This window comes from Branchiostoma belcheri, unplaced genomic scaffold, assembly GCF_001625305.1.
Source record: "Branchiostoma belcheri isolate BF01 breed outbred unplaced genomic scaffold, Haploidv18h27 scaffold1, whole genome shotgun sequence".
NCBI lineage: Eukaryota > Metazoa > Chordata > Leptocardii > Amphioxiformes > Branchiostomatidae > Branchiostoma > Branchiostoma belcheri.
This window is the reverse complement of record NW_017802379.1, coordinates 2,272,113-2,333,829: the sequence shown is the minus strand read 5'-3', so window position 1 is coordinate 2,333,829 and position 61,717 is coordinate 2,272,113. Positions and strand designations below refer to the sequence as shown.

General features: G+C 41.1%; 6 protein-coding genes across 6 annotated transcripts in view; 3 read left to right on the top strand and 3 right to left on the bottom strand.

The window, feature by feature from the left end:
• Nucleotides 1-13,735: 13,735 nt before the first annotated feature.
• Nucleotides 13,736-14,275, top strand: LOC109462999 (5-hydroxytryptamine receptor-like). The gene is made up of 2 exons (XM_019759687.1): nt 13,736-13,768; nt 13,871-14,275. The coding sequence occupies exons 1-2, from the start codon at nt 13,736-13,738 to the stop codon at nt 14,273-14,275; spliced, it is 438 nt and encodes a 145-aa protein (XP_019615246.1).
• An 18,585-nt stretch (nt 14,276-32,860) lies between these two features.
• Nucleotides 32,861-36,359, top strand: LOC109462703. The gene is made up of 3 exons (XM_019759265.1): nt 32,861-33,066; nt 33,511-33,745; nt 34,028-36,359. Exons 1-3 carry the CDS (start codon nt 32,861-32,863, stop codon nt 36,209-36,211), a joined length of 2,625 nt encoding a protein of 874 aa, XP_019614824.1. The 3' UTR covers nt 36,212-36,359.
• Nucleotides 36,360-39,747: 3,388 nt separating this feature from the next.
• Nucleotides 39,748-51,023, bottom strand: LOC109467079 (probable ATP-dependent RNA helicase DDX52). Its single transcript, XM_019764986.1, has 15 exons — nt 50,855-51,023; nt 50,213-50,465; nt 49,973-50,088; nt 49,510-49,695; nt 49,067-49,210; nt 48,733-48,844; nt 48,426-48,498; nt 47,893-48,096; nt 47,632-47,722; nt 47,236-47,358; nt 44,736-44,886; nt 44,252-44,327; nt 42,699-42,770; nt 40,931-41,023; nt 39,748-40,177 (listed from the first exon to the last, which is right to left on the bottom strand). The coding sequence occupies exons 1-15, from the start codon at nt 50,948-50,950 to the stop codon at nt 39,958-39,960; spliced, it is 2,010 nt and encodes a 669-aa protein (XP_019620545.1). The 5' UTR covers nt 50,951-51,023; the 3' UTR covers nt 39,748-39,957.
• A 151-nt stretch (nt 51,024-51,174) lies between these two features.
• Nucleotides 51,175-53,917, top strand: LOC109467089 (39S ribosomal protein L16, mitochondrial-like). The gene is made up of 4 exons (XM_019764998.1): nt 51,175-51,300; nt 52,529-52,603; nt 53,004-53,155; nt 53,426-53,917. Exons 1-4 carry the CDS (start codon nt 51,216-51,218, stop codon nt 53,882-53,884), a joined length of 771 nt encoding a protein of 256 aa, XP_019620557.1. The 5' UTR covers nt 51,175-51,215; the 3' UTR covers nt 53,885-53,917.
• A 207-nt stretch (nt 53,918-54,124) lies between these two features.
• LOC109462185 (intraflagellar transport protein 22 homolog) lies at nt 54,125-56,506 on the bottom strand. The gene is made up of 6 exons (XM_019758706.1): nt 56,393-56,506; nt 55,912-55,991; nt 55,638-55,727; nt 55,292-55,390; nt 54,925-55,025; nt 54,125-54,673 (listed from the first exon to the last, which is right to left on the bottom strand). The coding sequence occupies exons 1-6, from the start codon at nt 56,459-56,461 to the stop codon at nt 54,525-54,527; spliced, it is 588 nt and encodes a 195-aa protein (XP_019614265.1). The 5' UTR covers nt 56,462-56,506; the 3' UTR covers nt 54,125-54,524.
• Nucleotides 56,507-59,681: 3,175 nt separating this feature from the next.
• The window catches only part of LOC109466927, a 6,128-nt gene continuing 4,092 nt past the window's right edge, over nt 59,682-61,717 (bottom strand). The window contains 1 exon segment of the mRNA XM_019764803.1: nt 59,682-61,717. This exon segment is cut by the window's right edge and continues 748 nt beyond it. Coding sequence (XP_019620362.1) covers nt 60,271-61,717 — 1,447 coding nt within the window. The 3' untranslated portion in view covers nt 59,682-60,270.

Sequence of the window (61,717 nt, the reverse complement as noted above, 5' to 3'; positions counted from 1 at the left end):
TATTCAGGGGCGCGCCCCTGTTTAAGGCTTTATTCAGGGGCGCGCCCTTGTTTAAGGCTTTATTCAGGGGCGCGCCCTTGTTTAAGGCTTTATTCAGGGGCGCGCCCCTGTTTAAGGCTTTATTCAGGGGCGCGCCCTTGTTTAAGGCTTTATTCAGGGGCGCGCCCCTGTTTAAGGCTTTATTCAGGGCGCGCCCTTGTTTAAGGCTTTATTCAGGGGCGCGCCCCTGTTTTAGGCTTTATTCAGTGTAAGCTTTTAACCAAGGAAACACTTTTGAGATTTTCTTGCTTGATGCAAGGGTCAGCTCCTATATATGTAGACAACCCTGTTTATTGTTATGCATTTTATTTCTTTGGATTCAGAAAGTGAGATGAACATTACCCACATTTACCTACATATACCAAAATTTACCTGGTAAATATGTGTTATATGCGGGTAAATATTGAACATCATATTTACCAAGGATTTACACATTTTGGGTAAATTGGGTAAATCCCCCTTTTCGTGCAGTGTAGTCAATTAGTGAATTACAATGTGATTATCCTAAGCTGACATGTTCTTCCACCTTTTCTATGAACTCTAGATTGACCCCGTGAAATTGCTCCAGACTTTTTATCGCACATCCGATACCTTCACACGCACCATAACGGCCAATCTACCATCGGACTGGGTCTCGTTATGCCTTTCTTGGGACACTTGAGTACCCTTGTGTTTCTGTGATGAACAAGGTCGATAGAATCCATACTGGCTTTGGGGGCTACAAACGTTAACGACTTCAGCGCCTCAAGACAACGGTGGTGTTAGTCAAGCTGAAAATCTTTACTTGCTTCAAGGTAGATTTCTCCCATGATACGGTACAGGAGAGTTTGCTACACACAATGTGCCATGATAAGAACGTCGTTTTTTCCGGTACATTATGACACTCACTGTGACCTTTTTTTGTCTAGATCTAGATCAATATTGAAACAAAATACGTATCACTGAAACATCTTCAAGTTGTTAGTGTTTATGACGAGAAAGTGCCAGGTATGGCGTGTTATCATAATTGTGTATCGTAACTCTGCAAGTTATAGTCTTTTAGTATTTTCCAAACCCCCACGGCTCTGACTTTGGTATGGTCTCATGGGTTCGGACTCCCAAGATACCAAAATCCAACATAAGCCTCAAGTTACTAGTAAACGTGGGGAGATGTCTGAAAACCGTTTGAAGATTCCTTGGCTCTTGGGCGCCAGATTGAAAACGGAATAATGACTAAGAGATCTTGGAAATCCTTAACCCTGTATATGTTTACAAGAGACGTAAAATGTTGGGTTTAAGAGTAAGGGAAGGCACACCATAAGGTAGCAGCACACAGTATTCTTCCGCGACCCCCGGAGACGATGACGTAGGGATAAGAAATGAGTGCGACAAACAGCTTGCACCGCTTGTACACAGCCTAACGTGGATGACACCGGGACATACAAGTTACCGTATGGTACCATAATATGTCGGCTTTGATATCGCATAATTGAGATTAGGAAGGCTGCTCGATCGGCGTATAAATGCGCGTGACCTTTTCGCTGCCTGCCAGGGTGAGTCGGCTGCAGTTCCGGTGCGCTCCGCAGGAGGCCATTTAAAAGAGGTCGGCATGATGTCAAAAAAACGATAACTTTTTTTACTTTTTTGTTATTGTGTACATCGTACCCTATATTTGAACATATTCGTTTCTCTTGCTTTTCTATGGTACCCTACTGTATTTTTATCCGAGTCGAAGTCAGTCACTTCCGGGTCCTTAACCATAGAAATCCCCATAGGCGAAAAACTGTGTTCTGCTACCATAAACATCTTTAGGACGATGCCCCCCGCCCTCTGCCATGGCTACAGACGTTAAACAAGCGCCACCTTGTGAGGGAGAACAGAAAGACAGAATTCAAGGAACTTGCTCTTTACTTCTTCTTGATTCTGGTCACATGTACATTTAGCAGTGCCTTTTCAATTGTACATGTATGCATTGCGGAGGTAAGGATGATCATCAAAATCATGATGCCAAGCATTACAGTGGGGACGACTAGCGGTCGGTATCATGTTCGCAGCACCCTTCTGGTCTAGTTGTTGAAGTTACATTTTGAACTACTACTACTAGTCGGCACTTTGGATCCATCAGTTTAACATATACGTGTTGGATATGCAGTACCAGCGCTGGCCGCTGGGAGTAGATTGCACAAGAACACCTGTCTCAAAAATAGGAAGGCTCAGCATTTTGCAGATATCAAACTATGCTTGGCGTATATCTTTTGCCTCTCCATGCCGATTCCAGTAGCTTCATTTTGGATTAGGTCATATAAACAACTGATAAATATTGCATTTCCTCCTTAGCACTCGATAAACGAACAAAGAGTATGCCAGTTGAGCACTCCATTTTTTTCACAAGTATATTCGAACATTTCATGACTAGACATGGTGATGACACACTCAAGTTAAATCAACTTATTTTATGCCGTCACCAACACAGAGAACAAATAAACGACAGGACAATACTCATTTTCACTTGAGTTAAGTGAGGAATGTCGTGTTAGGTGCCTTTCCCAAGGGCACAAGATCGATGGCATGTCAGGACTCGAACCCGGGATCTCTTGGTTCCGAGTTACGCCACACAACCACACAGCCTCCAGTTGGTTAGCTTCCTGTTGTGCTTGCATGACTCTTTGCCTCGAGGGCTATGGAAGCATTTTCAACATGTCTAAGGTTCCATAAAAATATAAACATGAGAACAACAACAATATCATCACTCGCAGTTGTATCCTCTTTGAGCTGAATTTCCCAAAGTGAGCACAGCTGAAAACTGTCGTTTCGTTCTGATCAACTCTCCTCTTCAGTTCATCCTTCTGCCGTCCTTCACCCTTCAGTCTAATGCCAGTCATCACTCATTCAATCTAGTCCCTCTACATCTAGTCATCTCTAATTCATCACTCCCTGATGTCGTGTTTGTATGTTACTTTTCTCCCCGGCATGACGTCCTGTCTTATTACAGGGTTTCCTCCTGGTGGTTAAGATGACGACTAATGTGTAATATCCTCCCTGCCGACAAGATGACATGAGTTTTCCGGTATGACTCTCCATGGAGCCGGAAACCACGCCACCAGCAGCGCGGGATGTGTGCCGAGCCGAGGCACGACAGACTAATGTGCGGTGGTATGTGTTGTTCATATTGCCTGCGCGAATTTTCTGTCCTTTTGACAGTCTTCTACTGTGGTGTTTATAGCTCCTGTAGTCCTGTGATAACACTTAATGACTTTTTAATGTTCCAGAAGTAGTATAAAGCGTATTGGACAATTCAAAAAACGTGCTGTCATTTTGCACCGTGACGTTTTTAACGTCCGTATTTTTGACACGAAAATGATGCCATAGGTGGTGTGTTATTACTTGATCGTCAGCTGTATTTCCTGTGACACGGTAGTGCAGCATAGCAAAGTAAGACACTTGCTCGCCATGTACCTCAAGAGAAAAAAGTAATGATTTATTCAGTAGCGTAATAAAGATAAAACGATATCAAGTCGCCCGAGCCAAGTGGTTATCTCGCTGACTACATTGGGGCTTAGTTCTAGTGTGAGTTCGTCACAAGGGGCATTGATAGTGTCAAGCCATTACTTTAAAGCTGGTAAGAGGAATCGCCTATCAAAAGATTTAGGGCTCAAGAGGTCTGTTTCTCCCTGAACACACAGCGTGAAGACGATTGGTTATCTGGGACATCAAAGTGCCGCCGTCTTCTCTTATCAATCAGCATAAGCCTTCTTCAAAATGTAATTTACGATGCTAATGTTGATTTTGTTCAGGCAGGTGTGAAATGAAGAAAAATATACTGAGGTGATTTTGGGTCATGGGAATGTTGGATTGCCGCTAGGGGCGCTGTTTGAAACTCAACGTTGAGCAAAATCAACAGTCTCGTATATAAGTTGGTGTATGTTATCATGGTACTTTTGTCCATGCTAGAGAGAGACACTGGTTTCGCAGGGCCTGCATTAGTGTCCGCTATGAGAGATAGGACATACTGGAGTAACTTTATCAAGTGTACCTCACCGAATTAGTATAATCCGGAGGCATGATGATGATGATGATGTTATGGCATGTTTTCTGTATTTCTTTGCATCTATTTCTGCAAGAGCAACAAGCAAATGTCACTAAATAAAAGGAGAGATTGAATCACCAACATACACATTTGCGAGAAGTATTTAATTTGACTTATAATGGTTACTTGTAGTATTAGATTTATTAGAAAACTTGTACCGGTCAGCTCACCGTGGAACATATGCCTAGCTGTAACTCAACTCATCGATACCATCACCACTTCTTCAGTCAGAACTAAACTTCCAAAAGTATTATTTATTACTGCAAAGTTCAACGCCAAGGTCATCTGACCGGCTTTCTTATCTAAGGTACGTTTATCACAAACCTGGATCTCCCGTGTCTCCGGCAGTCCAGATGAGTTCCAGGATAACGCATCTTTTGCATTTTCCCAGGAGATAAGATTGTCACTGACGGATGCAGGGCTGAAACCCTTCTCCGGTGGCCATGTATGCAATGACAAGCGGTCACACTCCGGACCAATAGATCTCCGTACGGGATAGCGCCCATTGTAAATAATTCCATACTTTATCCGTGTGTTAAGAGATGATGTATGGTTCAGCCCATGGCAATTCTGCCCAGTGTGATAAGATTTTATCATATATGTATGATATTGTCATGCTGTTCTATGACGCCAGCGCTAGCGGCCGGGTACTGAAGGTGAGTGAACCTCTCTCACTCAGAGATGATATCACGGTCTGAATGGCTTGTCATTCCCAGCGGATATTTCAAGAGATATCACTTTCTTCTTCAAACGGAAATGCAGAGAAACCGAAGAAGACCGGCACAGACACTAGCGTCTAACTTTAGATTGTATAGTATGATTGTCATTTTATTTCCTGATTTCAAGTCCTGCATTGTCTTCTCAATAGGTCCAGCCCTGCGCGCCACATGATGTTTTTGAAGCTCTGGAGGTGCGTACAACCTGGCAAACAGCAGAACAACCGCCACCGAAACCAGCCAACCAACCAACCGACAACCACCGCTGTAGCCAGCCAACCATATGTACACCTACAGAAAAGTTGCACATTAATCAACTGAAGCCAAACGGCAAAAAACAACAAAGGCTCGGATTTTGATAATGCTTTTATTCCAAAGCACACATATACATGCATGTACACCACCCTCTCTACACAAACGCCGTGATGCTATCACTCACGGTGACCGTCACTCGCGGCCATTCCACGGAATCAGTCACGCCACAGCCGGAAATAGTGGATTAAGGAAGCTCAGGCCGGACTTCATTTCTATGTAAAATAGCTCTCATATCTCAGCAATGGGACAGGAACAATTTCGCAGGTCTCGTATATCTGTTCTGGTCTAGCAGTGGTGGAAGGGATGTCACTTCTCAGGTCTGCTATGTCTGTTTTAGCCAAGCATTCGGACGGGTAAAATGTATTTTCAAAGAAACCAGGAGGGTGTAGTACTTAGTGGCAGTATGGAACGCTTTATCTTCGTCCCTCCTCAAATTATACAATTTACTTGATGGCCTACCGTGGGAGATTTTCTTCATTGAAATTGAGCACAAAAAATCTCTATGCGAAGTTCCCACTTGAAGGGACCGTGTAGAATAATGTCCTGCGAACGGTGCCTTATCAGAAGCTATCCGGAGCGAGTAATGGCCACACTGAGGTGATAGATTTTTGGAGATCCGGTTCGTTAAAATCGTAAAGTGTTCGCGGGTGACAACTTTGTACACAGTGGATCCAGATTGGATCAGTGGGTGGTGTGAAGTGCTCACATAACCATCGAAACCTGTGGTGGATTCCGCTATTTTAGCGCCTAAGTGCTGTATAATAACAGCTTTTCCTCCACATAAAACCAAGGACGTTTTCTGATCATCTCCATTAGAAAGTGCATTGTACAATAGTAATTGATACCGCGTCAATTCATCTCAATGTCGAGGTGGAAGAGTTGCCTTTGCAAAAGCAACATCAGGGGCTCCTGGCATTTATCACCCATAAAATCGCCGGCAAGTCACCAAGATAACATGAAAAACCGCCTTGCCAACATGATGTCTACGCATCAATATGACAGCCACATATTTTGTCTTTTGCGTGCTTCCGGCATAAACATACCTTCAACCTGATGCCAAGTCACCTTAATGGGTTCAAGGTGTCTTTGCCCATTAACAGCGAGATGTCATGTCTGTTCCCCAAGTTCTAAGAGGCTAACGAGAATAAAAAGTGCTAGGTATTGGGAGAAAAAAAAAAACTAGCTTCAACAAGGAACCTGCTTTTTGTTCTATATCCAAGTTTCGGGGGGGGGGGTCAAACAGTTAACCAGAAAATGGCAATGCATGTCAATTGTTATCTCGTGTGGTACGCCGAAGGGCGGTTCTGCCGTCTATACAGAAACAGGTGTCATCATCATCTTCTCTGTAATACCAACATATTTGTTATCTGGTCTCACCATCATTATCTTGGGTGAGACTAGGCCCACTAGATCTCCTGTCTTACAGGATGACTTCTAGCCTAACTCTCTTGGAACTCAGTGGAAGTTTCGTTGGGCTGACGGGAACGACTAACTCGTGTATTTTCCTCCAGTGTGGCAGTGCATCATAATAAGCTAACTCAATGTACAACTTCCTGCATCAGTGCAGATCGTATCTTCTCATACCCCGTATGAGGATATAGAGCAGGATTTGGACCATACAGTTCATCTTTCTTCACCGGGTCTCAAGAAGTTCACCTTACGCACACTCCCCACGAAGTTTGGTAATCTTACCACTACATCTCTGCGGAAATTGAAATGCGCGAGTTTTCCGTCTGGCCCCGCTACGGAAATAAATCCCGAGACAAATTGTGGGTGGTCAACTCGCCAAGACGACTTCACTGGTGCGTGAATGGATAAATCGCGAACTCCTGACGTGTGAGCGCCCACGGCATCATATTTGCATTAGCAGACCTTTCCACTCCAGCTGTGTAAGTCCTTCTATGCATCTTGATTTAACTTCACAGCTGAACGACCATGGAACCCTTTATTCACAGTCGCGTGTGATATTTGTATCGCATTCGTTTTCCTTTCTGTGCTTTATACTTGTATGTGGAAGTGATCTATACAAATCACGGCTTCTGCAACCTTCCGTTACATATGTGATACCTCTCACTTAGATGGTTGTGAGCTTAACGCCAGGATCAAAAGTTACAGTTTTAAAAGTTGCTTAGTCATTAGTCTCCTTTCCGGAAGCATACTTGTAAGTTAAACTTTTTAAAAGTTTTTTTTTTACCCATTTCGTCACGGGGATTGTACCCACACCATGGTCAACAGTGTTCTCAAATATATAGAGGAGGCAGACGTTGTACAAGCCTAGTAAGAATAACCTCTCCAAATCAAGGCTTGCATAACCCTGCTTCACATATGTGATGCATCCGTTATATATAGGATTACATATTTAAGTTTTGCAGTTGGGAATAGAATCTGAGGCATAAGACTCCTTTGCGAAAACTTTGTTTATTACTTCGCCCTGCTTGTCCCCACGCCAAGGTCGCGGAATCTCCTGTGCGAAAACCGCATCATTTTCCTCCTTCGTCACGGCATACTTGTGTCCACAATAATCTGCGCCGCACTTTCTCACCTCCTGCAAACCAGACGCGGCAGTGGAATAACCTCCGCCGACCTCAGGCCCGCATTACCAGCTGCCGGAGCCCGGGCAGACGGAGCAGACACGACAGGACATCTCTCTTCGGAGATTCTATAGCTCTGATCTATGGGCTGCTTTCATGTCGGAATGGATTTCACAGAGTGGTCGTCAGAAATCGGAAGATCACAGGTTCGACCGTGGCACTGTATGAAATTCAAGAGTGTTAAAGATTTGAGAGGAGAGCTCGCGGCGTGACTAAAACAGCCATTAGGTGTGCAAGATTGCATTCTAACATTTCGTCCTGGGAGCATTTCCTGTATGTTAGAATTACAAGGCAGGGTATCGCACCATCCTGTTTTGTACATTCTAGTACATCATATTTTGAGACGTAGGTCAAAGTCATCCATTGGCCATTTCTTAGATGTGGTTTGATTGTAGTAATAACCTGTTTTTCCGCCATTCATGTTAGCGCATTTTATACAAATCGTGAGAAAATTTTAATCTTTGGTATGCGGAGAAAGTCTACTCAAAATCTCTGGTGAGTACTCTTATTTGTGGACAAGTCGTTTTTGTTTTCCGTTGAACCACCGTTTGCAATATAAGTAATTTTCAAAACAATGAATCCATAATCAGTGTTTCTCTTACTAACAAGTATTTGTTCACGCTATTTAACCAGATAATTGCTGCAAAACACTAACTGGCAACTAGTTTCTCTGTGTTGAAATAGGAATCTAAAAGTAATCATCACGGTACATTTTGCGCTAATTGCACATTTGGCAAACCAAACTTTAATGATGAATGAAACATAACAAGAGATAGAAGACCTCATATCTCCATATTTTTTTTTTGTAAATTTCTTGCTGTACTGAAAGTTTCTTGCTGATTACTAGTAATGGTGAACTTTTTCTTAACAACATTTCCCAACGGCCTCCGTATAGTTAAGACTAAGATAACTAAAGACAGAAAATGAGGTAACCTTTGGCTCCTATGCCTAGACAACAGTCAACAGCAGGAAATTGAGAACAGGCAATGAGACTGAAGCATGAAGAAAAATGTAAACTCAAGGGAAATGTGGAGCGTAACCTTCTTTAAAAGTTAGCTGTAACGAGCCCTGGTGCTGTCTTACAGCAGGGAGCGAAACTGCATCAAACCGGTACCCTCGGGTTGTCATTATACCCCAACAAGACTTGATGAATGCTGACTAGACGGAACACCAGAACACCGCTTAGTAATCACACAGGGGAGTTGCTTCTGCCTGCAATCATCGTAGCTACAGAATACGGGAAACATTTGGCTCGCAGACCTCAGCAGTTTCCAAAATAGAAACACTCCATGATCAAGTGCAGGGGATCGATACCCGGTCATGAGACTGAGCGTCAACTTGATTGTCCGGGAGACAGCAGTGTCCAACAGACAGTCTACTTCAATCTTCATCACACCCAACAAACCTTCACAAACTCAGTATCATGAATAACGCCTACGACAACATCTCACGGGCGGTAACCAGTTATCGATCTGCAGCTGGGCTGGGTGAATCAGTTCCGTTCCTGTCCACACGTACACACAAGAATCGACAGTTTTTTTTACTCAAAACACAGCGGCAGTTGAAACGACTAACCAGGAAAGAGGGACGCAAGATAACAAGCGACTTGGAACAAGAGAGTTGATGTAGCTAGTCAACGAGTTGGTGGGAAGTTTGGGTATCGCAGTACAAAATATCGCAGTGCACAATACACAAGTAAATTTACCATGTAAATTTTACATGTACGCAGTAAATGTTACATGCATAGTACTTGATTGTGTCATTTATTCTATTAACAGTTGAAATGTTTGTCAGTGATATTCTGTATTTCTACTTATTTATGGTCTCTTCAGACAGGATGGCTCAACTAAGAGTAAGTCAAGCATTTTGAAGAGTACGTCAAGCATTTTGTTCTAAAACTTTTGAAGAATTACATCAAACATATACATAGATACAGCTAATTTACAAGCAAGCAAATGACAGACACATGAACCATCGGCACGTGAAAAATAGTTCATATTACACTCATAAACACGATTGTGGGAGTGTTTTGGAGTTTTGTAAACAAAGATTTGCTACTCTTGTCCCATAAGCTAATGATGGATTGTTCACATTACCACCAAATCTACCATAGACGATTCCATGAAATGAGACTGCAGCAGGCCCAAACGACTATCGTGCAGCACCAACAATGCATCAACAATGTCTGGTGAAAACTGATAACATTGGATAAAGCACTGGCAAAGTGCTCAAATGATATTCAGTATAAATAACATTCAATCTTCAAAGAATCTTGAAAGCTGTATTCGACGTTTTCAAGAAAAGAATCGCAGTCAGCACGACAAGTACACTTGTGATGATGGCATTGAAACATCTTCCTACAGATACTTTAAAATCCAAATTGATGTTATGTAGGGTTTTAGGATTTATCTATACTTTCTGAGTGTAATACCCTCCCGTTACACGCCAGCTTGTATTTGTCAAGTCGATAGCTAAAGTCGTTTGATCTTTATGTTGGTTCATTCGTTAATACCACTGGCGGCCAACCTCAAGCCTAGAGAGACGTGGATTGTGGACAGAGATCTCGGCATATTGTCAATGACGTATGACTACAGCACAGAGAGCGGCGTTGTAAAAAAACTGCGAGGGCAAAGCAACACTGACGGGCAAGTCATGATAAACGATGGGACGATGGGTGTATAGCTGGGGGATAAAGTACCGGAAACTAGTGAATCAGTAAAGATGAATTGACGTTGGTGAAAAAGTCCAACTTCTGGTCAGGCGTCGTCTAGACGACTATATAATCATGAACTCATCTGTACAGAGCTTTACCTCTGCTGCTGCCCGTTGAGTCCCTCCCACATAATATCATAAGGCCAATGTTGATTTGATTATATGGATAACATCCTCCGGGAACCCCAAAACTGATGCGAGCACGCGAATAAAAAAAAGTTTTGCAAAAAAAAAAATTGCTTTCATGAAATTTACGTTGTTATGAAGGTCGTATGACAAATGACACAGAGTATGGTATGGCGAATAATCTACTCTTTAAATTCATTTCTTTGCATTTTAGTTTTTTGTTTGATTTTGGCATTCTACGACGTTGGAATCGTTTTCAAATATTTTTTTTTGCAACTTTCTGTATATATTTGCTCATTTTGCAACTGTTTTGTACAATTTACAGTGTGGTTGGAAACTTTTTTTTTTGGGAAACGGCCGAAAATTCATGCGCGCGCGGATGTCATCCATATAATCAAATCAACATGGCCTAATAAGAACTTATGATCCGTTCTTCTTCGTTGCTGCCAAGCCCCCCAACGTGGGATTATCGCCTGCGCATTGTCAGCTCCAGTCATAAAAAAATTCTAGTCATTGCCTTGGGTAGCACCCAATATTTTGACTCTAGTCACTGCAAAGTCACATGTTGTGACAGTTCTGGATAAATGCTACTCTCCCAGTGAGCGGCCGGGATGCATCGCCCTCTGACTTTTCCTCCCGTTGCCATCTACTCCATCAGTCAGGTCTGACGTACTCTAGACCTTCTCAACCAGCGAGAGATTTATTTCTTCCTGCCGGTTAGCACACCCAACAAATGGATCAAGCACATTTATCTGCTAGTCGGCGATCCGTGATAGAGTAGTCCAGAAATAGAAACACGGCCTCCCTGCTTCTCGTAAAGCTTTCATTTCTCCGAGATCTGTCGAGGCGGTCACAATGAGTTACAGACAGCAATCATCAAACGGATCATACTTAAACTTGCGTTAGGCACTTACGTTTTATGGTAAGAATAAAATTGTATCAAACACTAAATCAACGAACTTCGAGAATGTGTACGTGACTGCTTGTGTGTTTTATTGCCTTCTTTCAACACGGGACAGGAAAACATCCGTTTTCTTTTCTCGTTTGACTAACACCAAATCAGATGGCGCCATGCCTTCCTTTTTCGGGCAAAATGACTGTGTAATATCAATGTTTGGAACAGCCATCTACATACTATTAGATGGATATGTATGGCTGTTATGTTTTAGCCCCTCCAGAACGTGACGTCTCTGCTGGTTGCCAAAAAAACTATTTTCGTTCTATTTCCCAATGTGTCGGTCGACTCTTTCATGAATTCATCAGATAATGGTGAGTGTAAAGTGCAGTTGGAAGGAATTAACATTAATGCTTTTGCACATGCGTGTTGTGTAGTACACCCTAAAAAACTTCGAACCTTTTACGCTTATTACAATAATCCCCAACTATCTGTTCCCACGGACTTAAAAGCTTGGAACAACCTTTTAGCTCTATGTTTAATATGATACTCGTATTAGATCTGTCGTCTAAAAGCAACCAAAAAGATCACTCTTGTCGCTGCCTCTTTCTACAATCTTTAATCTTACAAATCACGACTCCAAGCTGGTGTAAGGACCTAGCCTAGTATTTTGTAGTGAAAAGTGCATCAGTAGAAAGACCCACTAAATGTTGTAAAAACACAGAGACCGATCCAGATCCTTACTTTGGGTTGGAAATTACTGCTACGCCTTAGTGACATTTGTCCTAAAAGAGAATCAAAATAACCGGAGATACAGATAAATTTACCGCAATGCTTACTTTGAAAAACACGATGGCTGTCTATACATTGTTGTTTCCTTACATTTAGTAAGTGTAGTATATTCTCATTGTTCATGTTGCTGTTGTTTTTATATTTACTATGAGTAATGCAGTTTGTAGCCGGAAATAAAGAGTCATATGAAAAAAAAATTGAAGTCTTCTTACCCGGGTGACGGGCGGCAATTGCCAATGCACCTGGTCGTACCACGTGAGATGCCTAGAACTGAAAGACACTCACCTTCAACCTATTTAAACGCATGCCCCAGCACCCACTTATCACAGCACATTGAAATAGACATGTTCCCGTTACTGTGACCGTTAGAAGGGCTCTATAGACACTTACGGGCCTGTCTGGCCGATCCCATTTATCATGTACTTGATGGATGGTGGTCTATAGTGTGCTCTTCGTGGTCTACAACTACGTTGATATAATTCAGATCATTGTATATATAAAACATCTAAAAGTATTTGAATTCATTCTTGTAAGTCCCTATAAATGGGTTAAGCACACACTTTCCATTCTTCTTTTCTGTAGTTGTTAAGCAAATAACCGTGGATATTTATCATACCTTATAAGCCTCCTTATATATCATATGGTATTACTTATAGGTATCATATGGGTACATGGAGACTTAATTGTCTGAGTGAAGAAAATTATAATACATGCCTTCATTAATGTAATAGCAGTGCTTAATTTTCCTCCGATGTAAACAGAGCGATGTCCTTACTTCCACATGCTGCAAGTTTGCGATAACGCATTGGCATTTCCCTTTTCTGAAACATTGGGTGCAGGTCCTGTGTGTGCTGCATTTCATGACGTAAGTCTTAGTTGGATGTTTACGATTTTTCTTCACACCAAAATGGTGCAATAATTTTGCATGATGAGATACACGATATCGATGGCATGTCATATGATAAAAATTAACGATGTACAGCATTCCCCTTCTACAGCCTCACATAGTATTATACTTGATTTCAGGATAACCCCCCATTCATACCCTCCCCCACCGCTCGTACGCGCGAGATGATTATTCGTAATCTCCCTGGGCAGCTTCTGGAAAAGGCGATCTGCCATTCATTCCAGGTGAAGCCACAAAGCCCGCTCATCGCTCATCATCTATCTTCAGCTCATGGATCGTTCCGTGTCTTTGTCGACCTATTTACCTCCCGAATAGACACCCACTGCTCTTCTTTGAAAACCTCTCACGGATGTCCGAAAAGGTTGTCGAGGTTTGCACTTTTTGTTTCTGCTTAGCATGAGACTTTTTATTCTTTTTACAACTTACAACAGTAATAACATTCCGATCTCAAGGCAAATATAGGGATGACGCTAGCTATGGGTCGCCGGGAGGTAATAACATGGTGCGTGGTGAGCGGAGCTTCGTCAGACGTACGCAGACGTCTCCCCCTCAGTCGGGTGGAATCTAGCCGCCGTCATGGCTGGCGCCACAGACTCCGCCGACAAGCAAGCTAGTCTAAAGATGTCGCCTCGCAAGAATTCTCCAGAAGAGTAAATTATTTCTCAGCGAACAAGATTTGTTTACTAAATTTGAGATGATCAATGAGGAAAGCGCAGCAGAGACCATGGAGGGAGGTCCGAAGGGGATAACACCACGTACGACCTTCTGCCGATGCTGCAGCCAACAACGGTCACCGCCGCGGCAACCGTCCTGGGGATGACGATGTTTCTCGGAACCGTGGGGAACATGATGGTTCTGTACTCCTTCCTGCGGAACAAGGCCCTGAGAACAGCCGCTAACGGGCTGATAGCGAACTTGAGCGCCGCAGACCTCTTGGCCTGTACCGTGGCATCACCCATTGCTCTAGTCGTGGTGCTGAGTCAGGACCCGCTCCCTCCGCCTGTCTGTGATCTACAGACCTTCTTCTCCACCCTCTGTAACCTGGTGACGCTCCTGATGCTGGTTGGGATAAGTGTGGACAGGTGGCTCAACATCAACTACCCTTTCACGGGGTGAGTTACTTCATACAATCATGTCTATTGGTCACTAACAGCCATTCATCGCAACACACACCAGCTAGAGATAGAGAGTGAGGTTTCTGTTCTTTGTAGAGTGTAAAGAGATGCGTGTGGTTAGAAATATGAATTCAATGTTGTACAAATGTCAAACAGGTCAAACGTACGATGGACATTGCATCCCAGCATCTACCAAACGATGACGGACACAAAATTGGGCAATACAGAGCATCATTAAGTAGTATGACATACGTTTGTTTACTCCAATGTGAGTATAGACCCGAGGTACAGATGCAACTTAACGCATGATGACAGTATTTTCCTGCCCTTGCACGTCCTTGACCATTCCAAAGCATTTGCCTAGATAGATAGATAGTCCATAATAGCATTTTTAGACCTATAATCAAAGTAGTCAAAACTAATATCCCACATTGGTGAGACGTAGCAACGGCATCTCCAGGCCCGAAATCGATCAGACGCCATTCTTACATCATAGTGATTACTTGTAAGTCATTTGGAGGGCCTAGAATATCACTCTTTTGTAGTGTCCTAGACCTTTCATCCCTAACATGTTTGCAATCACCTTGTATCATCAACATATGTATTATATCTTGCTTACATCGTCAGCACAGACCTTTGTGACCAATACACCTACATAGTCCTTCGAATATAACTTTAACATCAATATTTAAGATTAATATGAATGTTGATGACTTTGATCATGCCTTCATGCACACCATTGCCGTCAAAGTAATAGCATCAAATATACTAGTAACGTGCGCGACGAAACCTCACTTCTCACCGTTGTAAAAAGTCAAAACATGTCTAAAACACCTCATTTTTCTCTAGGCTTTGTCACAAGAACATTATGTTCCTATGAGCCCGATGAAGCTATTTGCAGGTCATATATTTATTATGTTATTCCAGTCTAGTAATAGCGTCCTGGGTTGGGTCAGTAACATTAGTTCCTCCGAGACAAAACGAGATACGCTGCAATTAAGTAAGCCATTAACTGGCGGTCTCCTATCGTCATCTTCATCTGACAGGTTCTTTCGCAATACGTCGACTGCAGGGCACCAGTTTATTGGTTATTTGTTGAAACGGGGTTAGTGTGATACATTTTGTAGTAAGTGTTGAGGCAGCCATCTGTCAACGGGACGCATAAACATTGGGCAATACAAAATGTAGATTGTAAAATAGTCTATAGATAACCAAAACAGTAAAAAATATATATAAAATATCTACAAATTAATCAAAGAGCTACAAAAATGCCAAAGTTAGATCTTCCTACTACATTATGAACTATTTGCTGCTACTCCTATGTCACACTTACAAATGTACTAGTAGGAAGCGAGAAAAAAGCAAGTAATGAAATAAAAAAGTGTGATTATAGCTATAGCCAATGGCTAGGTGGGTAACCTTACTTAAATGTCAGAGGAGCGACATGACTGAAATGTATCAATGTGGCTATCAAATATTCATAGCTGGTTACTTTTGCCTACATCCTGTCCACCAGCCTGAAGACCAACTTACAATATATAGGTAAAACAAAAGGCTCACATAATATACTTCGAGAATAATACATGTGACTGTAGTCATATGCTTGCGAAGCTCGTAGGTTGTACCTTTAAAGTTTAATAACTAGGTTGTGTTTTCAATTCGTCTAGAGAGCAGGCCGCGATGAGAAAACTATTGTCTAAACAGTATTAACACGCATTGTACAGTATTTGAGAATTTCTCCGAGATGTACGTACTGATGCCATTACTCATTACAAGTTGTTGACACACAAGTATTGTGTGTTCAAGAACAAGATAGCAAAAGTGCCGTGCGTAGAAACAGTCTAGACATGTTTCCTACCATTACACGCCACCAGTATCTGATTTTCAACTTCATGGACTCGCCACTAATGTGAACGTTATCTCTTCGGTTACGCCCGTCTTAATCCTGATGACTCCTCACTGCTCTTAATGCCAATGTGCAAAATTTATGAAGAATCTGACCTTCTCTTCTTGCAGCATGAATTAGCAGCCATGTTACTCTCTAATTGGCAATCATGATGGATTGGTCGCGAAGAACGCTGGAACGAAAGGTGACAAATGGGTTCTGGGAACCTTTCAAAAAGCACTTTGCTGAATCAAAAGTCGATATCAGGGGGATAGGGTATAGCGTTAATAGCCGTAATTTGAGGACGAGCACTATACCACAGTGACATTATGAGTAGGAAAGCATGGAATTTGAAAAGACAGCTTGAATAGGGCACAGGGTGCACTGCCATAACAAGGGGTCTAGAAATCATAGTTTCTCCTCTTTTGAATGTCTTTGGACAAGTGACATGATAACGTCGTACTATAATTGTTACTTGTTCTACAATTTAAGAGACCGTTTCATTTCTTTTCCATACGGAAAGTCATTAATAGGACACAGGGTGCACTGCCATAACAAGTGATCTAGAAATCATAGTTTCGCTTCTTTTGAATGTCTTTGGACAAGTGACATGATAACGTCGTAACATAATTGTAAATTGTTCCACAATCTAAGAGACCGTTATATTTCCTTTCTATTCAGAAGGCCTCCTATTCACATCTTAATGGTTGTTGTAACAGTGTATCATAATGTTCTTTCAGTTCTTATCCACGGGTGCTTGAACAAAAATGTCAAAGTCCAGGCCTGAGATGTATTGGCTTGGCTGAATAATAAAACTGGAACTTCTCTGCTGGCTGAAAACACTTGCTGAAGCCTATCCGCTTAAAAATAAAGCTATCTGTTTGCTGGGTGCAATTGTGCACGATGGCCTTTCCATAGGCAACCCCATAAATCACAGGCAGTATATATAGTAACCACGGACGGCCTCAGCATCGGTTAGCGCAAAATGTGTTGAAAGGACAGCGGGGTTCTGTAACATAAAATACGACTTGGGACGGAAATAAATGAGAAACATGAATTGAAAATGCTCCGTGGTATGTTGTGTTAAACAATAAGGCTACGACTCGCCTACGAAAACGAATACTAGTACTCCCGCAGTCCTAGGAAACGAAGGATTGGTTTTGTCTGAATTGCCAATGGGACCCCGTCGACCCTTACTTGTTTTACAAGGCATACTATATAAGCAAAGCTTGTGTGAAAATCGCTCTTTAAACTTGCCAAAAGAAACTATGTGATTACATTGGAACGCAGCCATACAAGTTTTGTTTGCTTTACTTTTATGTTCTGGAGAGAAGGAACGGGGCTCTTCATTTCATCCCTTTTTCAGAGCTGGCGTCATAACTTAACAGACTCCAGTACTCACAATCCGAGTATCCATAACCTATTCCCTGTATTAGATCACCAAGTGATGCGAATTTTATGGTGTGAATTACATGGAAAAAAATGATGATGATAATAATGATAATATGGGTTTTATTCGAAACATTTCACAGCCCGAAGGCTGAATTACATGTCCCATACATGCTTAGACAACTTGTGACATCAACTCTTATGTACTAAAGGTTAAAATAACAGTTTCGTTAAAAATAACCTAAGTGACTTGTATCATTAAAGCCAAGGAACACGGAATCATATAGTGATAGGAAACAAAAACAGTTTGGACACGGTCCTGAAAATCTAGCAATATTTGACGGACGTCTCACTGCGTTCGTGGCCAACTTTAGCCTTTCTAATCACCAATATTGCATCAGCTTTATGGACAGATTTAGAAAGGGCGTTAGTTCACCAAATCTCCTGAGCGCTGGGAACAATTTACTTCGAGCGCATTGCCGGTAATATGCCCAGGAGATTTGGCGTTAAATTGTATCTCAGGGTAACAGGCAGGGTATGTACCCGAGAAAACATTAAGTGGAAGCAATAGAACAAAGTTGCAGAACAATATTTGCCAGTCATATTTTGATTGTGGGCATTGTAACAATAAGATCTACTTCAACAGTATGGCCTGTTGTTTTGGCCATGTTCTGATTTTGTCCTTGAACGTGTCCGAGTATGCCACAGGTGGCAGAAATTGCCGGTACACCTCCCGAACTATACAGGTGTGTGGAAGAGATAGGAGTTGGACGTGTAGTTTGTTAGGCTTTGCCCAGGTTTATGGTTATCCTTCACTAAGCCGGGGTTCTTATATCCTTCAAACAGGTGTGGAGAAATGATTTCAAATTTATTGGGCCTTCCAGGGATCTGTTAATGTCTGTAAGTCGGTAGCTGAAGGAACGCTGAAGTACCTTAGATAAGTGCTAAAAACAAACATTAAAACAGGATTAAGATATAAGTTCTAACACAAAATATTTTACTGTGTTGGAAACTAATGTTTAACCCAGCCTCAGAATGAATGCTACCTACACAGACGACCTGTCCAGCTAAAACTTTAGTTGCTTGACTTTTCTTGTCATTCCGTTATCATTATTTTCTTGTGATACAAACTTCAAACGCTGCTAAAATTGTCAAACGAGACATTTTCTTCAGGCTTGACGAACTCTTGTTGTCAATCGTAATCCTCGGCGTACAGATTACACTACGGCAGCCAGACAAACCGTAATGCACTCCTCCAGCAGCAGCGATGCTGCCTTCTGATGTAGCTATGGATCAAGTCGTGATAGCAGTAGATAAGCGGAATGGCTTTACCTCCCATGCCATGTATCATGTGTGTCTGCCTATTGACCTGTATGAACCTTTATGTTTCATGGTATGTTATCTTACAATCTATGTAACAGCACGCATTTGTAAGAGACTGTGGGCAGTGCACTTGAAGATAACTTTAACCAGATACCCGAGGGATGAACAAAGAGGAATTCTTCATCCTCCTCGACTGTAATTATTTTGATTCTTGTCTCTCTGTACCTTGTGTAGGTTTATCTAAGGTTGGGGACATTGCGTGGCAGGATATCTCTGTTGTCATACATACAGTCATTTCTAAGATGTGAAGAGTAACTCATGCCAGGTCGTTTGAGGACAAGCTGGAGGCTGTGACGTATTTTAGACGTCCCCCACTTCGGTACTTATGAATAATATAGGCTGTAATAGTATGCCTGTTTAAAAACTACGCACATTTGATACATATTTTCAATGTAAGCTTTGCATAGTATTGTCAATAGTATTGTATAGTATAGTATAGCACATGCTATACAAAACATAGTCACATCAAGTAGACTTAGTCTTGCTTGGATGAAAATAACACATACATATTAAACTGTAAACATCCTGTGGTACGCATTGCTCTTTCCAAACAGCCATCATAAGATAATAGATTCAATAGATAACATCATTGTGAATACGAACTAACAAAACAATAAAACGTAGAACATTGAAATGGACGTGGTGATGCATTATTTATCAAACCTTCGGTTGTCTTTGACGTCAGACGTACTGTTTAAACCCCTCCTAATCTGCATGCACCAAACTCTGCAGAATGAAATTCTCTAGCAGGAACAGGCTTAATTAGATTAAGGCAGTAAGGCACGTAAGGCGATGAAATAAGAGGTGTCTGAGCACATGCGACTTGAAACGTGAATTTTTGCTGAGTGTAGATCCAATGCTAAGGCTAAGATAGATTGTTGGACTCAATGAGAAAGAACACCATAACTTTCTCACACAATTGGGATTCACTTTTTTACTGTCACTTCTAGTTCTCTTAAGCCCCATTTCTATTCCATCCTCGTTATGTCCAATCTCTCCGTTAGCTGTCGTCTACTTTAGGTTTCTGGTATACTTTTAACAACGTCTGGGACTAGAGAGTCACTAGACAGCCGATCTTTGGTATTTTCATACGGATTTATGGTGAGACCACCCATCTATCAACCTCATTTAATGGTTTTCTCACAAGTAACATATTTTTACGATCACTGCTACTAGAATTTAAGCTGTTCATATTGTTTTTGCTACGTTTCCTCTTCTTCTTCTCCAAACAGTGACCTCTGACCTGACTGAACCAAACTGTCTCTCACCATGGTAACTGGTGTTGGCTTGCATCATGTGGCAATTTTATAACAGGAAGGATTTAGACTCCTGTCACCATATATGTGGATGTGTTTGTAAGAATTAACAGAGCAGACCATATGCGAAGGTAAACATTATGCATTTGCTTTGCAAATGTTACTCCTCTAGTTTATCGTTTTATCATACAGGCCGTGTGTACCTTGGTTACTTTTAGCACATTTATCCTCTGTTCTTACAGCATAGAAACAATAAGTATTAACTTAACTGGCCTCTACAAAATTCGACATTAAAATGCGATACATGATACTATCTGATGACCTTACCAATGACCTCCACTGGTGGATGACCTTTATGAAACATTAATCAAAAATACAATTTCTAAAAACATGCTTTCACTCGCGCCTGAGTTCAGCCGGTGTGGAATTGAATTGAAGTAGATAGGTGATTTTGGCGAGGCGAGTGTTAAATCACGTGTATATTATGTGGCAGCCGTGTAATGTACACTGTTATCATGGCCAGGTTTTTGCGTCAGCGAATGTAACAATGTCTTCACCTGAATAGATTCTAAGATCTTTATGCTAATAATCCTGTGATACTTCTATCTAATATTCGTATATCAATTAATGATCATTAATGTGGTACTGTAGTATGTATATCACAAATACATTATGTAACTTAGAAAGGTAACATTTGAATAGCACATGCATAATGTTTACCTTCGCATATGGTCTGCTCTGTTAATTCTTACTCAAACACAATTGCAACATTATGTAACCCAACACCAGTTACCATGGTGACAGACGATCTGGTTCAGGTCATTGACCAGGTTAGTGTTTTGAATGGAAGAAGAAGACACAGAGCAAAAACAAGATGTTTTCCTTCGGTAAATATAAGTACATAAATGAGCAAAATACAACGACGGTTTTTGCCCATAGAAAAATCTCGAGTTTAGTTTACTTCAGTCTTTAAAAGTCTAAAATAGACGTTCTTCAAAATCTTTAACTCAAACTCGGTTGTCCTTGATACGATTCACTGTTGCAAAGTCTCATCCAGAAGAAAATCCCTCCCGGCCCACATCAAGACTACTATTGGCTTTCCACACATTGTCCAGAGTGTGTGACCTTGAAAGATACGTTCCCGTTTGCAAGGATTACTCACCCTCATCTTCCACCGAAGGAAATCAATCTTTACTTGACAGGTCCTATTCATCTCAGTCCTCCTGCGTCAGTCTTAGGTTTACGCGTTTGAATGATTGTAAGCAAAATCTGATATCTGATATATCCCATGAGAGCTGTGCTAAATGCAACATTAATGAAAGTATAACAATATACTTTATATTGAGGGTAATACATGTATATTGCACATTCTAGATTTACGTCTTCAATTCTATAGTAGTATCTTCTTAAAAGTCCCTGTGGCGAAACGACGAAGATGCCCTTGACTTGGGTTATTTTTGTTTTTGATGATAGTGTTATGTGTTATATCCCCTGGAAAGAGTCAAAGGAGGCAGCGGCTAACAGAACTAGAGGTCCAATGTGCCTGTAGACACAGGAGGCCTAGTACATAAGGTCTAAGGGCATATTTGTCACTGGCCAACCAACTTTCTCAAGACATCATGCGGCACACTACATCTGAGACTCTTTAATAAGTCGATTCCAAAAATAGATGAGTTACTCAGTAATTACTTTTATTATCTTTTCTTTCATTTCTTTACCCTGACTCTGTAAATATACAGCACATACGTCCATGCATACAGTACATATACAGAGTATACACCCCAAAGATCTGAGGCTTAGAGCAATGTCTAGTTAAACCCTAACGCCCATTCTGCTGGGAATGCAAATCCCGGGAAGCCAGAAGTAGATTAAAAACCTGGTCGTTACCATTAGAGTTACAAAATCTGACTTGCCCACTTAATGAACAAAATCTAGATAGCCATGGTCATTTGTGCTTCTCCGATGTCAGTAAGGCCATGTCGATTTGATTATATGGATGACATCCTCTGGGAACCCCAAAACTGATGCGAGCTGGCGAATATAAAACGTTTGGCAAAAAAAGTTTCCTTCATTATGGAATCTACGTGGTCATAAAGGTGAAACAAATGACTAAACACATAGAGTATGGTATGGCGAATAATAATAGACTCTTTCATTTCTACACATTTTCTTCTTTTCCTGAATTGATTTCGGCATTCTAGGACATTAGTATCGTCTCCCAATACTTTTTTTGCAACATACGACATATATTGGCTCCTACAGTATGGTTGAAAACATTTTTTGGCCGAAAAGTCATGCGCGCGCGGATGTCATCCATATAATCAAATCAACACTAGCCTGGGTACCATCCTACTTGTATGCCGGGGCTCCCACACTCGCTTCCCTAAGAAGTAGGGAAGCGAGTGTGGGAGCCCCGGCATACAAGTAGGATGGTACCCAGGCTAAATCAACATGGCCTAACATCCACTCAGCTATCGTTATCATACCTTGTGCAATCATGTGAACTTCGTACAGAAGTGTGCTTTTAGAATATAGCAGACTCATTACGTAAGCTACACTGCAGGCAACGCGACGTGGCAGAGGTTTAGTCTGATACTCCCGGGTGCAGTTGCACGAACTTGGCCACACTGGAAATCTTGGAAAGCCCGATTTGCTTCGCACAGACGTCATCGGTGACAATGAAATGGTCCGAGTGAGATCTTATCACGCATTCAAAAGTTCCCAACCGTTCATCATGCAAGGGTGTTCCACAAAACGGAATTACGAAAGGCAAATTGTGGTGGCAACGGTGATGGGGGTTAGTGTCCTGGGCTCAATTTGAAACATGTAAGGGTGATACAAAAGGGTGTTCCACAAAACGAAGCTACGAAATAACATGTAAGGATGATGCCTGACGTTTCTAGAAGATTACAGACTGGGACAATTTAGAAAAATTGTTGTAGTATAAGCGATAACCTTATTGCAAATTATTGTCCGATGTGCAATTATAATCAAAAGAAACAACATTACACAACATGGGTACACCTAAATAAAGAGAAAGAAATGAAAGATAAAGGCATTAAAAAAGTGGCCTAACAACTTTTCTTAACACGTATCGATGGGTCTGGTTTCTTAAGCAAAAATAAAAAAAGAATGCCATACCATTGTATACCATGGGCATCCATTTACACAGTTAAGATATGTATTCATCAACATTATCTTCAGTGCTCAGGCAGTGTTGTCCTGTTCTCTATCTCCTCTAGTAACCGTTATTTGGGGCCAGTCTCCTTGGCAATGATATCTTGTGATCTATTTCTTTCATAAATCCAAATGATACCGACACTGTTATGATTTACGTTACCCGCGTGCTCTAATGCGTTGAAACGTTAGTGTTATTTGAACAGATGTTCTGTAGCGCTTACAGAGTGCGCCTATGTGCACCTTCCGTCAGCATTCGTCGTCGAAAAGAAATCACTCACAAAGATTATTCAACCGAATAAACATAGAAACTCATCCGGACATCCGTCATGGGAAGTGGGAAGAACACTGAGCAATATGTTCATTGCTTGGTGTGAGCTTTGCGTTAGAATTTTAACATTTCTTACTAAATATACGATGTATTATCAATGCAGGCGTATGATTTGACTTATACATATGCATGTACGTACACTAAATTATAATATACGACAATTTTGTGATTATTGTTTTTTCTTTAATCTGCCACTGTTGTATACTCAATAACATGACTTCATAAACAGCAAACATATGGGAAATTGCATCGTACCTCAAAGTGCCAACTTTATGACTTGATTGTAATATATGTCTTCAGCAGTCATGATGATCCCCGTATGGTCTCAATTTGGAAGTAATGACTTCTTTGAAAAATAACACGCTTAGTCACCTGATATAGAAACCCTATTTTAAAAATCCCTAAGCTTACGTTGTCATTACATTGTATGAAACTACAGCGTGAATATTCCCTGGGGAACCATATATGTCTGAAAGAGTAATAATGTTCCCAGCAGTATATACATTACTATCATGTAGGCAGTAGGTAAAAGATCAGTACTTGGTTTTCTTCCGAGAGTGTCCTCCATGGAGGATAGTTTGCATTGAGAAGAAACTTTCAAGTTTGTTTGGACCTTGTCTTTATGTCCATTTATGTTCTGTAGCATGATACTGATGATATCGTACCTAACCGTAGAGCTGATCATGATAGATAGTGATTTCCACATGGGAAAAATGAATGATTGACTTCATTATCTTTAAAGTATATGAGACAGTGCTGTGGAGACTGCTCATACTTGTGTCAGCAGATTTCCGTTTGTCTGTCTCATGTCATCAACCGTGGATGTTCAAGTAATGCTTCCACATATACGATGTGAAAGTTTAGCTAAGTCACGAAGTTGGCACGGCACTAAAACTAACTTTACTGCAAAAAGAGCACGCAAGACACCGGCAACCCCGCAGAGCCGGCTATCATCGCCGCCGGCTGGAAATCGAATCGCGATGGCACAAGTATTTGTCACATTAACGAACTGACCTTAATTGCTGTCAATTTTCGGGGGTAATGTCAGAGGAGGCACTAGTCAAGCGGCCTGTCGGATCGTGAAAAACGTCTTCACCACGGTAATGATGCGATCAGGGACTTTTTCACGCCTGCAAATGACAAATGATGGTTTTAAAAACCTGCTGACATGGGGAGGATAATTGTACAACTAAGGAGTCAAGCAGATGCCCGCTAATTGTGTAAAACACAGTTTTCGCCGTGACACGCTGGGAATGTATTCTTAGGGGATTTCTGAGACTCAAATGTGCACGACAACAGCGGAATTACCGTGTGGACATCCGTAACGCTAAGCCACATTCCACCAATCGTGTAGGAATATCAATCACCATTAATAATGTCTAACCACGGACATAACACACATTAATTGAAGAAACGCGACGATGTGAGCACGCAGAGATCCTCTAATGACAAATAAATGGGTATGTGATTAACCCTTGTCCATAATGGACATTTGGAACAAACCACGAGGGACATTATAGCCCAATAAGCTTCGTGAATCTTCTTTATGGGTTCAGAAGGAATTGTGCTATGGGCCGGGCTCAGGAGCAATATGTATGTGCTATTTTACTGCTGTGTACACGGCGTTAACATCTGTACGCCAGTCCTTGTAACTCGTAAATTCCTGATGCAGTATCGGCCGTAACAGGGAGAAAAAGATAACTTTAACGAGAGAAGGGCCTCGAGAGGAACCTTAGGCAGTATACCCCTGGGCCCTATTATAAATGACAGACGTGGTTCCTTCACATGCCCTCTGCTACAGCTGCCATTACAGGAGAGATGTTGCCAAATGCACCTAGACATTGTGGCTTTACATTTTCAACTTTACTTTTGTTGAACTTTAACCATTAACTAGAAAAGTAAAAGCTATGTTGATTTGACTACACGGATGACATCCACGCGCGCATGAATTTTCGTCCGTTTCCAAAAAAAATAAAGATTTCGACCATACGTTAAATCGTACAAAGTAGCTGCAAAATAAGCAAATATATGCCTTGAATTAAAAAAAAATATTGGAAAACGACACTTATATCGAAGAATGCCAAAATCCAGAGTGCCAAGAAGAATGCCAAAATGCCAATAAAATGTTACTCCGTGTGTTTAGTCATTTGTAACCACCTAGATTTCATATTGAAGGCAACTTTGTTTTGCCAAACTTTTTTTTTATTTGCACGCTCGCATCAGTTTTGGGGTTCCCAGAGGATGTCATCCATATAATCTAATCAACATGGCCTAACGTTATCCCCAGTTTTGACAGGCTAAATCCTCATGGCTGCTTTGCCATTTGATATGGTACCTGCAATATTTGCCATTTTATAGGTGACCTTTCGTGATTCAGTCAACAGAATAGGGTTTGCGCCTTAGTACCATGCCAAGTCTTTAGATGGGCTTAACTTGTGTATTCTAGCATGGAGAGGGGTCTTTATATGGTGTCTCATTTGGGACTGAAGTATAGCATCCGAACTTGACCTTCTTTGTGTGACGGAGAAGGGTTGAACTTTGCTATTTCGAGTAGAAGGCAGTCAGAGGCATTTGGTCTTTCCCACGCATATGTACGTAGAGTAATTGAGTCAGTACATCATGCAATCTACTGCAGATGCTTCTATTGCTTCGCGTAGTGAACAGCGTCTTGGAGCAACGTTCAAAAAGAGTTTTGCTGACAGTTTTTCTTTGTGCGCATCTTGGACAGCGTAAAGAATGAGCGAAACATTCCTTGGCGGTAAAAGTTGTTCTTTTGATCATGTATTGGACTTTAACTTGCCCTGGTGCAATGGATTATGCGCGTATCATTGATTAATTCTTACAGGCGGCTGGCAAAGTCTATGACCGTGAAATTGAAGAGAAAATAGGTAAAAGCAGGCAATGTGGAGGGCAATTCCCCAGGTGACTGTGACCTTCAGAGCAGTTTAGGTAAATCCGGTGGCGACCGGTCAACTGACAGCGTGCAACTAGTAACTTTGAGGGTGACAGACTGACTAAAAGTTCTAAACGAGAAATATGCGGCTCCAGATGTCTTACTGAGGGATGAATTCGTGAGCGAGATGTCGGTTAGCTTGAGGAATGAATTCACCCGCCTATATAGTAGCTTCGATAGCTAGTAGCTCAATATTCTGCAGTCGTCATATAAACCTTACGCTATTTATAAATTCCACTCCATTCAGTAACAAGTCGTATCCATTAAAACATTATCTTGGGGTATAGGCTGTTTCATATGTCCAATTTATTACATCAGGAAAGGCTTTGTGCAATGTTGAATTAGTATAAAACGAACTTTGATGCAATTAACCCTGCCACAAAGAGGTTAACAACGGTGTTCATGCCTCATCGATTGTACATGGAAAAAGACTAAGCGGATCATTAGATGTGAGTGCATTTTGAGCAATTGATATTACATGCCCTAAACAGTGACCCAACGTAAGGACACAGCTGTATCCATGAGATCTTACTTATATAGCCGATGTAGGTGGCGCTTTAGGTGAGAATATGTACATATAGTTGTGTAAAAGAAAACTCCTGTATCCTATACTTAACCAACCTAATGAAACTATTTTCGCAAGTTTGGTAAAAAATTGAAAACATTAGCATCTGAAATTAAATCTACGTGTTTGTCCCACATTGCTATTGTTTTCATTAAGCTAGTACCCATCTTATTATTAGATTTCGAGCAGGAATTTGCTATTTTGAAAATGAATTACGTAAGATTAGGATAGATGACACTGCAGATGACCAGAATGTGGTCTTGCAGACACGCATGATGTCAAATAAGGACATACGTAACATTTGAGTCTCATAATATTATTTGCCCAATAGTGCAAATTGCACAGAATTTAAAGGCGGTGTAAATTACATAATCTACATGTTTTCTGCTAAGCTACCACCATCACGTCTTTTATTACCGCGTAGTATCAAAAGACATTGGACAACATTTGCCGCCAGGAAGTCTGGCTTTTCTGAAAGCTTATTCCCTATCACGACACTTCTATGCATGTATCAATGAACAAGCCTTGTATATCTATAAAACATACCATCTTTATCATCTGTGTGAAAGTCATACATCACTGACTGTTGGGCTGTCGATGTGTCCCGTCGGTTGCTATATTTATGGTAATTGATGGATTTTCAGATGCTGAAAGTGCCGACGAGTTCAAATAGGAAAATACATTAAAGAATGTTTCAATGTAAGCGACTACATGTTAGAGAATAGTTAAACCTTTATTGTTACCATTGATATATACTCTGTACGTAAACTGCCGCATACATAAATTCTGTACGTAGGATGACGTAATCCATACGTATACATGTATTTAACTTGTTAGATCTTTAGTTGTAGAAGACCATACAATAGTCCCTGTACTTATTGTTGTGTCAATAAAGATTCTCTGTAAATTCTCCTGAACGCACAGAATGGCACAAATATCCACAGATGTATGTACAAACATTAGAGGGTAAAGAGTTGTTCAGAAACATGGTATAGTATTGATGAAGGGAAATGTAGTTATTCATCACATTATTTCAAAAAGGATGTCTCTTGGAATATGCAGGTTTCTTCCCATCACTTAAACTAAGCCTGATCTTCATATTTTATCACTGCATGTCAGGCGGTAGATTCTGCTATGAGCCTGTAAATATAGTCTTATGATCCCATGTCCAAAAAAAAACCTGTTATCAGCATAAATTGCGTTATAAAGTGATCTGTCATCCAAAATGAATGCGACTCTTAAGTTTTCGAGAACTTTCCAGAGTCGCATATGGTCATAAAGCTTGACCCGACACAAGGATAACTGCATTAGTCTGAAGCGTCCCGCTCAAGATTTACGATGTTTACGCATCGCACTTCAGTACTCACCACGTAGATATGATTGGGAACTACTAGACCTGGCCAGGAGGGCCATTTGATGAGCCATTGGAACATTTCACAGGACAATTGCGCTGGATACTGTGTGTTAGGTGCTGACCTGTATGGTCCCATGTGTTGCGAAGTAAATGCAATTTTTTCCATTTTGTTACCCGAAGCCATTACGGGTCCCTCACATGATGCATGGTTTTGTACACCACAAACAACAGGTTATTAATATTGATGCTTTACAATTGAACAGGTGGCTTCGAAAGTCTACGTTGAAAGCTTTTTGACTTCCGTAGATTATATTCAATTTAGTACTTGATAAAATCATATTTTGCTCCTACACTCGGCTACATTAAGTTAACTAACATTGGAAATCGAGAGTGTTTTACAAAGATTCAATATGGATTTTAAATGTAATCAGGCTGGCCGCCATTTTGGTGTCCTCATTTGTATTGTATTGGATCGTAGCTCAAGCAGACACATAATTTTTTTATTAAGTTTCGAAGCACTCTTCGGTTTTTCTCTTATTTAAGGTCTAGAAATTTAATGCCGGTTATTGGGAAGAGACAGAAAATCTTTCAATGTCCGAAAAAAAGCTTGAGCTATCATTTAATGAAATGCAAATAGGGGCACCAGCATGTCGGCGGACACAGCTATGACGTCACGGAAAAACGCTCTACATGTACAGATCTTTAAACGAGAAGGCATAACATGAACCAACTTGAGGACAGAAAATGTCTTGGTAGTCCTTCGTCGTCGAAGACGACTGCTATCGTCCTCATTCATGACATGGGGTGTGGCAAAATATAACAAGTTGAACAGATATTACCTAAAGTAACTAGTAAAATAAGATCCCCCTCCGGCATAACTTAGCATACGTTATTGTTGTTACTACAGCCCTGCACGGCGGCACCGGGCGGGCCACGCTACCTTGGCACGGTGAGCACTGTTCAAATTCTGCCCTTTTAAAGTCTTTAAAATCTGCCCGGCTAGTTATAATCGTCTGCTTTAAAGGCCATTCGAAAAGAAAATACTGTAAGCCATTTCTACTATTAACTTAATGTGCAGCTAACATAGTAATGTTTTTCTTATCATTTCAAAAACAAAAAATATATAATTATTCTGCCGTTAAATTATATGACTATCAACATTTGTTTGCATCCATGGATAAGTCAATTAAGATTAGACCAAGGATAAGATTTGATTAAACTGTCGATACCTGCACTTTTTGTTTCTATCAAATCCGTTTGAATTTTAAAACGTTGCCAGTTGCTTCAACATACCGCAACAGCCTCTAGATACCCGAATTCCATAATGCGTATCATCTGCTTTCAGTGACAAATGAGGGCAAACATTTTACATACTTCTATAACAACCTTACTTACAGGCTTACCATGTACTCATCGCCAGTTACCCAATAGTTTTATCCAATATGGCGTGTTAAGTGTAACCTTCGGTCATCGTTTCCTTTCTCGACTGAGATCCGGGCCCTAAGATGGCTCCGAAAATCCTCTCAAACAGCCTACTAAGCCTTAACACGCGGAATTAGCCAGACCTTCAGTCGTTCTGTTGTCTAGGAAACATATCCTCATTACCACTAGTGCGTCACTGCACGCTGCCAGCAAGTAAAGCGCTGTAAACCTTGTGAGCCCGAGTCGTGGTTCTATTTGAATGAATATGGAGCAGCCAGATGAAGCCTTGTCAGCCAGAAAACCATGAAACACGGCCTGAGGTGTTTACTAAGGCCGATTTTACACCTGACATGAATCCCGATATTCATACCCCAACAGCAAAAGACGTGGGATGATGTTGAATCAATTTCTTTCTGTTTACAACTCTGTCTAGTCACTACTTTCCAGTGAGGCCCATGGGAAACATTGCAGCAAAATGAATACATGTATATGTACAAAGAGAGTCAGGTAACAAGCAATCAAAGAAACAAACTTTAAATCTATAAAATAGCGTGTTGTAAACAAACTTTACGGATGCAATTTTTTAAATCAGACTACGACGCCATGACGCTTTAAAGAAAACTTTCCCTCCCATAGCTTTTGTCACTTACATAACTCATTTGTTACATAAGCTAGGGTGAAGCCTTCATCTACCTTTCATACCTAACAGGATTAGGGGTAATCTCCCCGGCCAGACTGGCTCTTGCGTATTTCATAAAAGATCAATAGACTCTGGACCGGTTTGCCCTTCAACGTCAGCACTCTTCATGTATTAATCATCTCTCGTATCATGTTCACCCGACCGGCGTGTGGACACAAAAATACAGTGTTCTGCACTAGCAGGTACAATGTACTGTATTTGTTTTCTTTTTATTCATCTACTAGTACTTGTGATACTGCTCCAATTCACATATACCATATTCTTCATTATGTTCACCTAACGTGTAGTATGTGTGGTATTACACATTTAATTTTGATGTGTTGTTATGCATGTTGCTTATGTTATTTTGTTGTTGCTCAACATCAGGTTTGCTACATGGACGTTGTATTGTTATGTTTTTCGTTTGTCGAACACTGAAAAAATCTAACAGAGAAGGTATTCTGTAATGATAGGTATCTATTCTTGCTCCCACAATGTCATATATACTAGCTTCTGTTGTAATAGGCCGGGGATTTATCATACATAATTTACAACTACTCCATTTGTAGTATGTGGTATCTTAGGTATGCCTTATCTTGGCAATACTCCATAAATAACTAAATGCCTATAAATTACTATTAGTACGTGTTAACACTGATATACACACAAGGTTTTATACTTAATGTGAAAGTACTCTTCGTTGGCAACTAAGACACCGTCATAAATTAGGAAAACTTAAAAGTGGTATGGGTCACCAAATACAAATCCCAGATCTCAACGATGTTTTATAGTATGAGGCTTTATACATAGACGAACTATCAAGCATATCAAACGCCTGTAGCTACGCCTTCGGTAATTTCATATTTGAGCGATAGAAAACCTTGAAGTTCCTGGATGCAAGAAATAGAATCGCATTTTTCTTAGAATCTTTCGAGCAATTATGACCGCCAATCGCAGTTGGAACACCGATTCGTCCCCACGTTAATGTCTCCCAAGGGCAAATTTACTTCGCTGCAATTTGGTAGCGGGGACAATCGCCGGGTAACGGCTTCTGGGAATTGGAGCTTAGGGTTTGCTGGAGTTGAAGGCCAATCCCTCACCCACTGCGACTGACGTTAGAACATGTTTGATAGCTGCTTGAAGCAAAGATATAATGGTGGGCTCCCCATCACATGGCTTTAATGGCTTTCTACACGGCCCAGGTTTGACGTCCGTAAGAGGGGCTGAGAAAATTACCCGCTGGCGTTATTGGTTGTGAAGTGCCGGCTTGATACTTTGATCGTGGAAAGTAAAGTCATCCAAAATACTGCGATTGACTTGGAAATGTAAAATATTTGTCCGCCAGAAAATAATGATCACATTTAGTCGCCTACAGAGGAGACAAGGTAGAGAAGAAAACATCTTCGGTGATTCAAGGCATGTATTGTGAAGTGACATTAAGAAGAAACAGCTACGGGAGAAAAGTGCATGCTTCAAATTTATGATTTGAAACGGGCATGATCATTTCCAGCGTTCTCTTGCCATGTGCCCATGCAGCAGTTATAATTTTGTGGATTTTACACATCCCTTGCTTACCTTCAAGTAGACACAGGGGCCTGTTAGTCCTACAGCATAGCCTTGAAATCTCCATTTGAGTATTTGAAAGTGGGAAAACAGCCATGGGACACAAACCCTAGTACAACCTAGCATCTACAGACACGCTATGTCAAAGGCCAATTGCTGTATTCTGAACCTGAATCGGTCACCCGGTACCGGTATTTCGTGGAAGAGACACATTTGAGGCTATATTCTAATCGTTTGTCCAAAGTACCAAATTCAGTGGGGAGACATTGAGATTCTAAATTGCTTTGCTTGAGGTAACCTATAAAGGACATGGTTACCAGTACATAGATTGAATACAAATTTAAACGAACAGTTGTAAGTTCAATTCAAATTACAATCATTACACTATGTTTGCTTGAATCATTGCTTATTCGCAAAGAATTAAGCTTAATAAATTCAAATTACGACCGCACAACACTGACCTTTGTCACTTAATTAAGAATACATCAAAAGTAGTAATTAGTTTGTAGCGTCCTCTGTCTACTATTATCCAGTGACGATAGGCCCAAGCGTTTACTATTTGTATGATTTACATGAACGTTGTTTCTATCAGTTCCAGAACCAAGGTGACGAGGGTAGCCTGTGCCACCATGTTCTCTTGGACGGTGGGTCTGACCGTGGCGTCGGTGGAGGCCGCCCTGCCCACCACGTCCAATTTCTACGAGCGGTGCATCATGAGAGACTCGGCGGGCGCGCAGGGCTACATCCCCCTGCAGATCTACTATCTCGTGCCTCTGGCGATGCTGTCTCTGGTAGTGGTCATCGGATGCTACCTGATGATTGTGAGAGCTGTAAGGTAGGGACTTTCCGTCATCCATCTAGCAAAGTTGGTTGATCAACTCTTTGTCATAAAAAAAACACGAAATCTTCGTCTTTCATTCCAAGACTAAAGAATGGAGGCCCGCAAGCCCTTTTCCGTAGACCGTAATCGGCCGTTTAAATTCTACGTAGAGCGTAGACGGACCGCTCTAATATTTTTGCGTAGAGCGTATTCGGCGTTTGAATTCTACGTAATGCGTTGTAGCCACTTGGAATTTATCGTAAAGCGTAATCGAGAGGTTTCCGAATTCAGCGTAGAGCGTTGTCGGGACCCCCCCCCCCTTGCAGGCCCTCAAGAATTGATCCCTTATCTAGACTTTCATCTTTGTGTGCTGTTGTTCTACCAAGGACCAATTGAAAGCAATGCAACCTTTTACTGCAAAAAAGGACAAGTAAAAAAAGCAATTTCTGTCATCCTCAGAACCCACGTGAAAAGACGAGCTCGAACAAAACAGCCAATCATCGTGGTACAGGAGGTGGATGGAGGATCTGCCCCCAACTACGGCGCCATCTGCCCGGCGGAGGCCTCCTCGTACGAGCCGCCCGTCGCCAGCGTCTGCACGCCGTCTGACTTCCCGTACTCGGGAGCGGAGGAGGAGCCTGGAGAGGAGACGCTGTACCTGGCACCCGTTAACTCACAGTCCCTGTCCTCTCAGGTAGGTAACAACACAATAAAGCCTGGAATAGCTTCCTCAGATTGTTAGGCCATAGGAAAATAATATTATAGTGGCTACAAAATGGCTACTGGATAACAAAATCACGCCAGTAGACTCAGTTACATTTGGGAACACATTCTTGTCGCAACAACACCTCATGACTCACCAGGTAAATATAACATTTCACATGTTTGCGACACTTCGTCAGAATCAGACTGCAGAAGGTGTTATCATTGGAACAGAATAATTGAGCATCATTCTTTGTTCATTATTCCCCCACAGTTAACGGATAGCTCTCCTCTCCCATCGCCCCACGAACCGACCAGCGCTACCCTGTCCATACCACAGAAGCCACCAAGTCCACCCAACTCCTGCTACTCCAGCTCTCCCTGCACCCCAAGCGTCTCGGCAGACCGCCCAGACCCGGACAACAACGTCACTTCTGACAAGGAAGCGACTAGAAAGGACAGTGTGACGTACCGCATGACTCCTCCTAAGGATGAGGAAGAAATAGATGTGGAGAGTTGCCTTCGTCGAAGTAGTGTTGAAGACATGATCCTCAAACAGGCGGGGAAGTTCCCAAAATCCAACTTCCTGACCGTCCCGGGGATGCCTACAATAACGCCGAAAAGACGAAAGTCTGTAACCGCCAACCCGCTGGCTGCTCCAGTCAACAGCGAAACAGCAGAGTCAAACAGCATCTCGAACGACTCGAACGACGGTGTCCCCAGCCTGAACGAAATGAACGGATCTTCATCAGACATCTGCTTTGCTGTACCAGTACCAGATCAAACAGGTAGATCCACTCAAACGGCTGAAAATGAAACTACAATAGAAATATCCACCAATATAGAGACAGATACCCTCTGTGTGCCAACTTCTCCCATTGCCAACAACTACCTTGTTGTTGCTAGCCCTGTTGAAATATGTAAAGCACCATCCGATAATTGTTTACAAAGTGTAGACCCCAACAATGGCAATGGTCTGGCTGTGTCAAAAGCAAACAACACTGTTAGTGTACCTCATTTTAAGAGAACGTCATCGCCAGGTCCAGACGAGGAGGACAGAATTCTTCTGACAAAACTGAGAGAACCTCCGAAACCGTCACAAGGAAACATCTTGCCTGTTCCTACCGCGCAGGACTGTATACCCTCTCCAGTAGCAGACGAACACAACAAATTAACGACTCTTGCCGAGGTGCCTAAGGCTTTACCAGAAGTTGTGTCGTCACCTCGCTCTCCTGTTGCTTCACCTATGCGGACAAGGAGGAAAGGAGTAACGTCACTTCCCCCGGAGTTTAAAGCTAGGAAAAAATCAGACGATTACCTGGTGGTGCCATCCGTTGACGTTGAATTTGAACGTCGACCAAGTGCACCACAGCTCGTACCTTTCACAGGTCGGTTTTTAGCAGTCCCTCCCATCAACATTGCAAAGGAGAGGCGAGTGAGTGCCCCAAGCTACTCACCTGATACTTCTGAAAAGTCATCAAAGCCTCATCGAGAATCTATTGCCTGTTCGAACCCTACAAGTAAGGCTCAGGTTGATAAAAGTTTGAAGAAGCCTAAGAGAGAATCTATTGCTGTTTCGACTCCACGATGGAAGACCAGCCTGAGAAGCCTTCTGAGCTTACGTAGTAGTCACGAGGAGGGAGTCATTGAAGAAGAGGAGGAAGAGGAAGAGGAGAAAGAAAATGATTGTGAGAACATTGAGCCCGAACCTGACAACCAGGGTGAACAGAAAAATTGCCAAATGATGCCGGCTAAAAGAAGGATAAGTTGGAATCTTCCGATGGACCAGTGTAGCAGTGAAGAGAACAGTTCACAAGGTGGAGAAGATATTTCCACGTCCGCCGAAGGGTCAGTTACAGTTGACATCGACGGTGAATGCGTCCGGTATCACCGGTCAGATAACATAGCCGGTGACGATGTCAGCTTACGAGAAGACTCGGGCATCCACATGCCAGCGGACGCTAACCACGTCATCAGTACCCTCCCTGTCGCGCCAAGTGAGGGAGGCAGGGACTTGTACCTCTCCGTACCTCGCCGTAAAGCCAAACGTGTCATATCTCGTGAGCGTTTGTCCACGATATCTTTCTCCTCTGACAGATCATTGTCCAAGGTCTCTACGGTTTCACAAGCTTCGAGTTACAGTGGCGAGTATAGGTCACGATCACGGACAGCCACCATGGACCGGTCAGCGGCCAGACGGTCAGTGTACATTGTCCTGACGTTTGTACTGGCTTGGATACCCTTACCTGTCATTATTTTAGTAGGGACCTTCGAAAAATTCGTAAACGACCCGCAGATTTCTGATGCGGAGACGATTGCCTATGCGCTGATGATGGCATCTAGAATGCTGCATCCCATCCTGTACGCTTGTTTCAACAAAGGGTTCAGAACTGAATTCAAACGAATAATAAAAGTTATGGTATGTAGACCAACAGCGCCTCAAGGAATCGACAATTAAATATTGTGATATTGTCGATGATATGGTAATATCGCGATATCTTGCGATACTTTGCTGACACCGAGTTAATGAAATCTCTAGACCTCTGGTCAAATAATTATGCCTGGTGCAGCAAACTGGGATACGGTAAAGCGTACGTACACATAAGCTGGAGACTGATACATAGAAAGCACCGGCATGTTTTTATGTCGCACTGTCACACTTTGTACCTCAGTACCTATGTACTTTTCAAAATTTATCCTTGAATTTTCATTGGATTACCCAGGTTACCCAGTATATAGATTTTGAAAATCTTGTGACAAACAGTAAATTGAACAAAGCCTTTTACAACGATAGTGACAGTTGTATTATACAGATGTTATTGTTAGATGGGACAGACAAGGCAACAAATACGTTTGCCGTTGATATATGTGGTACCTTCTGTATAAAAAGTGCGGTCAAACGTTTTTAAGCTTCAAAGGTATTTTGTAAATTGTAAGAAGTGTATTGCTGCTACAGTCCAATGTACTTTACATGTAGTTAAGCTCTATAACGTATCAGTGACTGATCTTGTCAATCTTGTCAAAGATTTCTAAGATGTTACGATGTAAGAAACGCACCCTGTGTCAAAGATGAAATATGTCGTAATACCTTACAAGCAGATAACTTGAAACGTATGAGCGTTACCCTTTCTTACACATTTTAAGTTACGTCAGCAGTGTCCATAATTATTTAGTTAGTTGATTATGTGTCTTGTAATGTTTTCAAAATGAATCTCAGTGGTGTGTGGATATAATGTGTACAAACCATAGAGAGCTTGTACGTAATATGATATCACGTTCTCCTTATATCTTGCCATATGATTTCCCGTACACGCGGAGGAATTTAATTCAAGAACTAAACAAATTTGTAAATTATTCACAAGCTATAAAACATTAGTTTGAGTCAACAAGTTAAATATTATCAAACGTAATGTTCCCCGGTATTAATTCATCCTTGAAATGAATCCAAATCTTTGAGGTAAACAGGGTTTTCTTAATCATGAGGCTTTTATGAGATGCCTTTATGTTTTTATTTACGACGTGACAATCGATGTATGAGATCATGAATATTCAAAGCCTATAAAGGTTATATTTGACTTTTATTTCGACGCACCTAAATTGAATTTAGCAAAATTACTCGTCGCCTTGGAATCTAAGTAGACAGGTATAAAAGCACAACCCCCCCCCACCCCATGGAAGACCACATCATCTACAGATACAAACGGAAGAAAGAAACGTGTTACAGTTGAACCCTTGTTCGTGTGATCTTGTTCCATTTTTACAGCTTTGAAAGCATTTCAAAGCTTTAGGTTTGGTGTATTGGTCGGCTTACCATGTCTTCTACCGTGGAGAAAATAAAGTTTGTTGTTACTAGTAAAGATGTTGTCTGTAGTCATTTCCATAATAAGACTTATGTTATTTAATGGTGGTGTGGATGTGCGTTTATGTGTATGTTTGTGCATGTGTGTGTATGTTTGTGTGATCGTGAATGTGTGTGTGTGTGTGTACGTGCGCGCGTTTGTTTCTTTGTTAGAAAATGCGTGGCATCATCATCTTTTCACTCTCCTATTCGAAACCCTGAGGCCCTTGGAAAAATCTCTGATGAATCGTACTGCGCGTCACATTAAATGTCTGCCTCCCCTGCATACCGTGATAACCATTCTGCAAATCTTAGCTTTGATAAATATGGCTGACAAGGGAACAGTAAAAAAAACTTCTGCAAGCAAGGATCCTCAGGCAATCTGTCACGTTTTGCTGATACTGGAAATGGATTTTCTTCCTGGGAATTATATCTCTACAGGACCACACACATCAATCATGATCTTTGATAGGGAGAACTCGAGCTCAAAATACCGATTCGTGCGTGATCCAAGTATCTTCAATTCATCATCAATTATTCATCAAATTGACAACATTATCTATGTTATGATTCCACATTAGCGGGATGTCATGATCCATAAAAGGCAGCTAAATGTTGTGTCAAGAGTGCGGATTACTGGTTACCATATGACATTTTCCTCCCTGTACCCTGCATACTGGAATGAAAAAAAATGTTGCATTTGCTCACGACTGTTCCTCATTTGCAATTTCGCCTGACGCCCTACCAGATGGCACCAGCTTTACAAATCCCATGGCCAGGATTCCGACGCGTTCGTGCGGCACAGTGGCGCCGCATTGCAAAATTTGATTTATGCGTAGTACTGTACGCAGAAGGTCCTTTCTTGTACCGCTACAAAGCCCTTGCAGAAGTCTGACATGCATTTTTACTACCGTCTATCCAACTGCCTCTATTCATACTGATAGTATCTCAATCACGCGGGTTTTTACAACATTTCCTGTCTTTGTAGTCGCGTTATCAAAACTCTATCCACGTCTTTCTGTCCTGTATAACAGCCGTCTATATCCATGCGATTCTATGATTTTCTTCCGTTCCGTTTATTTCGTATATTTAAAGGAAAGTGTAATATTCCAACTTTGAGGATCTAAGTCTTACCATAACACGTACAAGCTGCATCACTCAATTCAAAAGCATCAGTCCCGAAAAGGCCAATGCTTTTCTTACCAAAAGTGCATATTTTGAAAGGTGCAAAGAGCGGCCCCCTGAAAAATGTAGTTGTAGATTTTGAAGGATCAGGACCATAACTCACTGTTGTCAGCTTCTTTTGCCTCAATGTTATCACTAGTAGCCGGAGATGGTGTACTTACACGAAGTGCTTTTGCAACGGCATAGATAACTCTGTGACTACTACACTGGTAAAAGATTAGCGAGCCCTATCGTACGTCATGCTTGTCAGTTTCTTTCAAGCCTGGACTATTAGTGTAGCGGCGGTGATCATATCCATACCAGCAGGGCTTTGCGAGTAGTACAAATGACTGGCTCTATGCAGCTTGCAAAAGCTCATAATTCATCATAGTCCGTGCGCTCTCATGCCGTTGAAATATTATCACGGTGGCCTTGGCGAAGTTCGGCTTGAGGGCACGTGCGCACAGAAAGTTTATGAAGTGTGCGTGACGCGTTTTATCAAACTTTTGTCTCCTCTAGAATATCCTAGTGTATCAACATACATTGGTTGAAAATTCATTAACCCGAAAGTTAAGTATCCCAATTTTATTAACTAGATATCAGCATAGAGGAAAAACAATTCCTCACAAGAAATCATACATCATACCAAGGACATTTTAATGTCTTTGATTATACGTAAATGCCAAGTCTGAAATTGTTGGGAATGTCTTCCTGACAAGTATGAGACTTCCCTTAATCTGAAATAAATGAAGCGTGGCACAGTAAAAAGTAGAATTAGGACCAACCAATATCATTTACATAGAAAATTCCGCTGCCAAAGTGGGCAACTTTATTCCTTAGTACTTTCTATTTTGCTACCTCTACTGACGCAAATCTTTCAGTGAGTGGACTGAACCAAGATATTGCAAAATGTAACTGATGCCAATTTATCCAAATCTATAAATTCTGGCAAATTTTTGGTTTAAATACTGTGTCAAACAGACAGGAAGAACATGAAATAAGGCATCATGATCCTTATACACATCTCTGTTACAGTTCTATCATTAGTAATTGTTAACAAACTTTTAAGATTTGTGTAATTCTAATGAACAAAAACTGTGATAATTCTTGGTAGGCAACATTTGCATTATCAAATATGTATGAAAATTAAACTACATACATTAGATACATGCATGACCTCAGCATTTCACAACAAAGCAGCCTTATGACTTGGAAACAATGTTGCTGGCTTGCTTTCGTTTCTTTATTCTTTTATTGCCACCTTTTGGCCCTGGCAGTGACTTGGCAGTTGGTTCATCGCTGGTGGCACCTTTCTTTGTATGGTGTTTGAGGTTTCCAGTTTCTTGCTGTGTATTTGCCTTGGAACCACCAGGCTGGTTCCTGGTCTTTCCTTGTGTTTTCTTGCTCTTCTCAATCATTTTTCTGTGGGAAGTGTAACATAGTACATAAATGTTACCATGAGCTTAAAAAAGGTATCAATAGATACCCATGAATATTTTAAACTTCTACCATCCATCCTTATCTACTTTCAGTCTGGTTCTCTGATCATTTGACATTTAGGTATATACATACATGTAAGTGAGAGTTGGTTGATCAGCTCCAAGTTACAAGGCTCTGTGATGGCATTCGTAAGTTTGATGCCCATTATACTGCTTTTGAGAAATATTGGACATGCAAACTAAATACATGTAATAGCCTACATGATCAAATTGACCATGGTGCCAGGCTATTCTGCAGAAACAAGCAAGTGGAAACAAAATATGCTGGATACCAGGCTACAATCACGCATGTACTCCCTGCTCAAGTAGTCATAGTTTTCTATCCTCACATGACTTTAACTTCAGTTATCACGTACAAAATTGCCTTATTCCCTTGGCAGCTATTATGCATAGCTATCTCCCAGGTGCAGGCTGTACAAATTGTAGACTACTCACATATATACTTAACCATGCAGCATAAAAGCCAAATTAGTCCCTTTGTAAATGACTCAGTCAAAAACATTTACCACAAAACATGCCATGCCAGGTTCTGTGTTTACAGTAATTCCTTCTCTCATTGAAAGGTACTTGTAACTACCATGAAGTATACTGGAGTGAATTTAGGAAATGCATAAAACAGGTTTAACCTAGAACTATACTTCCATGTAGTATTTCTGATGTGATTTTATAACCTTACCTTTTTCTCATAGCCTTGTCCACAAACATCTTGGGTGTAGTGCTGATACTTTTCCGCTTTGGTGCTCTTTTCTCCAGAAATCTTCTCTCTTTCCTGAGTAATGAACAACAACAATAAAATATATAACAATGAAAGGGCCACGGACACCATGTGACTCACCTTACCAGACTCAGGCTTGGTTTCAACCAGCTGAACTACCACCTATTCCAGCATCACTGTATCAGTAGTCCCGAGTGCAAATGTGGGCATCCAAATGAGACACCAGAACGCTATTTATTACACTGCAAATGTTATAATACTGAAAGGACCAAAATGTTGTTATCCATATCTTGCCTTCATCTTGAAAACATACTTCCTTCCGACCCACTCAACGTAAATGACGCCACATTATGCACTTTACTTCTTACAGGTAGCCCCTCCCGCCCATACCCTACCAACTGCCGTATCTTTGATATTGTGTTTAACTATATCCACCACTCTGGAAGATTTGACCAATCTCAATAATGTTATGCTAGGTATTGGTGCGCCAGCCACTTTCATTTTATGTTAATGCTATACTTTATGTCATCTTTATGTTTACATTTGTATTTTGTTTTATGAGCAGCGGATTTACATAAGCACAACAAGTGCTTCCTATCCAATGCTCAAAAATCCATGTGAATAAAATAAAATAAAAATAAAATGAAAGGGGGGGGGTTAGAGCAAGTGAGGTACTGTCTAATCCCCCAACATATGCTTGTGCAACACTTTTGGAGCATACATGTATGTCTCCTTTAATAGTCTACAACCAATTCATTTAAATCCTACCATAAAGTTTCAGATCCTTGTTGTCAGTTTTTCTCTCTTTTAATTCCTAAAATCTTAAAATCTTAATAATTATAGGTCACCACATTCCATCATTTTTCCCCACTGTGCAAGATTTTCTGTCAGTAATGCACTATATTTATCCACCATGAGCTGAAAACACATTATGCATGAATAACTCCATAATTGAGGCATTCATAATTCTTAAGTCCCCATGAACTTAAATGAATTTACATCCATCTTTCAAAACAACCCTATTACACATGAAAGAAGTATGTTCATTAGAATTGCAAATCAACTTATAGAAGAACACAAATTTCAAAACAGCCCTCAAGCATTTTAAAAGCCTTAGTTATCAATTATCTGCAAATGATCCTTAAGATGAAGTAGCCTAAAATACACAGAAGATTATGATGAAAAGATTCCCTCTGGCAAAAATGAATAAAATGTATATTAAATGTAATGGTACATATGTCACTTCAGGTGATTTGCAGTCTGTTGCATATTGAATGTGTAAAACTTTCTTCTGGGCCTCTGGCATCAGAAACTTTTCCAAAACATTAATTCTGTACCATTACAGAGCTTTGATGTCAGCTGCTGCTATAAAAATTACCAATGTTTTACACAGCAGGGGGTTAGCAATGGAAACAAAACATGCAAGTTATGTAATGTCATACCATATAGCACATTAGGCACTATCTAAAAGCATGTGACAGAACATTGTGAACATTGTGTAATCATGTAGAAAATGTACAATCATGCAATACTGTGTACATAATTTTATATAACATAGTGCTCTTAACTTTTTCTTCTTTCTTAAAATGTGACAAAGTAAATTTTGTGCTAGCATTGGAGGTACAAAGAATTTAGGGGGGTTTGTGGACATGCTCTGTCTGGAAAACATTAAAGAAATACCAAGTTTGACATTCCATTTTTCCTGAAGACAGGTATTTCACTGTTATACCTTTTTGCTTTCTTGAGTTCCAGCATGTATTCTGGCACTTCACAGCCTGCCTCTCTCATCACATTTGCTATGCTGTGGGAAAACAAAACACAGTCAACCATGGGGTTGAAATATTGGGCAGAGAAAACTTCCCATACAACCATACATATTCTGTTATATCCACTGATATCTGGTGACTTATGGCTCAGTCTTCAAACTTACACCCAGTAATGTTTCAGTAGATGATGAAAGAACTAAGAAAGGGTTCATGTTCATGTTAGCCTCTATTTCCCCCGTTTTCTTTGATATACAGTAACTGTGCATACAATTTCCATGATATAAATTAAATACATGTACATTGTGATGTACTGCACCCTTCCACTTTTTATCCCCTGATGTTTTGTTTTGACTGACATGATATACCTATGAGATGAGATGAGATATATCACCTATGAGATGATAACAACTTTAGACAAATGGCCAGAGTGATGACAGATGGATTGGAGTATGAGCATATATCACTTCTACATGTGGGCTCATCTTTCAACCCAATCCTGCTCCTGCACATCACTATATCTAACCATTCTGCAGCCCCCTATTAGGGGCTGCAACATATTGTCAATATTACACATGTCATATACAGTACTCTTCTGCACAGAGACAATATACACTAAAAGTGCTGCTGGCAGTAAGAGCAAGATTAGGATGACTTTCAGAAGATATAACACTGTGTTTCATATGTAGAATAATAAAGTTACAGAGTTCAGGCATTCCATCAATGTGTGCATTTCCCAAACACAGAAACTTTTAAAAACCTAATTTTTGGACATTTTATATTTTAGACTTTTTGTACATGCTAAAGGAAGAACGAATTAAACAGTGTGACAATTTCTGAACCTTGTACAAACACTGGATATGTGGGCCAAATCTTAATTTTCCCAAATGATGATTACCCCACGTATTTCATGACGAATGATGAAAATGGTCACAGTCATTCAATATTCCCAGTACAGTATAACCCAAAGCACTGTTATTATGAGCCGCATCACACCAGCTACAGGAAGTCATTAATTATATTAATGAACTCATAACACTGCAGGCCTTTATGACATATCATTCTTCATCTGATGCCTCTTTTTGCCTTAAGGCATCATTATAATCTGTGATGTTCATAAACAATGTGTAGCACCAACATATTGTACATGGAAGTCCCATGTACATGACTTGTGTGAAGAACATCCTTTCCAACTCCTGTAGATTTTGACATTGTATAATGCAATGAGAACATCATTCTTCCATGCAGAGCTATCCCGCAGCAATACCTTAGCCTTGTGTACGGCACAGTCGCATATATAAGATGTATTGAAAATCCGGTAAGAGATATATCAACATGTAAACTTTACTTTTGAAGTTTTAGTTCTAGGAAAGGTTCTTGCCCTTTGTGATATGTCTGCACATTCATGACAGTGGGATCCATCAAGGCTTGGGCAGTATTTAGAGGCAGATTCTAGATGTCATGTAACTTATAGATGAAAGCTGAGCCTTCTTTCAGGAAGTCTGATGGAACCACTCACCCTCTCAGATGGACAAGGTCGTCCTCGGTGAAGAAGGTCAGGGCTTTGCCAGGTCTTCCTGCTCGGCCAGTTCGGCCTGTTAGAGGAGGAAAACACTTGGGTTACATCTTATTTTGTACAAGTTGTTACCTTCACTGGTTATGTTTTCAGTAGCATTTGTTTGTGTGTGTGTGTGTATGTGGCTTAGCACAATAACTCAAGAAGCTTTAGATGGACAATGTCATGAAACTTGGTAGGTGAATAGGTCTTCATGAGACCTAGAAATAATAAGATTTTGGGCCCCCTGGCAGCTTTCCTAGGTACTGCAGCAGGTTTTGATTTCTCGTCATCTAGACATGCTAGGGTCCAAGTGGAGTTCAAGCTTTGTCACAATGGCTCTGAATTTAAGATTTCAGTAAATGAAAATTATCTGAAATCTACCTGAAACACCTGCAACTTTAAACATACAATGTCATGCACTTCTGATAACATCTAGTATACACACCTATTCTGTGAATGTAGCTGACAGCACTGGTAGGGAAGTCATAGTTGATGACCAGGTTGACACCTTTGAAGTCGATGCCTCGCCCCATCAACTCAGTACAGATCAGAACCCAGATCTTCCCAGTCCGGAAACACTTCACTGTGTTATCTCTCTGGATGTAGAAATAGATGGAGCATAATGATCACATAAAATATACAATCATGTAGTATGAAAGAACTTGTGTGCTTCATATACAAAGAACAGTTCAGTTTTCCCAGTTTTGTCAGGAAATCAACTGTGCATGAAGGTAGCATTAATATTTTGGTACTGTTACAGGGTAAAATATTACATGACATGTATACAAGAAAGTTAATGGTATATTTTATATGACAATTGAAACTGGATATTCCTTTCTGTTTGTTTCTTCTATCTACTACATTCAATTCTTTTTCCACATAGACTTTTACAGCACAGTCTTATTTCAGATTTAGCAATTTTTTTTTCCTGCTAGCATAAGCACCCTGAAGTCCATGCATTACTGGTACTGTATATCTGACGATCACAAATGACACTTGTGCCCTTTTCTGTCTGCTGTGTGTATCTGATTGAGAGTGTTTCTCACCACTGACTTCAGGTCATCTAAGGCCATATTACACTGTAGGATACACCAACACGTTTGGAAGATAACAACATCAAAAGTTTGACAGTAGGCTGCATAGACCAACCTTGAGAGTGTGGAAATGTTGAGAGATAATGTAACACAGTTATCTGTCTACTACAGACACTGTCAGGGATTTCTGTATGTTATATTGCACCACCCCATGTAGTCAGTACTCATAACATTTTCCCACTTAATACACCATAGAGAGTAGTAAAGTTGACGAGGCTATTATGAGATTTTTGAGACAATTTTGCAAAATCCAGCTACACATTTTTCAATCTATGGCTTACTCGAATGTAATTATATTATTCAGGAAATGACTTTTGTATCTACAATTGCTTTACAGCTACATTGTAAAATGCAAATTTCGAGAAGATATCATGCTCAAGGCAATGACACTGACAGTTATAATCTGATAAGGCTAAGTTTAGCAGACAAGTCGTGACAGTACATTTGCATAAGCCCATATGACTCCATTATATTTCAAAACCTGAGTTCCAGCAATTTGAATTCAGAATATGCATAAGCTTTCAATCTTCTTCTACTCTGTATTTAATGATATGCATATTTTGTTCAATGTTAAAAGGTACTGTATGTTTCTAAAGTTTGCCACACATAAATTGTCTGGCACAGTAAAAACCAAGAGTTTGAGTTAACATACGGTTGAAGGTTGAAACAATACTTGAAACAATGGAACACAAAACAAATGTTTGCAGGGGAAAATGTATGATGAGTTTGTGGTGACAGGTCAACACAAAGATATCAAAATGTGTATCACTTGATAACCCTCTTGGCTCTTCTACACCAGAACACATTGCCAAACAAAATTATGAGTTTTCTTCGTATATTTTTCAATGTCAACATTCATCACTGCGATAACTGTACTTCAATGCATTCTTTACTACCCTATTTAACTGTTGAATGTACATAACCAAGCCATGTGGGCATCTCAGGTCCCTTGATATTACCTTCTCTTTCATGACAGAAGTGCATTATATAGTTGTATCCCTAAGGCTTCCATTTACCACGTTATCGGTAAAAGACATTTGTGCACAGAAGCGATATCTCTTCTGAGTGGACCCAAACTTTTCTTATGTATACTAGACATTTAGATTGAATCTGAGAGCTTATGTACTAACTTTACTTTAAAGGGAACTGGACGAAATGGACCAACTTTTGAAAATGCAACATTGAATCAGATATATATCTAGGAATGGTACCCAGATCAAGCACAATGTTATAGCAGAGCCTGAAAGAGAGATATGTAGTTGTGAGCTCAAGAGCACTCCCAGGATAAAAGCCAGAGGGGCATTACTTAGACACTATCTGTAACACGCACGACTCACCATGGACCTGTATGCTGATAAAAAGTATGATAGTCTCTAAGAAATTTTAAGAGTCCCAAGGATATAGTGAACGATATTGCCAAGTACGTGTACATGTGACTATGCAAAGTCACTTAGTGTATACGCTACAGTGTAAGTTGTCTGAAGAGAGAGGATCATCATAACTGTGTTGGGTTGCTCACCCAGATCATACACTAAGTCCACTCTGCAAAAGGATAGTTTACTTATGTCTGAATGAAATTACTGGTGCACTCTAAAAGTACAGACTGCATATCTCAAATGGGCATTGACATTGATGAATACCTAATGCAATTAGATGGGAGATACTGCTATGCTGGAGGAGTAAAAGACCCAAAAATCACTTCTAAAGTTTGGATCAATAGAGATTGCCAAAGTCTAATAAAATAAAGAAAGGAAAAAATAAGATAATCCCTAATTTATTCAGGACCGAAACAGGAAACACAACATTTTTTTTTCCTATGCCCCACCCCCACTACCATCACCATGTGTGTACCTGTGTCTGAGTCCTGTCTGCATGGATCACGTCCACATTGATACCGTCATAGATCAGCTCGTGGAACAGCTCCTTGGCTCGCTCTTTGGACTGAACAAAGATCAGCACTGGAGGAGTCAGTCCCTGTAATATACATGTGGTAAACACTGTTTAATTCAGTGTGAGGGGCAGCACAGGGGAGTTATACAATGGTCATGTAGTTCCATGTTTTATCCTCTTCTTATACTATCATTGACTGATCATGAGGAACATGTTATCATTTCAATGTAAGATTCTCTAATTTATTTTAAGGTTTGTGGGAATGTTTGGGGTGAGGCGGAGGGTTACCACAAAAACAAGGAACATACATGTATAGACTAGGTAAATGACATGTTTTTTGTAAACTACAATACCTACCTTTCTGACAAGCTCTCTCATGGCCAGTAATTTGCCAGATTCTGAGCCAACAAATAGCAGCTGTTGTTCAACTGTATCCACAGCTGTGTTCCTGCAAAAGATAGAATTAAAATTCATCAGCAATATATCAAAAGCACTATGTAGCCAAATAGTAACTTCCAACATTTTACAATCATACAATGTACAACATCTAAGTTACAAGACTACCTGCAGTATTGTGGATAACCAATAGGGGGCAGCATTGTATAAAGATTCCTTTACCTTGCTCCGATGTTGACTGTCACCACGTTGTCCAGGTTTAACTTGCACCACTGCTCCACGTCGTACGCGAACGTTGCACTGAACATGGCCCTGCGCACGTGGGAGGAGTCGCAGGCCTTGTAGATGAACCCCAGCTGATCTCGGAAACCCTGCTTTCCCTCCTCAAACAGTTTGTCTGACTCGTCCACTACCAGCCACTCCACGCTAGGTCAAGTCAACAATTACGCTTCTTCAAGTAGCTAATACTAGCAGCAGCAGCAGCGCAATGTGGCTTCGCTACAGCTATGTTTTTAGCCAAACACACTGGGTTAGCTACTCCTACTCTTCTAAATACTAGTATGCATTCTTTTACGTGCAGAGCTTTGACGCATGCATGAGGCCCTCACGTATACTGGGATGCTGGCTTTGAAATGCAACAACTAATGCAACCATTCTTACCGCGCACAAGCAGGGTTTGATTTCATCCATATGGCAAAGCTGATTGGTTGCTTACAACACAGACAAAACTCACCTTTGAAATTTTGTGAAGTTACCTGTGTAATGATATGATGGGAGGATCTTGCTTCAGCATGTACACCAGTCTGTTTGGAGTTGTCACCAAAATGTCTAAACAAATGAAAACCAAAACGAAAAGTTTCTAAAACATGGTGTAACGAACTGAACACAACATACAATTTGTACAATAGCACAGCTGATGAAATTATGGTTCAAGCAGCATAATTATCTAGGTTCAAACTGTTATGGCACATCTTTCAGCTCATATCTTATACTTTAAGTTATAGTACAATCACCCATCCACAGTGCTATACTACATCATAGTACATGTAATTCACTCCTTACCAAACTTCTTTGCAGAGTTGGGTCCAAACTTCTTGGCAGCCTGTGCAGGTTTCTCTATGTAGTAGGTCCTGAAGCCCCGCCCCTCCCCCAGTCTCTGGAACCACGTAAACGTCTGTGCAAGAACAAGAAGTGACAAATTTGTCCTTTCAATTTTTCAGTTTTTGTGTTACTTTCTTAACACCACAAAAGTTGTGTATAATTCCATTGAGTGACTACAGTAGCTATCATTGTTTCCATGACTCAAAAAATGGTTCAAACTCTTGATTTTAATTCTTAGACTGCCACAAAACCTAAGTGGCTGAGTGCCACAAACAAACTTTCCAGTACTGCCCACCTGTTTTGCGAGCTCCCTGGTTGGAGACACGACCACGGCCCTGAAGCCCTGCCGGCGCGGCTCCCGCAGGTGGTGCAGGATGGGTAAGATGAAGGCTGCCGTCTTACCCGAACCCGTCGGTGCACAGGCCAGGATCTCTCTCCTCTGTGAAGGACACATCTACCATAAATTCATGTCCACTCTAGTAATTTCTATCATCCTATTACACCAATGTGTGGAGTACTAAAACAGCATGATGAATCAACTCAGATACTTATCTGTAACATGAACAGGATAGCCTGTATCTACCCTGGGAGCCACACTTGTAAGGCTGCGGCAGAGAGTTTACGTGCATGCGTTCGGGCTTTGGGTAGCCTGTCCCTGACTCATGCCCTCCCCACTATCCACTGTGCGCCAGATGTACAAAAACAAGATGACACCACATGTACTGTTCCCATGCTTACCTGTAACATAAGTGGGATAGCCTGCATCTGGATAGGTGTAGGCTGGTCATACCCCAGACCCTGTAGGTTGTTGAGGATCTGTGGGTGGATACCGTACACTCCCTGCAGTTCCTGGAAACTACTGACAGGGGGCGGGACGTCATCGCCCTGCACGTGGATCCGCTTCTTGTGTCGAAACTCACTCAGCTGGAGGACAGTTAGTAAGAAAGAAACTTGTATTTTGCTATCTGTGAAGATTCTAAGGAAGATATGCCTGGTAGTGAAGGATGTGCATGGCTTTAAATCAGTACAGGACTCAAAATATATTGTAAATCTACATTACTGGCTGCCCTAAAGTAGATTTGATGAAGCATTGATCGAACTGGAGATCAGGAAACAACTCCAACTTTACCTACCTAAGTTACATACTAGTGCATATTTCGAGCACTGCAGTATAAGACAGAGAGTACACATCTGGTGTTACCTTTTCTTGTTTGATCTGCTCCACCTTGTCCACTGTAAGGTCTTTCTTTTTCCTCTTCTTCTTTTTCTTTGAGGCTTTAATGTCACCAAGCAACTGTAAGCTGTCTTCACTATCATCTGTGTGAATAAAAAGAGGGAAATATTTTTTTACCCGGGATAATTCCAAACATTAGCTTTCGGACATCTTCTTGAAATGCAAAACTTGTCATTATAAGTACAGCTGATAAAGCTTTAGTTTTACCACTGTTATCACCGTCTGTTTCTTCTCTTGTCTGTTTTCTCTTCTTCCCTTTTCTTGATTGTACTCCATAGCTATCACTCTTCAATGCTTCTGTACTCTTCTCTCTCCTTGATGTCTCTGTGCTGGTCTCATCTTCTCTGGTATTCTCTGTGGTTGTTTTTTGGGGTTTCTGCTTTGATAAATTACCAAAGAAATCCAGAGCTTTGTCTGCCTCTTCTTTGGTTACTGTTGGTGTGACTTGAGCTCTAATCATCTGGTAGGAAAGTAACAAAAAACACATATATTTCATTCATTTTTATTTATCTACTCATAATCATATTTTTATTTCTTACATTATGTAACGTTATTGTTACTTGCATGTTCTTTTAGTTTTACTCTCTTCAAAAATTAGTGAAATCCTATAGGCACAACTAGCTTATTCCATCTCAGACACTTCCACTCACATAACGATGAGAATTCATGCACACAATTTGACATACGCGTATACTAGTAGTGCATGTGTGCGTTTGGGCATGTGCAGGCGTGTTTGCCCCCCTCCCCACTCTAACATGAAACGAATAGATTTCTCTCCTGAAAAACCTTGCAAAGTCAAAACTCTAATAATGGATAAAGCAGACATAACACCACAAGTATCTGTGTTACCTGAGAACGTTCGGCGTCTTTCCTGAAGCGTTTTGTGTCGAACTTTGCTCCGATTCCGAGCTTGCGGAAAAGTTGCAACTCCTCCGGCGCAGCCATCTTGGATTAAACCAATAGAGAATAGGGGAGTGGATATTCCCATGTGTCTTCTTTAACTACAAATGTATCACAATTGTGATTTTCATAACTTATGTGGACATATCTATTATTTATAACAAATCATATATCTTTCTTGATACATAAAAAACTGTCTCAGGTTTGGATAATTTTTACATTCATAACAATATTCAAAAGACTTCCTCATTTGTAGTAGTCCCGCCCAAATTTGGGGTGAAACGTGCGTGACGTTTTTGAAGCCGACAAGATGTCTCTTTTGTTGCACAGAGTCGGAAACCTTATTGGTCACAAGACATCTAAGTTGTCTTCGATTCGACCTCAGTATATAACAGGTGAGTGTTTTGTATTTTACCCTTAAAAAATCCGATATGAGATTATTGAGATGGTGAAGGTTGGAGAAGTGTGGGGAGGGGGGCATGGGTGTTACGACCTTTACAAAAAATTAGGAGATCAGCATCTCACCCCAGAGTGTTGAAAACGACAGTTTTGCACCATATCTTACTACCAGAAGAAGCCTGGTAATTCTGTGGAATGGTGTACTGTCCATGACAAGACCGGAGAAGATGCACTGCAGCAGGACCTAAACACAGTGGGGGAATGGTCACAAGCATGGCAGTTACTTTTTAACGTTACTAAGTGCAAAGTGCTCCACTTAGGAAGAACCAACCAGAAAAACAGCTACAGTCTGGGAGGACAAACCATTGAAGAAACGGTGGAGGAGAAAGACCTTGGCGTAACAATAGACAACCAGCTCTCATTCCATTCACATACAGCAAAAGCGGCAAACAAAGGAAACCAAGTCTTGGGTTTGATTAAGAGGACCTTCTACAACTTGGACAAAGACACAGTCCCTACACTCTTCAAGACCATGGTACGCCCCCACCTGGAATATGGGAATGTAATCTGGGGACCCCACTACTCCCTCGACCAGCAGAAAGTGGAGGCGGTGCAGAGAAGAGCTACAAAACTAGTGTCTGGGCTCAGGGAGCTCCCCTACAGTGAGAGACTAAAGAGGCTTAGACTACCGTCCCTGGGATATAGAAGAAGAAGGGGAGACATGATTCAGGTGTTCAAGTTCCTGACTGGGCAGGAAAGGGTACAAGCAGACAACTTCTTTGAGTTAGCAGGGGGTACAACAAGAGGCCACAACTTCAAGTTGAAGGTACCATTGGCCAAGTCAAGGAGTAGACAGCATGTATTCAGTGTGAGGGTCATCAAAGACTGGAATTCGCTGCCGCCGACTGTAGTATCCAGTGAAACAGTCAACCAGTTTAAAACGAGATTGGATCGACACTGGGAGCACCTGAAGTACGAAGAAGGCGTCTAAGACCAGTCCACAACAGGCGGGAAGAAGCCTTACTCGACTGTAGACGGTATCAAGGTATCAAGGTGTATTCAACGCTCTATTCTATGTCACGTTCCAGTACACGTTGTACTGATGACTGTACCTTTACTGTAGCTGTAACGTTACGTGTGCTATGATTTTCGAAGGCTTTGGATATTAAGTTCAAACCACATGTCCCGTGTTAATGTATTGCCATATACAATTGAACTTTACAGGAAGGCAAGTCTGTCCGCCAGTCTGTGTACTTTCTGCCGGACTGAAGAACTTCCCGATTCCCAAGAACTATGACCGTGAGTACTACTACAATATTTAGTATCTTGTATTAACAAATTATAGTCAGTACTAACTACACAGAGTAAGACTTATGCATGACTTACATCTATGAGGTATAAATCCATTTTTTCCTGCTAAGTCATACAGAGAAAAAAGTATTATGAGGTACTAGTAAATGTAATGGTATACTATTAGAAGTTGGTCAATTTTGTACAGTTATGAATATGAGTTAACATTGTATCTGTATAGCCAGTATAACCGCCCTTTGTAACACACCAGCTAACACACAATCCGTAATACATTTAACAAGCACCCTACCCAATGCTTCTGGTGTATTAAATTTTTAAAAGACCTGAATTTTTTTCATAATTGATGACTATAGAATGATCATTTTAAATGATGTTTTCTCCACTATAGATGTTGAAATTCCTGAGCAGTCTAAGCTGAAGTTCTACCAGAGAGTTCCAGACTTGGTGAAGCATGTGAGAGAACCCAGGGGTATAAAGATGCTGAGGGGACCAGCAGATCCTGAACAAAGTGTTTTAATAGGCAAACAGTATGGGATAAAGGTATGGCATTGTTGCAGTACATGTACATTCAGAATGTATTTTAGATAATAACTTTATCAAACTTTCAGTGGCAAATGCTCAACATAGCATGCTATACATCTAGATAATAAAATATCCCATTTTGTAGATTATAACTGTAGCTACGCATGACTTTTATGAAATGGATATTGTCTCTATTGTTCAACTACAATGTATATGGATTGTTGTGTACACGTACATGTAACTTGTAATAGCAAATAAAAACACCACAAATCTTGTTTCTCCATCTAGGCTCTCTCTCCAGGCCTTATGAGGTGGGGGCACTTTGAGATGATCCGTCTCACCATCAACCGTCGCATGGACACCAAAACCATGTGGGCAAAATGGCGCATCGAGGCGCCCTACAAACCCATCACGAAAAAGGGACAGGGCCACCGCATGGGTGGCGGTAAGGGCGCGATCGATCACTATGTCACACCGATTAAACAAGACCGTATCGTTGTGGAAATGGGTGGGAAGATGGACTTTGAGGTGGTGTATCCCATGTTGAGGGAGATCGCACAGAAGTTGCCCTTTGAAGCCAAACCTGTGAGTCAGGAAATGTTGGATGAGGAAGAGAAGGAGGAAAAGTGGAGGGAGGAGAACAACCAGAATGAGTTCACTTTCGAAGATGTAGTGAAGAAGAACATGATGGGATGCAGTAAATACATCAGCAAATACGACAGTCAGTGGTTTGCAAAATATAAGTAGACATACCAGGTAGATTTCATCTTCATACTGACAGAAAGATAATGAAGAAGAAGAAGAATGTATTATTTTAGTACATGTATGTATGCCTTTGTATTGAAAATGTAGATAATTACTGTTTTCACATTCATGCACTGAAAAAGGACATGTACTAGTAAGGGTAAATAGTTCTAACTTCATATATATTGTAGTGAACATCCTTCCTGTTGTAAGTAATGGAATTAAATTTTCAAGACATCTTCATGAAGTCACCCTCTTTATTGTGTTGAATACATCATTCGCCTTAACTTTATTGAATACCATAACAATCAATATAGTGAAATTTAGTCAGTTATAGTTCTCCATTATACTTTTATAGAGACAGAAACTGATGAAAAAGGTCTATGACTACAGATATAAATCTACTATAAATTACTTTCTGAGTCACACATAATTTCCAACTGAAAAAAAAAGATCCAGATGATTTGCTGGAGCCTAACTGTAAAGATGAAAAGTTATGAAACAAAAATTCATAGATAAAGATAACCTCTTGAGACTTTACTATTCTTATCACATATGTATATCCACAAAAACAGAGCACTTGCTTCTTAAGTTGATTTGCCCTATAACTTAGTATAAGAAGTGAAACGTGATGACTACATGATCAGCTTATGATGCTGAGCTCCTCCTTGTCTCTGTTGTCAGACATGGTGGACAGAATGTTGGTCAGGAAGTTGGAGAACTCTTGTCTGACAGAGTCCCCGTCCTCGTCTATATTGCTGTGGACAACTGTCACTTTGCTCAGAAGGGAGGCTGGAAGAATAGAAGAAAGGAAAAAAAAAACCATTAGCACAGACAATGGAATAGAATGAAAAAAAAAAAGTACAAACATTACGAATATCAACCCTGCTGCCTGAAAGTCAGTGTTATGTACTGTTGTATTTTGAAATAAATAAACAAACAGGGTTGCATACCAGAACAGGGTACCAATATTTGTGGCTTTAAGTAATCTTACCGGTAATATAGATGTTGGACTACGTATTACAGTTTTTTAATGTACTTACACAGGTGGCCCCTGGCTTTATCTGATGTAGAGGGCTTGTGGTGAGCAAAGGCCAGGCACTGCGAATCTTTCAAACCCTGTTGTTGAACAAAGTGGCTGTACCTGAAACAATAAAAAAATTACATGGATATCATTTAACTCAAGAGGACAATGTACTGTAAAATTCAGTTAAATTTGAAACAACTTGTTTTAAGTTCCCAACGTATTGGTGACAAATCTAGAGTGCCGATCAGTCACTTTAAGCATGATCTAATCAAGCTACATTTGAGACCATCAAAATTGCCTTAATTTTAGTTAACCCAACCTGCTGAAGAAAATGTTGCAGTGTAATTTTCATTCTAATAATCTAAACAACGTGCAGTGTGTACCATGTTTCCAGCTCCTTGTCATGGTTGGGCTGATCAGGGTTGAATACCAAGAGAACCCCGTTGGTCTCCTGTTGGATGGCTGGCCAGCACTGCTCAAACCTGATGGTAAAAAATGCTTTTAAAAAACAGGAAGGTCCACAACCATCTTCTGTTGGTAGACTAGTCAATGCTACAGCCAGTATATGGATTTTAACCAGATTTTGTATAGCCTGGGTGCTATCCTATTTGTATACCGGGTCTCCCATACACGAATGACAAACAAATTGGATGGCACCCAGGCTAGATTTTATACAGATCTCATCACAAAGTACAAATTTCTGACAGAATTGAGGAATGATAGTCTTACTTGTGATCTCCACTGCAGTCCCACAGCTCCACCTCAGCATTCACAGTCCTCCCTCCAACGTTTAGTCCGTTGTTTTCAAACTCCAAAATCCTATTAAAAAAAGAGAGAGAAAAAGTTTCATTTTGTTTTTTTCAAAGATTTTATGTTTCCTTTCAAAAGGTTTTAGCCACGGAAGTGATGGAACGAGAAACAAGGTGTTATAGGGTGTGTGTAAATATCTAGCTCAAACATTAAACCAGGCTATCAGAGCACCAACTGTAGTGTGTGAACTCACCTGACCCCCTGTGTGGGCATGTAGTCCCCGCTCATCTCTGTAGCATCAGCTAGGAAGTTGGATAAAACCGTCTTCCCGCTCTACATGGTAAAATAGATGCAAAACATTAGCCGTGGCGACTCAGTATATCATACATAATTTACAATACCGAGTCGCCAGGGCTGGCAAAACGTCAATAGCTTTTAAAAACGGCTACAATACTTCCATCTGAACCAAATTTACTCTGTACACAGTGCTAAAACATCAGATTTATACTCTATCAGTTATTTTATTTCGACGAAGGCGTCCTATCTCCATGGCGACAACGCCGCCCCCCTCCCCAACCAGAGAGCTGACGAAAATTTCGATAGCGTTCCCCGCGTTAATCAAGAACTCTGCTTGCCAAAATCCGACGCAATGGTAAGAGTAAGGACAGAAAACTCTTGTGGTAACTCAGAATACTCCGTGTGATTGTAGAAAGTGTATTTAGGCGCGTTCTTACCTCGCAGGGCCCGAGCACCAAAACCTTCACTTTGAACATCTCTGGAATGTTTGACCTCTGACCGGACATCTTCACGTGACCAAGGACGGACCGCCTGCCCGATCTCGTTCCCGTGGTTTTCGGTTGGTCTCCATCGGACGAGCTAGCTGCGGATTTACACGCAGCACTTAGCTTTGCTGTGAGGAGAGAAAATGAAAATGACAACAGATGATTAATGCAAAAAAAGCGAAACAAACAAACATATTTTGCAGTTCTAATATTCACCACTGGGTGTCGTTGCTGCAAATGTCAACAACCACCTGTTGCGGCTACAACGACAAGAGAACAGTACTAGTAAGAAGCCATAAAGAAGCCTATTGTTCGTGAGTGCGTCTTGCAGTTAGGTTTTGCGTTGTAAAAAAAGCACTATAACAAATAGCAGCCATAGATGAACAACATGTAAAGGTGCGTATGCACCTGTTTTGCCTTCCTTTTCACGTTGTGATAAACTCAAATAAACACTGGTGAACAAATATGAAATAAACACATGTAGACAGGCACTCACCAATATTCTTTTGTCAGTGGCATGTAACGTTATATATTTGTGCAAGGTTTTACTTTAACTTAACACAAGTTTTGAAGTCCAAAGAAGCTCGTCGGAAAGTGTGTAGTTGACTGAAAAGATACATAACCCTGTCCGCAGTGCAACCTAAAGCAATTGTATTGTAAATGTATTGTATATTTGCATGTTGGAATAAATAAAAAAAAGCTAAAGCAACCCAACAATACGTCTGAAAACAATGTTACCATGCAAACTGGGTGTTGAACCGGGACCGATCGTGCGTGGGGAGGGTGACAATGATTTTTTTTTTCGAAAGCCACAAATATTAGATAATCAGCTAAATGCCTAGCAAATATTCCGGTGGAGAACTTAAGGCGTTCCTTTGTATTTCTCTTTCCAATTTTCTTTCTGCAATGCATGCTCAAATCTGGTAAATATCACATGAGCAGGTTTTCAATATTGTTTCCTATAAGCGTTTTGCCAAGTAGAAGATCATGCTCAGCGACACAGGTGGTCTATTTCACTTACAAGCTTGATTTCACCAAATGTCACGGTACAGTTACAGCGTAACGACTACATTCCTTTACGGTCTCTTGGATATTTAGGAACAAGAAAATCTTGGCCGCATGATACATTAATTTCTACCAAGATTGTTGCAGGGTGAAAACGTAAGACTCACTATTCACCTATACACATACACATGGAGAACTCATTCACACGTTGGACTAAAGGAGGAATTAATGGTGAACCGATTTCTGCACATATTAACGATAAGGAATACAGCATACAAACGACCTGTACGTTTCTGGCCTAATAGGACGATTTCTCTTCTATACCAACAATCATATACATAACTTTTATAGAAAAAAATTTCTTTCCCACCCGAGTTTATAATAACGCATGTAAGCTCAGGATTCGTAAAGAACACTTTGTAGCCACCATTAGAATCAGTCATTAGAAACACCACACACAAACACACACAATGCTAGTCTGAAAAGGCAACTGTTCGCTCAGGCGGCGTGACTACAACTCACAATGGCAAACCTTGACGGACACGCCGATAAAGGAAATACTCAAACCAAGCATCCGTCCGTACCAAACACAGATGTAAGCCGTAACGCCATCCCTGCTTACCTAAATCCTGCACATTGTACAGTCTGACATCGCCGGAATCAGGCAAAAGTTTGATCATTGTAAAAAAAATGACGATACACACACGGTGGTCCAAGTTTCACAAATTATACAACGTTGGAATTCTGTTCCATAAATATGTCTGAGCGCAGGCTGGGAGAGCGCCACCTGTCTCTTTGTCAAACAATATTGTTGAAGTGTTTTGACTAGCCTGGGTGTTTCTCTTTAAATTTCCATTGGGTATATCGTTTCCACAGAAATGATATCGTAGAGTCGTCTGGCGTAGACGTGCAGGGATTGTCACAAACTCATACAGAACTGCTATAAACAATATGTATTTTATTTCTTATACAACTGCTTGACATATTTCCCATATTGACGACACGCTGTTGACGATATGCTACTTGCTTCGTATAAGTAAGACTGTTATGTATACTGCTGCCCGTATTTGGTTCACAGAACACCATCTGGAGGAAAATTGAAGTTTGAGATTGTCCCTTACTCACCTCTTATTCTCTCCCTTCGCCTCTGTCTTCGGCTGGACATTGTTGCCGGTCACTCCCGTTGTTGCTAATCCACTCCGGACAATGGTCAATTGGCCGTAGAAACCCACTGATGGCGCGAAAAGATATTACAAGACTTGACTGGAAACTGGAGTAGGAGTGTATTGTTGAAGTAAGCTCCGGTTGAAGTAAAGCTGTTTGGGTGATCACGATGTCGACCTTTCGTTCTTTGTAGATTACGTCAGGACACAGGAGGGCAAAAATGCACGGAAGCGTGCCGTGTGCCATTCAGAAAAACAAGTAGCATTTAATGTTAGATCATACCATATGCATATCATTTAACAAAAATATTATTGCAACTGTATTGTGAATTAATGCACTACAGCTACAAGGGCAATGTTTGATTTGGTTCAGAATAAAGAAAAGGAAAGGAAATCATAGGCAATGGCTGATTCTTTTTCTGGTAAATCCACTTACAGAGATTTTTCACTAACTGCGATTTCCTACGCACTTGATGTTGCCCTACACAACACGCTGTGTAAATCATATACACGCACACGCACACGCACATACACATACACATACACATACACATACACATACACATACACATACACATACACATACACATACACATACACATACACATACACATCCTGTTATAAACACACTCGGGTATATAATCTGCCATATAGAATCTTCCCCAAAACGCGTTTTAAACTAGCTACTGAAACGGTCTTACCTTGGCTACTGTTGCCATCTATGTTACTGTACGTTGCACCTAAATAATCGCGTATTACCGGATGGACTAACAGTATCACTTCTTAAGTCTAGGATTTTGTTGTCCTTCAAAATGGATAATTAGATAAGAAAAGAAAAGGTTGGGTAATCCCTGCTATTGTGCTTGTCGGCGCCTTTCCTTGAGAATATTGTATGTCCGGATTACTACTTTTGTTAGAAGTATGATTGGCTGTGCAGGTGGTCTATTTTACGTAAGATCTTAGTATGTCTCCTGTTCTAGGCTAATTCAACACATTCCACTTTGAATTGCTTGCGTATACTAGTATTGTAAATAACTAAAAGCTCATGGTATGAAAAAAATTAACACGGGAAATTTCAACATTCAAGATTTTATTAGTACTGCACACAACACGTTTAGATCGGATAATACGGTTACTATATTCCTGAGAGCAGTTTGTATATATTCAGGCTTCACGTCACACTCAACACCTTTCCGAATGATGCTGAGCCCCAATGGGCTTGTACAATTGTAATGTTACCGAAATGAGTGTCGTGCCTGAACTGGAAATAGAGGGGCCAAACTTGTACAGTTTCTCAACATGTCACGTAGTCGTTATGATGTAAATGTAAATAGTGTTAACCTTAAACCAGCCTCAACTCTAAAAGCTTACAGCTTTGATGGCATATATAATATACAATAAGTATTCAAATTGCGTTAAGTATACAATAAGGATTCAAATTGCGTTATTAACTAATATAACAAGACTCACCTAAACTAGCAATGCACTATACCTAGCCCACGATTAAATAACCACAATGACACACATATAGATATCTATGAACGTCTTACACCTAATGTTCCGCAGAATCCCTAGCCCAGCTAAATGTTTTACCAAACTTGTCACAAATTCTGCTTTCCTTACAGAATATCAGGCACGTATCATTTTCCGTGGTCGTTCGGTTTATGCACCGTCGGGATACTCTCCGACTTTAAAGACGAACTTGGTGGAGGTTGAGCCGAGGTCGTTCTGCGCCGTCAGCGTGTAGGTGTTGGAAGCGGTGATCTCCGGGGTGACTCCCGACTTCTGCGACACGGCGCCGGTTGCCTGGTCCAGCTGCATGAAGCTCGGCAGGTCTGGCCTGATGCTCCACTTCTTGGGGTCGCTGCCGGGGTTCAGCAGGGTCGGCGTGAACTTCTGGTCCATCTGGAAGGTGAAGAGAGTGATGTCGTCCATTCTGAGACCAACAGGCTTGGTGGAGTCCATGGACACCGTCCACGGCTGCTGGGCGGACTCAGACACTTCGGGAGCGCCGCCGGATCCTCCCAGGTAGTACTTCTTGTTCTTCGCCTTGAACATGGAAAAGCTGTAGAACTTGAAGGAGGCGGATGTCAGATGCCCGTCGGTCCGCTGGACGGATCCTTGACACTCGGCGACCCACAGCTGCTGGTTGGCCGAGTTCCCGCCTAGCTGGTCTGCCCCGGACAACTGACCGTTTCCATCAACTGTGAGAAACTTGGACACGATGGCCGTGTTGTCGGCGTTGGGTAAGTTGGCGATGAACTTGGCTCTGCCGTACGAGTCGGTAGTCATGTAGAAGACGGTGTCTGGACCGTTTGTTCCCGGGGAGAGGCTGAGTGTTCCGTCTGTGTTGAACTTTAGGTACTGCTGGGACGATCCGTTCATCTGAAGGCTGATTCCCTCCTTCTCCAGTTGGCCCTTTGGCTGGTAGCTTTGGAAACTGTCTATGTCTGCTCCGTGTGGCATGTACAGGCCGGCGTCGTTGGCCTGGTTCGTGGCGAAGTCCTTGAGGGGGTCTGGTGTTTTCTTCTTGAGCTCGATGATGAGAAGAACCACACCAACTAAAGCTGCCACCACAGCCAAAGCACCTAGGCAGGAGCAGATCGCCGCACATTCGACTCCCGCGACCATAGCTCCCTCGGGGATCAGCCAGGATCCAAATGTCGCACAGATCTGCAGGGTCGACGCCAGGACTCCCATGGAGTTTGCTGCTTTCTCAAGATCCGTCTTCGACTTGCTGAGAGATATAGCGCCAAAGACGAGACCTAAAACAGCTACAGCCCCACCAAAGCGAGTGGCCATGAATTCGTCCAGGTTACTACCTAGCAGAGTCTCCAGTAAAGACATGTCCTCTTCGCCCGCCACAACAGCCTCTTCAGTAGTCGCCTCAACTCCCACTTCCGCTTCTTCTCCTTTCTTCTTTAATATCCACTTACTGAAGCCGTTCGATGCGCGTTCGATGGACTCCTGGCATTCGCCTTCGAATGTGATCTTTGCCACGTTCTTGTACGTCATTGCTTCCGTCCCCCATATCTCGTACAGCGCTGTGCCCCGTTTGACTAGCCCTGCTGCCACATCAGTGAACAAAAGGACGCCATCGTTGACGACC

Bases quoted from the DNA above. Each gene is read 5' to 3' on its own strand.
- LOC109462703 (XM_019759265.1), top strand. From the start codon at position 32,861: ATGTTCTCTTGGACGGTGGGTCTGACCGTGGCGTCGGTGGAGGCCGCC. The intron at 33,067-33,510 runs GTAGGGACTTTC...TGTCATCCTCAG, and splicing joins ATGATTGTGAGAGCTGTAAG to AACCCACGTGAAAAGACGAG. The intron at 33,746-34,027 runs GTAGGTAACAAC...ATTCCCCCACAG, and splicing joins CACAGTCCCTGTCCTCTCAG to TTAACGGATAGCTCTCCTCT.
- LOC109462185 (XM_019758706.1), bottom strand. From the start codon at position 56,461: ATGTCCGGTCAGAGGTCAAACATTCCAGAGATGTTCAAAGTGAAGGTT. The intron at 55,992-56,392 runs GTAAGAACGCGC...TTTACCATGTAG, and splicing joins TGGTGCTCGGGCCCTGCGAG to AGCGGGAAGACGGTTTTATC. The intron at 55,728-55,911 runs GTGAGTTCACAC...TTTTTTTAATAG, and splicing joins ATGCCCACACAGGGGGTCAG to GATTTTGGAGTTTGAAAACA.
- LOC109467089 (XM_019764998.1), top strand. From the start codon at position 51,216: ATGTCTCTTTTGTTGCACAGAGTCGGAAACCTTATTGGTCACAAGACA. The intron at 51,301-52,528 runs GTGAGTGTTTTG...TGAACTTTACAG, and splicing joins TCGACCTCAGTATATAACAG to GAAGGCAAGTCTGTCCGCCA. The intron at 53,156-53,425 runs GTATGGCATTGT...TTCTCCATCTAG, and splicing joins GCAAACAGTATGGGATAAAG to GCTCTCTCTCCAGGCCTTAT.
- LOC109462999 (XM_019759687.1), top strand. From the start codon at position 13,736: ATGGCTGGCGCCACAGACTCCGCCGACAAGCAA. The intron at 13,769-13,870 runs GCTAGTCTAAAG...CAATGAGGAAAG, and splicing joins CAGACTCCGCCGACAAGCAA to CGCAGCAGAGACCATGGAGG.
- LOC109467079 (XM_019764986.1), bottom strand. From the start codon at position 50,950: ATGGCTGCGCCGGAGGAGTTGCAACTTTTCCGCAAGCTCGGAATCGGA. The intron at 48,499-48,732 runs GTAAGGAGTGAA...TCATTTGTTTAG, and splicing joins CAACTCTGCAAAGAAGTTTG to ACATTTTGGTGACAACTCCA. The intron at 48,097-48,425 runs GTAACTTCACAA...GACTTGACCTAG, and splicing joins CCCATCATATCATTACACAG to CGTGGAGTGGCTGGTAGTGG.